General features: G+C 38.4%; 5 protein-coding genes and 1 long non-coding RNA gene across 6 annotated transcripts in view; 4 read left to right on the forward strand and 2 right to left on the reverse strand.

The window, feature by feature from the left end:
• Positions 1–7,226, forward strand: part of LOC139717397 (uncharacterized) — a 13,485-nt gene extending 6,259 nt beyond the window's left edge. Inside the window, exons 3-4 of the mRNA XM_071628894.1 lie at positions 1,396–1,533; positions 6,986–7,226. Coding sequence (XP_071484995.1) covers positions 1,396–1,533; positions 6,986–7,125 — 278 coding nt within the window. The 3' untranslated portion in view covers positions 7,126–7,226. The remainder of the gene's footprint in view (positions 1–1,395; positions 1,534–6,985) is intronic.
• Positions 7,227–10,429: 3,203 nt separating this feature from the next.
• On the forward strand, positions 10,430–15,731 carry LOC139717398 (uncharacterized). The gene is made up of 3 exons (XR_011709965.1): positions 10,430–10,560; positions 12,188–12,296; positions 15,635–15,731. It is a non-coding gene; the product is annotated as an uncharacterized lncRNA (long non-coding RNA).
• Positions 15,732–39,342: 23,611 nt separating this feature from the next.
• Positions 39,343–47,310, reverse strand: LOC139717400 (holocytochrome c-type synthase-like). Its single transcript, XM_071628897.1, has 4 exons — positions 46,961–47,310; positions 43,282–43,556; positions 41,195–41,278; positions 39,343–39,553 (listed from the first exon to the last, which is right to left on the reverse strand). The coding sequence occupies exons 1-4, from the start codon at positions 47,255–47,257 to the stop codon at positions 39,343–39,345; spliced, it is 867 nt and encodes a 288-aa protein (XP_071484998.1). The 5' UTR covers positions 47,258–47,310.
• A 9,851-nt stretch (positions 47,311–57,161) lies between these two features.
• Positions 57,162–60,516, forward strand: LOC139717401 (small integral membrane protein 15-like). The gene is made up of 2 exons (XM_071628898.1): positions 57,162–57,283; positions 58,250–60,516. The coding sequence occupies exon 2, from the start codon at positions 58,254–58,256 to the stop codon at positions 58,560–58,562; it is 309 nt and encodes a 102-aa protein (XP_071484999.1). The 5' UTR covers positions 57,162–57,283; positions 58,250–58,253; the 3' UTR covers positions 58,563–60,516.
• Positions 60,517–64,301: 3,785 nt separating this feature from the next.
• On the reverse strand, positions 64,302–70,227 carry LOC139717402 (NADH dehydrogenase [ubiquinone] 1 alpha subcomplex assembly factor 2-like). The gene is made up of 5 exons (XM_071628899.1): positions 70,116–70,227; positions 66,163–66,249; positions 65,767–65,882; positions 64,801–64,861; positions 64,302–64,405 (listed from the first exon to the last, which is right to left on the reverse strand). Exons 1-5 carry the CDS (start codon positions 70,225–70,227, stop codon positions 64,302–64,304), a joined length of 480 nt encoding a protein of 159 aa, XP_071485000.1.
• Positions 70,228–70,781: 554 nt separating this feature from the next.
• Positions 70,782–72,089, forward strand: part of LOC139717403 (DNA excision repair protein ERCC-8-like) — an 11,709-nt gene continuing 10,401 nt past the window's right edge. The window contains exon 1 of the mRNA XM_071628900.1: positions 70,782–70,954. Coding sequence (XP_071485001.1) covers positions 70,782–70,954 — 173 coding nt within the window. The remainder of the gene's footprint in view (positions 70,955–72,089) is intronic.

The following is a 72,089-nucleotide window of genomic DNA, read 5'->3' on the forward strand; positions in this document are numbered from 1 at the left end:
AATTGTTATGCCATTCACCTGATGTTGCTGCCAGTAATTGCCAGCAGTTGCGCCCGTTGCGCCCCCCCTTAATTTCCAAAGCAAAAAAAATATGGCTATACAATCGGCAGTTTTTGGACTTTAAAATGTCAAAATTTTCAAGCTCGCTCGCTCGCTCGCTCGCATTTAATTGTTATGCAATTCTCCTGATGTTGCTGCCAGTAATTACCGGCAGTTGCGCCCGCTGCGCCCCCACCCCTCCTTTATTTCCAGAGCGAAAAAATATGGCTCCAAATGGCAGTTTTGGGACTGTAAAATGTCAAAATTTTCAAGCTCGCTCTCTTCGCCCGCTCGCATTTAATTGTTATGCCATTCACCTGATGTTGCTGCCAGTAATTGCCGGCAGTTGCTTCCGGTGCGCCCCCCCTTAATTTCCAAAGCAAAAAAATATGGCTATACAAACGGCAGTTTTTGGACTTTAAAATGTCAAAATTTTCAAGCTCGCATTTAATTGTTATGCAGTTCTCCTGATGTTGCTGCCAGTAATTACCCGCAGTTGCGCCCGTTACGCCCCCCACCCCTCCTTTATTTCCAAAGCGAAAAAATATGGCTCCAAATGGCAGTTTTTGGACTGTAAAATGTCAAAATTTCCAAGCTCGCTCTCTTTGCTCGCTCGCATTTAATTATTATGCCATTCTCCTGATGTTGCTGCCAGTAATTACCAGCAGTTGCGCCCGGTACGCGCCCCCCCCCCCCCCTTAATTTACAAAGCACAAAAATATGGCTACAAACGGCAGTTCTTGGACTGTAAAATGTCAAAATTTTCAAGCTCGCTCGCTCCGCTCGCTCGCATGTAGTCGTTATGCCAGTCTCCTGATATCGTTGCCAGTAATTTGTCGTTTCACACCGTCATTCCATAATCCATTTATAGGGGGTACACCCCCCTCCGGCACTTCTACACCCTCCCCCACCCTTGCTCGCTCCCTCGCATACTAACCCCCCTCCCCCACCCCCCCCCCCCCCAAGATGAAATCCTAGTTACGCCGGTGCCCTTTCCCCGCTTGGTTTCCCTAAAAAAAAAACAGTAAAAGTCTAGGGATTGAGAGCTTCCTATATTCCAAATGTCTGTCCAAAAAAATCTCGTAAACATTTTAGTGTCAAAACGCACCCCCCTTGAAAAAATGCTGGTGACGCCCCTGCCCTGGTGTGTATACCCATAGATGCCTACTCAGATTGATGTTCTTCATAATGATGTGACTAGTATTTATCAAGATTGCTTGTATTCAAACGTCATTTGAGTGCGTGATTTATGAATTAAACAATGACTTTGGGCGTCATGAATCCGTTCGGTATTGGGAAATACTTTATGGTGTCCCCCCTTTTTTTATTCCGTTTGTTTCTTTTGGCTCTCTTCAGACAACAATGAGTGCACTTTAGCAACGCACAATTGTTTCAACAACGCATCCTGCATCAACATTCCGGGCTCGTTCAACTGTTCCTGTACCACCGGATATCGTGAAGGCAACCCCGGTAACCCTGGGAGAACATGCTCTGGTAAACTATGCTCCCTGATAATACATACGTAGATTAATAGTCATGTATATATATATATATATATATATATATATATATATATATATATGTGTGTGTGTGTGTGTGTGTGTGTGTGTGTGTGTGTGTGTGTGTGTAGAGAGAGAGAGAGAGAGAGAGAGAGAGAGAGAATTCAAAATTAATGTTACACTGCATGCACGCAAATTAGCGACTTGTATAACACGCGCTTCGGGAATACCGGCGAACGAACAAAACGCATGTATTATACGCACATACACACAGAAAAACATATTTCAATTGCATGATATGTTTTAGTTATATATATATATATATATATATATATATATATATATGTGTGTGTGTGTGTTACAAATGGAGAAGAGAGGGAGAGAGAGAGAGAAAGGGGGAAGGAATATAATGGGGGAAAGGGTGAGAGTAATGCTGAAAGGAGACTTGGTTAAATGAAACGATATTTTGCCTGTGTGGGACCACAGCAGAATTGAAAACAAAACACACACACACACACACACACACACACACACAAACGCAAAAGAAACACGATCTATGAACTCTAAAAAGGAGTGGTAAAGTCCACCTGTAAACAGAATGTAAGTTCGCTCTCTATGTGTCTGTGCAAGAGTATCCCTAAAAAGAAATAAAAGAAATAATAAAAGAGCACTTAGCTTGGCTTTTCAGAAGATCTGCCACCACTGACCACTGTACTTCTGTGAATGTCCAGTACAACCCAGAGTGGGCATTTGTACTATAGTGTTATGGAAACTACGTTCGTTGGCCGGAGAGCACACTTCCTCTTTGCAAACCACGTTTGCATGCCATAATTATTTAGCAGTGATTAGAGAGGTTTCTTTTTCGGGTGCTGATAACTTATGATAACCTTCCCGATGAAACAGAATATCCGACAAATCACCGAGAAAGGAGACCTTCTCCCTCTCCCACTCATCCATACAACATAAACACTGTTCCTGAGAATTCAACCATGGAGATTTTAGCTCCATGGTTTAGCATTTCCTATAATGTGAGCATGACTCACACAAGCACAAACTTACAAACATACTGCACATTGATATATATATATATGTGTGTGTGTGTATATGTATATATATATACATTGTATATATATTCTCTTTGTCTATATCTATATACATTGTACACACACACATATGCAATATCAAACGTATTCACAAGAAGATGACTAAAGGTTCATCAGTGATTTATTACCAGTATATATATTCATAATTATATGCTGCTACCGAGTTCCTAGATCTCTTTCTCTTCTTACGCTCTCTCACGTTTATATATATATATATATATATATCCTATACTATAATACTCGAAGTTGTTGTTGTTGTCGCGGCCTTATGTATTTCCTGTTTTATTTCGGCGTTGCTGGTTTCTCTATCTCCTCCCGAGCCGTCGGCTCCGGGCAGTTGCGACCGGTGCCGTCGGCCGCAGGAGAGTATCCTACATCGAATGGCGCGGGTTTCGTCCCCTCTCCGCCTCCGTGTCGACGTCGAGGACGAAAAAGAAAAATTAATTAGCTACATGCATAATGCATTTTTGTGCGTGACGAAAGAGCCGAGCGTTTCAATATTCACAGAACCTGCGCTGGCCTCCTGCTTTCTCGATCTTCCATCTTTTAGCTTGCAGAGACACTGGGGGGATACTAAAGATGATGGTGCAGCGAAATCTCTGACATCTTCCGGCGGACGCGCACGCACACACACAATGTACCTCGCAGAACTCTATATACACACTCTACACTGTGTGTATATAGTTCTGTGATGTACCTTTGCCTCCACCTGTTACGTGTACTGAATGTATTGACGATGGTTACACGAATCTGTGTGTGCGTGATATGGACTACAAGGGCATTTACGTACAGTTCGCCATTATTGGCGTCCCCAAATGAAAACAACGAACGTTGGTTATGTAATTGTATTTTGCACAACTGCAGAATACCATATGCAGCTCAGGTACGTCATTTAGTTTGCTCGCCGTTTGCTCTCAAGTCCGGTGTCATTGTACGCAGACTGTTTAGGACGCGGCTAAATATATTTGCCGATCGTACCCTTACATATCAGATTACACGCGCAGCTGTGTCCATTCGTTTACTGCAGAGCTGCTGTAATCATACATATTCATAAGATGAGCGGACGTAGAGGAAAACCTCGCTTTGCCGACCGCCTATTTTTAAAATTGCAAGTGGAAATAGAATGTGTGGTTCTATGGTCTATCAAACCAAGTTTTGGTGACAAAAAAAAGAGGGAGCAAATGAAGACGAATGCAGTGATGTATATATTCATCTTTCTTCCATAACATGGGAAAAATATTAAAGAAAACAAATACGAGGTCGTGAGAACCTACTCCCACGGGTGCCGATTAAACCTGATGACTATGATCTCCCCCTCCCCAAATAATAACAATGATGATAATAATAATAATAATAATAATAATAATAATAATAATAATGATAAGGATAATGATAATAATAATAAAATAATAACAATAATAGGAGCAATAATTGTAGGCCTAATATTAATTATGATAATGTACAATCTGAAGCAGATGTAGTTCTATATCAATATGATATATCAAGCCAAGTTTTGGTGATTAAAAACAAAAAGGAGGGAGCAAAATTATGAAGACGAAAATATCTTATTTTTCTCTCATAACGTGGGGAAAAGAAACATGAAAAAAAAACCATAAAACAAACCGAGGCCTTGAGACCAGCCGTGGATTCCCGCGGGTGCCCGCGTGGATGCAAGAGCAGGGGGTAATCAAAGTCATAGTATTAATATCTTCCCGTTTCGACGGGAACAACCTGTGGGCAGAACTTTCGGGGAATCTCATTTGCGTTTTTGGTAATTTTTCCCTGAATGTTTTTGTTTTTTGCCCTGCGGAGGTGGAAATGTGTGTGTGCGTGAGGGGGGGGGAGGGATGAGGGGCAACAAGACAACTGTTGGACTTCAACGGGTGCAAAAATAACCCCTCGAAACTCAAGTTCTATAATAAAAGCAAGTAGTGGCGGGAATGATCCCTACCAATGGACCGGATCGCCTGGCATATACTACAAAAATGTATTATAAAATTTCTGGGAAGGGTGGTCATTTAGAAGACAGCACAATTAACGAAAGAATGAGAAGACTTTTCTTTTTATTTCTTCAATAAAAATGTGCAAAATCGTATTATGAGAAAACTAGAAATGTCGCTATGGCGACTGGTATGCCTCCGCCATAATGCATGATTCTCCTAATAGGTCTAGATAGTACATGTGGACAATGTGTGATTACATTTTCACAAAACTGGCAAAATAATGAAATGACAAGTTTGTCACAAATGTGTTGAATGTTCACCTTCCTTGACCTTGGTTTAATTGGATGAATAGGAGAGCATGTATTTGGGGATTTAAGGACTTTAACTTGACTTTGACCCATTCATACATTTATGCATTCAGTAATTTTCATGGTACCGGTATGGAGAAAAAGTGCAAATTCTGTACTGAATAGTAAATTGTTACCATGTTCATCTGGCCTTTGACCCTAAAATTCATAAGATAATCATATTCAGGTAGAACATGCATAAATATGCAGTAAGTTCCACGATAAATTGAGCCACTTCCGAGATATGGAGGAAAAAGTTCGTTCAGCACTTTCACTTGATCTTTGACCTTTTGACCTTTGAGGCAAAAAAAAAAGGAAAAGAAAAAAAAAACTCTCCAGAGAATTTCTATTACGTTACACATGCATACATCAAGTGTAAAAAAATAATAATAATCCTGCTGGCATTGCATGAACATGAGGGAAATAGTAAAATTTTGAAGTGTTGCACTTAACCTTTGACCCCCTGACCTTTGACCCCATGAACCCTACATTCTCTAGATAATCACTGCCAGTCAGTACATGTATATACTATGTTCCATGAAGATACCTTGAACAATTTTCCAATTTACAGAGAAAAAAAAGAAGTTTTAATACTTTTACTCGACCTTTTGACCTTTGACCTTTGACCTCATGACCCAAACTTTCACCAGAGAATCTAAATTGGGTAATACATGTATACACTAAGTTTCAAGAAAATATCTTCAGGCATTGCATAGATATGGTGGAAATAGTGAAATTTTATGTATTTGACCTTGACCTTTTGACCTTAGACCTTGAGCACGTGCACCCAAAAGTTGATAGGCACAACTTCACCCCCTAATACACATACATGCCAAGTTTCATTAGGATACCTCAACAGGTTTTGATTTTTACCTTGTCCACAAAATTCATTACGGACGGACGGAAAGACGGACGGACGGAAGGACGGACGGACGGACGGAAGGACGGACGGACGGACAACCCGAAAACATAATGCCTCCGGCACCACTTCGTGGCGGAGGCATAAAAAAAATAAAACCCCTCAGACCCGTGGATTTCCACGGGTGCTGCTAGTATATATATATACGTCGTGTGTTCCGGTTCACTTGCTTCCGAGGATGGATGTGTTATATTTTAGTTTCATGGATCCAAAAATCTCCCTCTGGCCTTTTCAACCATATTTATTTTCTGTATCAGTTTCTAATATCACTCATACACCACGCATCTTGCAATATAGCATTCTTAGTCATTACGTTCTCACATAATAAGCCGTGAACTGCTACACAACATGCCGCCGGTGATTTACATGTATAAACGTTTGTGGCCAACTCAAACAAGAAAACCAAGAACTTGTTAAAGGAAACCAAAGCCTCTAAAAACATCAGTGTGAATTGAGTGAAAGTAGTGATATTAGTAAAACACATCAGTAAAATGTTTTGGAAAATCGGACAATCGATTCAAAAGTTGTAATTTTGTAAGACTTCGATGCCTTCATTGTTACATGAGACTGCTACAATTAATGACGTCATTTTGGACAATAATACAAGGAAAAATATGAAGAGAATTCCACAAAATCAAAAAGTATTATGTATATTTTGTTATTTATATTGTCCATTAAGTGAAGCGATTTTTTCATAAATAATGAGATTTTCTGGAATTCTCTGTATAATATTGTCCAAAATGACATCATTGTAGCAATGACGACACCGAAGTTTTAAAAATCATAACGTTTGAATCAATCGACGGATTTTGCTCACACTTTCACTGATCAATGCTGATGTGTTCTACTAATATTGCCTCTTTCACTCAATCCATATTCATATTTAGACTTTTGTTCCTTAGAAAGCTAGCTATAAATCATATTATTAACATGATAATTAGCATGTTTGGCAGGTCAGAGTAACCATAATGATGCACGTTGTTATGGGAATATGACTGTCAAATTCCCACTGCACTCACTCCCACCGCAAGGCAAAATATTTTGTAAGCCTGCCTGTCCAAATTTCCCTTAATTGTTTTCTGATCTTCCCATTTCTCCTCAAACGTCTTCATTTACTTCTTACTATTTCCTTCAGATATCGACGAGTGCGCAGAGCGAACCAGTGAGTGTCAGAATGACTCGCAGTGCGTCAACACAGATGGAGACTACGATTGCGTATGCCTCCGTGGTTACACCGGAAGCCGCTGCGAGGAACGAGTGAATATCTTGGCCTAGCTCTGGATGGAGAAGCATCTTCGGAATACACTGTACTTCGGAACCATTCGTTTAGTGTTCGGAACGCCGTATAGCGCCCTCTCACGTACAATGCTGATGATAACGATGACAAAATACTGTAGCTGATCTCTACTCACTGATCTCTGTAGGAAATACTTTCCATTATATATAGATAGAGATCAGTGTCTCTTCTTTGTTTATAGATCAGCGGTTTTAGTCTCATTTATAGCAGGCGCAGTATAACCAGTATACATTGTACTAGTATCCAGGGCTGATTAATCATTCCATTTCGTGTGGGGAGGGGGGGGGGGGGGGGGGCATTTCATGAAGCGTTTTGTCCGACAAGTTTGTCGGACAAAGTTGTTCTCAGCCAATCAGATGCAAGTATTTCGGGAGCTTAAAACAATTAGCGATGGTAGTGCTTCTTGATAGGATTTCCTTTTTGCCATCCCTATGCTGATATAAAAGATGAGTGGTACGTAATGGTAAAGAATGGTAAAGACACGGGGATGCCCAAATAGACATGATTAATGATCAATGGACATAAATCTGATCGACATATTGATTTATTTAAAAAAATGTACTTTAAGATCACACCATATCGGTTTTATTTGAAGTGACTGGAAAAGGCTGAATAATAGACTTTCCAAAGGGTTACAGTTTCAAACACTTTCACAGCATACGGCTCTAATTTATACTTTCAATTACACACATTTCTTGAAAGGATTGACTTTTCTTGTATATGTTTTATTATAAGATTAATTTTCATTTCGTTTAATGAGAAACAAGCGAAATATTCCCGACGTTATGTTTTAGTTTAAGATGAAACTTTAGAGAGCTCAGAATAGTGGCGACTTCAAATCTCCAACATCACAGGCACGAAAGCACACACAGAATTCTTTTGTACATCCTCAGAAAACTGACAACTACTTGAATAGAATATTGTACCACCTCGGTGAAACGTACGGGGTAAAGTGCATTGAAAAGAATTAAGACCAACTGATCTTAGAAATAATTGTATATTGTTTTCTGTTTGTTTTTCGGTGATTTTGTCCATTTTCTCACAGGTCAGCTATAGTGTCTGCATTTTACAGTAGTTTTATGAAATGTTTATGTTTGTTCATGTATATCTGTGGTACTATATGTAATATTTCTCATTACAGTATCAAGTCTTGGCACTTGTACCATTTTCGTGTATGAAGACATTGGTATATTGTGAACTTTCATGAACTGATAGATACATGTAGAATCATCCATTGTTTTTGTTTTGGTTAGTCTTTTGTAATTTTCTTTCCATCATGGTGAGTGGTCTCTTTGAATCTAATCTTTTTACAAAAATAAAGAAATTGTGGTACACGTAGAATGCCACGCTGCAGTCCTGTGAATGTTATTTTCATTTGTTCATTCAGATTCATGTCTTATCAAAACTAGATTGAGTGGAAGTTGTAAGAAGCCGAGAATCCACTGTGGTTACCCCCAAGCCACTCATGTTGACATGACAACTGCCACCAATATACTTCCCATGACTCAACATACTGGTACTATTTGTTCAGATAATATTAAGTACTGTAAAAGCGGAAAATTTCGTGGTGGTGGTGTGGAAATTTTCGCGCATTTCGCGCAACCAGAAGCTGGCGCGAAAATAAAAGGATGCAAATATTTTTGCATGTCATATGTTTCTTTGGTCAACATGTTGATTCGGCCGAATTAAAAGCAAGCGAAACTCGTCTTATCCAGTCAAGCGTGAAGTATGCAGCTATTGTCACCCTCTGGCAAGATAGGATAATGGAAGGATGGGGGGGGGGGGGGGAGGTGGGCAGCCATACACCATACCACACTCTAGTTGCTAACCCACAACACAGTCATGAGCAAGTGGCGAATAACAGTTGTTGCCTTTACAAAAAGACAAACAAACAACATTAGCAGCCGGCAATAACGTTTTGCATCTCCCCCTTGTGAATGAATGAATGAATGAATGAATGAATGAATGAATGAATGAATGAATGAATGAATGAATGAATGAATGAATGAATGAATGAATGAATGAATGAATGAATGAATGAATGAATGAATGAATAAATGAATGAATGAATGAATGAACGAATGAATGAATGAATAAATGAATGAATGAATGAATGAATGAATGAATGAATGAATGAATGAATGATGCGAGCAAAAGGTACCAGACACAATGGAGCTCTCCAATAATCCTGAATATCCTTTTAAAGCATTACTGTCTCACCGTCCACTGTCACTTTACATGTAGCATTCATTTCTACTTCACAAACCAGTCCTTCCATTTCGGGGTGTTCCCAAAATCCACATGTTTATGCACCGTATCATTGCACGCCCCTCTCCCTCCGCCAAAATTCACGGCAACACTACGACAACAACAACAAAATACTAGGTATTTCAAAAAACATTTCCCACTTTTGATTCTTAAATTCTTTGAATTGACTTATGTTCAGGTTTTCAATAAGCAATAACCTGTAACATCGATTTGATAAACACTAATGAACATTTTTTTTCAGCAACTGATGATAAATGAAGTAGGCCTAAATAATCAATGATTTATGAGGATAAACATCATTTCACTTTATACAGAATGAAAAATTGATGAAGTATTTATGAATGTGGCTATTCGCATTATGGGTTAGCTTTGAAGAGAAAGTTAGGGAAAATACCCTTTGCTGATTTTTTTTTTAACCTGAAGGAGCAAAAAGTTCTTCAAATTAAAACATTCTTTTTTTTTTAACAGAAAGCTCATCAGTATGGTGTTGTTAAGCTCACGTGCCATTGTTTACAATTGTCATAGAAGAAAAAACAGTGTAGTGGATATATTTTGTAAATTGGATTATGGGTACGATGACCCAAAATTGCTTCTGTCTCCCGCCCTGAAACGCGTGATTACCTTTTTAACCACCCTGGGATCCATGCTGAATACACGGAAGTTCTTGTCATTGTATACATAGACAAGTGGAGTAAGCAGCTCGTCTATCATGTTATACAAATTTACAAAATTCTTCCGTCGAGATGTTTTCATTGCAACTGATTGACAAATTGCCGTGTTATGTTATACTCTATTGATGTCGGACTTTGGTAATGTTTTACGGAAAATAAGGATTTCTCTTCAAAAAAGAAACCACGCAAAACAATCACGGACTGCGCTCTTCCGCAAGCAAACTGATGTAAAATCATCCAAATGTTACAACGCTTTCAATACACGTTCAGCATGCCCCACCTCCCCCTCGAAGTAGAAGAAAAACATTATTCGATCCATGTTTGTGTCATTTCTTTCACTGCCCATCACTTTGCGCGGACCCTGGCTGTTATTCATTGCACCCATTGCCGTGTTCTCGGAGATACAAGTTTATTGGCACTGTGGTTGGATTACAATCTATACCCAAGTCAACTTGTAGTCGTCACCTCATCTCAGTAAGTTTTAAGAAAATGTGTTTTGTGTTAAGTTGGGTTTTTTTTTCTGACAAGTCTTGGAAACCTACTGGCTTGGTGACCTCCATAATAATGGGATGATATCTCTGAAATACTCAGGGAACAGGCTTGCTGAATTTAGCATGACTGTATTAACAGTATTTACTGATACAATTATTACATGTAATTGGTTATATTTTCATAACGAATGTATCCTTATCTTTTCTTATATGATAAGCTTTATGCAATTTGGAGTTAACGATCATCTGTTCTGACAAGTTAATTGGGTTCTACCGTAATACGCTGATGAATGTTCAAACCTGACAAAGGGAGAAGTTTTTTTTAATGAATAAATCACCTGAGCAGATATGGCCAGAAGATTCCCCCATATTGATCATTATAATCTTAGAATTTCTTGTAATATCATTCTCTTTTTATCGAGGGAAGGGGTTCTACTTGATTTGATAATTTGTTGTCTTTCTTCCTCGATTCATTCTTTGTTTCCAGGTCCAATCATTTTGATGTATACTCTAATTCTTTCTACAACCTGATTCTTATTTCATTTTTTTTTAATTTTAGTTTCATTTCATCATGATCAGGGTATACATTGTAGTCTCTTCAAGACCTGTGTGTCTGTCCTGCTCTTTTATTCGAATCAACGCAATATCGTCTGTTAGGGTGCACGTCATCACGAGACCGACACCCACGAGTCATACAGCCCACGAGCTAAACAGCCCATGACTCGCACAACCCACGCGTTATAACAGCTCGTTGGTTCGACACTAAACAAACAAGGTCCGACACATTAAGCACCGTGTTCTATCTGTCGAACTTGTAGAGTTCATACTAATATCTGCAGCTATTCAGTTTTATGCCAAACTGCATTACTGATTTTTAATTAATTTTTTCTTCATTCATGTTGGTATCTTAAATTTGGTACGAATTTGTGAAGGGGTCTGGGACATTCCATTTTATTTACAGGTGTGAGCCCTGTATGACTCCTGGACCTGTTTTCAATGTCGAACTCGTGGGCTGTATGACTTGCGGGTGTCGGTCTCGTGGGATGACCCCGTCTGTTTTGCTTTCAAACAGGCCGACATAACAATAGCCGTCTCAGAAGCAATGATTACAGTAATCTCCGCATAGCTGGGTATGACTTGGTAGAGAAAAATCAGTCTATCCGATTTGACGAGAGCAAGGGGGGACTAAACTTGTCCTAGTCGTCCAGCCACCCATTTTTCATGTTCTGGATTATACGTCTTTCAACAACAGAGCAGGTTCATTAAAAAAGAAAAGAATGTACCCAAAACACTCACCACCCTTCACTCCGAGTCACAACTGACCCGGAACTGGGTCCGTTGGGGTCACACACCGTTCTGGGTCAGAAATGACAATGAATGGGGTCAGATATGACCTATTCAGAGTCATGAATTGGGTCAGGGTGACCCCATTCGGGGTCTTCATGACCAAATTCCAAGTCATTTTTGACCCGGAACGGTTTGTGACCCCAACGGACCCAGTTCCGGGTCAGTTCTGACTTGGATGTTTTAAGAGTGTTCACCTCAATGATTCAACCTCCATCAGTTACAATCTTCTTTGTCGTTGTTGTTGTTGTTGTTGAATCACTTAGATCTCAAAATGCGTCTACACCTGTACGTCCTTCTTGTGTTCTTGGTCGTAATTGGCGTCATGGTTATGACGTCATCTGCCATACTGGGATTTTGCACTCGCACTGTGATGTAAGTTTCACCTCCCTAAAGCCTATCAGGACCAGGTCAAGGACCATTAGGAAAGCATTAGAATCGAGAGAGTATACCTTTTTATCATCATTTCACCTCAGATATGACAGACATTTACTTCTTCTTTTTCTTCTTTTTTTCCTTCCTCTTTTATGGTACTTTCATTCTTTTGCTTCGTTGTAATGCGCCTTGAACATAATCAGAATAGAAAATAGCAATATGGAAATTTTGTCATAAAATTATGCATATATCATTATGTATTACTATAATCATTAAACGCAACGTAGTGTACAAATCACCCATGCAATGTTTACAGTTTGACTCTCAATAGCTTTCTCTTTCTTTTTCTCTATCTCTTTCTCTTTCTCTCTGTTTGGATAAAAAAAGTATCTCCACAATGAAGTTTGATGCAAAAAAAATATGTGTGACTGTTTACAAGAGTTGAATGGGTGCATGAGATGAGTTCATTGGTTTATCTGTGGACGTGTGGGTGTGATGTGCATGAGTGTGTAAGTGTGTGCCTACGTGTGTATTGATAACTATGATTATCATATTTTTAGTGTAATATTTCTGTATAATGTTCTTCTATTTTCAATAAGATGCTATATATTTGTTATGTTCATGTTATTGTTATTTGTCATTGTTGACACGTTATATGCTGTTTGATTGCATACTATATTCTATGATGTGCTACCTTTTAATAAGCCTTTGGGCTATACAACTTTGCATGTTTACTTCATCATTATCAAATCAAATCAAATAAGGGGTCTTCTGAACTGAACTGTACCGTACTGTGACAGGATTTTTTTCCGTCAGAAGCTGGAACTAACATTTACGGTATATACATTTGTGATTTCTTGTATTGAAGCGCTTTTGAATCTTCGTGGGTATATGGAGATGTGTTCATGAGTTTGTGTTGTTGCTGCCGCTGCTTTATTACTAGTATATGATACACATTTCGATACACAGGCCTAATTAGGGCATGTAAGCGATGTGCACTTTTGTATATGCATTATCCAATGTTATCATATACTACAAGCAAATTAACATCGTCATGATTATGTTCAATTTTAGTGATATCTGCCTGTATCCGGGATAGCAAATTAAAAAAAATTCCCACAAAACAAAACAAAACAAAAACAGTAAGTTTTGTACAACTGCCAGGATCCTTGTTGATTAACAAATGCACGTGATTATTCTGATTTTGTGGTGTACAATTCTATAGCAGAAATGAAAAGTTTATCTATGTTGTTATCACAGGCGCCGGAAGTGGGGGGGGGGGGGGGGGCGGCCCCCCCCCCCCCCCCCAATCCAAAAAGTGGGGGGGGGGGGCAAAACGCATTTTCGCCCCCCCCAAAAAAAGCCCCCTCTAAAAAAAACTAATAATAATAATGATAATAAAAATAAATGAATAAACAAAGAAAATAGAATAAATATGTATGTATATGAATAAAAGGGAAAAAATATGGCTACAAACGGCAGCTTTTGGACTGTAAAATGTCAAAATTTTCAAGCTCGCTCGCTTCGCTCGCTCGCATCCAGCAGTTGAACCCGGTGCGCCTCCCCCTTAATTTCTAAAGCGAAAAACATAGCTACGACGGCAGTTGTTGGACTCTAGAATGTCAAAATTTTCAAGCTCGCTCGCTTCGCTCGCTCGCATTGAATCGTTGTGCCATTCTCCTAATGTTGCTGACAGTAATTGCCAGTAGTTGCGCCCGATGCCCCACCCCTTAATTTCCAAAGCGAAAGATAAATATAGCTACAAACGGGAGTTTGGGGACTGTAAAATGTCAAACTTTTCAAGCTCGCTCGCTTCGCTCGCTCGCATTGAATCGTTATGCCACTCTCCTAATGTTGCTGCCAATAATTGCCAGCAGTTGCGTCCGATGCCCCCCCTTAATTTCCAAAGCGAAAGATATAGCTACAAACGGGAGTTTTGGGACTGTAAAATGTCAAAATTCTCAAGCTCGCTCGCATTGAATCGTTATGCCATTCTCCTAATGTTGCTGCCAGTAATTGCCAGCAGTTGCGCCCGATGCGCCGCCCCATTAATTTCCAAAGTGAAAGATACGGCTACAAACCCCAGTTTTGGGACTGTAAGAACGTCAAAATTTTCAAGCTTGCTCGCTTCGCTCGCTCGCATTGAATCGTTATGCCATTCTCCTAATGTTGCTGCCAATAATTGCCAGCAGTTGCGCCCGATGCGCCCCCATTTATTTCAAAGCGAAATATGTAGCTACAATTAAAACTCTAGTTTTGGAAATGTAGAATATCAAAATTTTCAAGCTCGCTCGCTTCGCTCGCTCGCATTTTATTGTTATGCCATTCACCTTATGTTGCTGACAGTATATAATTTGTCGATCGTTTCACACCGTCATTCCATAATCCATGTAAGGAAAACTTACAATGTTCCTCAATGACTGCGTTGTTGAATGTATCACATTCTGTAATGTATTGTAGTCCCATTATTGCTCACGCACACACGCACAAGCATACAGACCGTCAAAATTACTTTATGGTTCCCCCATGTTTCGACCCACCGTACGCCACTTTACATATATATATATATATATATATATATATATATATATGTATATATATATATATATATATATATGTATATATATATATATATATATATATATGTATATATATATATATATATATATATATGTATATATATATATGTATATATATATATATATGTATACATAAATAATAGATGTGTGTGTGTGCGTGTGTGTGTGTGTGTGTGTGTGTATGTGTATATTGTGTAACATATGCATGGTCTAATCTTGAGCCCCCTCCAATGTTTGCCCCCCCCCCCCCCCCCCCCCCAATCCAAAACTGCTTCCGGCGCGCCTGGTTGTTATGTAGTTATATATCTAATTAGTTATGAAAATCGGTTCTAAAATGGCTCAAGGCCGCCGCACACTATACCACTCATGACCTAACGACTGACAGACTTTGGATCCGAAATAAATCACTATATCCTCAGAATAAACACCGCTTGTTTATTTTAGATCCAAAGTCTGTCAGTCGTATAGTCTTGAGTCGTATAGTGTGCGGCAAGCTTTAGACATCAAAGAACAAATTAAAACACAGTGATTCTGATTTTAATTGTTACTCTATACCATTTGACAAGTTTGACATTGCGGTTGAGGTTCTTTTCCCCCATTAATTATCTGATTATTAACTATTAACCCAACCCTTCAACCAGTATTAGACCCTAAGTATGGACGAGAATAAATTGAACAAGTATACCAACCAATTTTCAGTTTTTTCCAGTGCTGGAATGGGTTAGTCACATGTATTATTATGTCTGTCTTCCAAACCAGAAAATATCGAGAAGTGTGCCACAGTTTTCGCCAATCCTACCAGGAGAGCTACATCGCCTGGTGTCCGTTCATCCAAGAATACAAAAAAAGCTTCAGGTATAGGGGCCCTACAGATTTTTCTTGCCAAATAAAACATGTTCCACGTGTTCGACAAAGAGCTCACCTTTTGGTGAGAATATCAATCTTGTGTCAACTCACCTCATGTAATCATTGTAATAAGCGTGCTGTAGCCAACCTCTTTTTCTTCTGTCTGTTCGTGTTTTCAATAGGGGCAATCCTTCTTCAGTAAAGAGTGTTTATGTATTCATCATTGAAGATTTTGATATGCCCCCCTACACCATGATAATCAAATCGTAAGCAATTCGTATTAATGCATGCATTTTCAATTCAATTAAATTCAATTAAGTGTTTATTCCCCCTCCCCCAGCAAGAGACAAAGTATAATGTAATATAAAGCATGCGTAAAACAATCACATTGTTTAATTAATTTCAGTCAAGAAGAGAGAAATACAAAACGAAAAGTGAATCGCACATTAAATAATAAGATATGATATAATTAGTATAACTTAAGAACACTTATGCATGCCTTGAAGGATAATAATAAAGTAGGTATGACAAAAGAGTGGTCTACTAGAAAGCTATTAGGCTTGTAATACATGGATCACTCAAAACTTGATAAATAAGTGTTCATCATCGTTTTTCAAACCGTAAGTTATTTTGAAGTACAGAAAGTACAGTTTCAGGCAAATCGAACAATGTTCAAGTTGCAAGTGTTGTTAACAGGTTGTATAAGAAACCCGAAATGGTGACTGGTGCGCGAAAATGCTGCTTTCACAGGATTATGTACAGAACCAACTACACCAATGACTGTCGGATCCAGTCCTATCGAGCTGTCGACTTTGAGTGTTGCCGTGGGTTCGCTGGGGACGGAACGCAATGCACTGGTACGTACGATCCAGTTTGATATCAGTCATTACAAAACACTCACACATGTCGACGTACATACGTATACGCCGTGAGGAAAATGTAATTAAGCACCATTGATATGATCGTACATCTCATATTAATATTGTTTGGGCAACTTCAAAAAGGTCACATTGATAGTTGCTTTTACAAAAGAAACCTATACGTATATGCAGCAACTCTAGTTATCGGGAACATTCAGATCCTTTATTCGCAGCGTTAAAAACACTCACACATCATTTTTGTCCTTCACAAATCACTCTTTATAATTCGCTTATGATATAACGGTCAGTTGCCATCTTCTTTTTCTCATTATTTCAGTTAAACAAGGACAAACATTCTTATTCCACTATAGGCAATTTGATAAATTTCATTTACATAATCCTAAAACGGTGATGGTTCTAAAATCTATAAGACACACCGGACCCGATATTTGAAACTCTCTTCCTTCTGAAATTCGAACTTTAAAGTCCATGTACATTTTTAAGAATACTTTCAAACAATGTTGCTCTCTGGATATCAGTGATCTCGGTGATTTTATCATTGTAAACGTACTATACATGAAATTCTTTCTTTAAAATTCTGAGATAGGCCTATATATATAGTAATATATACATAAAGCAGTTTCTATGGAATTTGGAAAGTTGGCAAGCCCAAATGTGAACTAAATTACTAAATTTACAGAGGGAAATCAAGTGGGGAAAGGGTTAATTGAAAGGAGATATCCCCTCCCACCCGACGGAACTTTTGCATTTTTTCTTAAAATGAAGTGACAAATCTGGTGCACATTTTTGATGAAACGTTTGGAAATCTGTCAATCTAAAAGTGTACTAAGCCTACGGGAAAATGACCAAACGGGGAAAGGGTCACTCACTCACGTCGGCCCGGCGGCCCGCATATGGAAAGGTTGTCTCTTTTAATACACACAGAACACGCGCGCGCGCGCGCGCCCTGTGTTATAACCTATGGAGACGCACAAGCAAAACCCGACATACTGTCATTAATGGAGAAATATCATAAAGTAAGTAATGTCCGTGGACTTGGGGCTAGCGGTTTTCTGGTATTAGGACATTTTTCTGTAGAATACTAAAATTAGAAGATAAATGGACTTCTAATAACGTCGGACTGGCTGCTCAAAAACAGCTTTGTGAGTTCACTTCAGAATAACTGCCCCATAGGATTGGCACACTTCCTGAAGTATTCGCCGTGTGATGCAGTGATACCTCCCTATTTGAAAGGCTGTATCTCCGCAACCGAATGGCACATGAAGCTGGGACTTCTACCATATTATGCGCCAAACAATTTTCTATCATATATGTCAAACTCATTGTGATTGGATAGTAGGTCTTGTCCGAATTGGCAAAAAAAAACTGAGAAGGTCCCGTCCTCGATCCAATCACAATCAGCGACACAGAGAAGCTCATTATGAAACATGACGTCACTGTTTATTCGTGGCTGCATTTGGACGAGTTATGATTTCATATACCGTGAGTTATAACGTAAATTGGATATGTATTTCTCATTTCTAAGTTTCCTGAAGTCAGCGGTGAACCCTTACTGAAGTTGCTGCACATGTATGAGAAAGCGACTGTCAGCAATATTATGATTGATACCTCAGTGAGTGTGTGTATGTGTGTGTGTGTGTGTGTGTGTGTGTGAGTGTGTGGTCAGTTTAAAAGCAGATAATGTAAACAATTTCATGAAAAGCATGTAATTCATGTCGTCAATGTAGGTTTAACCCATATAATGCTGTTTATGACTGCCCCTATGTTGTTTCTGCAGCATTTTACCCATATTCGACAATGGACCAGTCCGTATCACTGCTGTGTGCACGACGTGTGCGGCAGACCATGTAGGCTCATGAATAATTCAAAGCGTGCACCTTCGCGTTCTGTGTGTGCGGGCAGCGTGCACTTTCAGCTGTAGAATGATTTTAGTAGACTTTTTGCCATAAACCTTTCCATAGTGGGAGGGCATTCCCCTCCCAAGCGAGAGAGATTTTGATTTATTTTTCGAAATTGAAATATAGCAATCTGGTACACACTTTGGGTGAAACATTAGGACAGTTTTCTATCAAAAAGCAAGAAAATTGTCACATCTTGTGAATTATGGATGGGGTGAGGGGAGGGTTGACAGGGGGAAAAATGATATATTTGCCCCCTCCCCCCCCCCCCGAATTTTCATGGAGAGCAGAACAGTCTCAAACGAACTATATACCATAATAATGATAATGATATACGCAGTAGAGCTCGAACATTTCTCTTCAAAAATTTGAACATATAGCCGCAACATCATGATTCCTTTGCTCCTAATTTTTCCCCCTTTCTAATCCCCTGTTATTTTTGCTTCTATCCTTTGACAAATCCTGGTCTTTCTCATCCATATATTACAAACTAAGGTATCAACCCCCACCCCCCCCCCCCTCCCACTCCACTCCACTCTCTTCTCAACCTTGTTTTATCATCCACATGCAGACATTAACGAGTGCACTACTGGGGATCATGATTGTTTCAATGGAGCCACTTGCGTCAACACAATGGGAGGTTACAAGTGCGTCTGCTCTGCCGCCCATACGGGAATATACTGCAACATTGGTAAGACTTATTTGTGTGGTACACATTTTTTTCTTGTTTGATCTTTTTATATCGATTTCATTCAACAGCATTGTGCAGTATTTACTGCCATAATCTCTCTATTTAACAGGCCGACACTTTAATTATCAAATTAGAAAAGTTAAGAAAATAATACAGACAAAACAATTGTAAAAAAAAAAGATATGCATCATATTCCACTTGAATATGGAAACATATCGCTGTAGCTCATATTCCACTTTTTTTTATATAAGAGAATGATGCAAAGAACTAATAGTACAATGTACAACCGCAGAATGAAATGTTTTAGATAGGCCCTGTCAGCTCCCTTTCATATATAAATTTTAATCTGGCATATCTTAGAGAATTGACCATATCATATAATTCTTACTGTATTCATTTATGATCGTCCTATTATTGTTATGATTACACTAGCGGGAAATAACATTCTATGTAATTGTATCAATCTATGTACTTCGTACGCCTATAGCCCTATACAAGATGCCGCCACCCAAGAGTTGATGAGTGCAGACGGCAATTGTTGCAAAGAGGAAAGGCGAGAGATAAATGATAATGGGATGATGGTGGTTATTATTCCGAAGGTTCGTTATTCCAAAACACACAAATTGCGTATACCAAGAGGTTAGTTAATCCGAAAACGAAAAAAAAACAAAACAAAACAAAAGTGGGGAGGGGGGGGGGAGGTGTCGTTAATACGAACATTTCACTGTTTGGTGGCCTTATTCCGGGGTCCGTTTTCCCGAAGGTTCGTAATTACGAAAATAAGATAACGTGCATTAATCCAAAAATGAAATTATACGGTACGTTGTTTCGGAAATGTAGAGACTGCGCGTACGAACGAACTTTTGGAATCATGAACATTTTTGTCATTGTCATAATAACGAACCTTCCTTTATTTTCAGATAATGAATCTTCGGAATTACGAACTGTAACAATCGTAATGAGGACACCATGTCTTCCTGTTAAATAGCCCTGACGTGACAATCAGATAACAGTTGTAATCAAATTCGTAAAGAATTTTCATTGTCATAAACAGTTTTTCTTATCGCAAAGAAATTTTGAACATGTTCAAAATTTCTTTGCGACGAGAAAAACTGTTTACGACAACTGATAACAAGCCCTGACGAAACCTAAAATTCCCTATATAGAATTCGCTGCGCTCGGAAACATTCGCCCCTCAGTGAGATACACTATAACTTTCCTTAATCATATCATGTTCATATCGCAGACGTTGATGAGTGTGCCACAGGAATCCATGACTGTTTCTACGGCCCCCATTGCAATAACTCGGACGGAAGCTTCACCTGCTCTTGCCCGCCAGGTTACACGGACCAGCAGCCGTCTTACCCTGGAAGAAACTGTTCTGGTGGGTTTGTTTATCTATTTTGAATTTATTTCATGTTCTCTGGTTGTAGACCTGAATGAGCAGATGGGTAGTCCCACATCCTGTGGTCCGTCATTCATCACAAGTGTCTTAAAAGTGTGTTTGCTTTTGATTATGACGCTGTTCTTCAGACTCTCTGAAGTTGATATTACGTGTGTGTGTCCATGATTGTGTCATCAGTCTATCATTCCATGCAGAATGAACCGATTTACACACAAACATGCATATATATATATATATATATATAGACACACACACACACACACACACACACAAACACACTATAAATCATAACACTATATGAGAAGGAATCACCTACTGAAGTACTTTTGAACACGCTGCTCCTCCGAAGGAGATAATGAGAATGAATGATAAAGTGATAAAATGAGGATAAAGTGTATTGTTTATAAAGGAAAAAACACTAAAAGGCTGTTGCTAGCGAACTTGAACTTGAGACCTCGAGAATAAGAGCTCGTTGGCTTACCCACTGAGCCACAACGGCTCCACGTGGCTGGTATCCTCGATATTTGAAAGGGTGACGTTCGTTTTTTCAATGGTTCGTTATTTCAAAGGTTAGTAATTCACCTGCCCGAGTATACTCGGGACTCGTCCTCAACGGGTTAATCCAAAGGTTTATTATTCCGAAACACACAAATTCCGTACAACCATACAATTATTCGTTAGTTCGAAAATGAAATAGGGTTCATTATTCCGAATCTTTGTGGTGTTATTTCAAAGGTTCGTTACCGAAAACAAAATAAATTTCGTTCATGAGAGTGTTGCACGAAATGTTATAGGCCTATCAACCTATATAACCGCGCCGCAATATCACATCAAAACTGATGAACATTTTCCATACAGCGTGATCACCCCAGTGTATATACCCATGTATGCCTACTCGCATTGATGTTTTTCATAATAATGTGACATGAGGTGTATTGAAGCGAAAACGTTTATTTATCTAAAGATTGCTTGTTTTCAAACGTCATTTGTGAGTATGATTTATGAGTTAAACGGTGACTTTGGGCGTCACGAATCCGGTCGATGATGGGACATATGGTTTTATGGTGCCCCTTTTTTTCAATATCATTTGTTTCTTTTGGCTGTCTTCAGACGAAAATGAGTGCACTTTAGCGAAGCACAATTGTTTCAACAACGCATCCTGCATCAACATTCCGGGCTCGTTCAACTGTTCCTGTCCCACCGGATATCGCGAGGGCAACCCCGGTAACCCTGGGAGAACATGCTCTGGTAAAATATGCTCCCTGATAATATATATATGTATATGACCGTGCATCACAAAACAAACACAAAGTCGCACCCTTGATTTTACGTGAGGACTAAAAAAAGTGGAATTCAATTCAATTCGATGTTTTATTTCATTTTTCGACAAGAACATATAAACATCACTTTTTTGGTTCAACCGAGTCAATTTTGAGTTTTTCATATTTTTTCTGAAAGAGTTACCCTTCTTCTATATCATTTCTAAGTTTGGGATCACAAAAGGAATGGGAAAGTGTGTTTTCAGCAGTTTTTCTAGAACCCTTATTATCGAGAGTAGAATGATCAGGTATATGTCTTAGAGGCCGCTTTTAATTTCTTGAAATCCTTTGCACACTCTTCACTTTCAAGTCTTAATAACTTTTGAAAGGATGACGCTACTGCTTTGGAAGTGAGTATTAATCATGGACAGAATATGTTTATAGAACATACTTGATTTCAGCTTAATCTGACAATCCCTTCATTGTTGTTGCTCCGGTGGTTTACATCCTGTGTTTTGTCCCTTTCATGGCGCAGCTATCACGGCTTGGAAAGCGCTTGAATAGACCCTGAACTTCAGAGCCTCTTTTCTCAGTTCAGAGAGTGTGTGCTTTCTTTCCAGTATGTAGGTGATAGGTTAGGGGAGTCCGTTTGAATTGAGCTATACATCACTTTAAAGCTTAGAGTATGCTCTTTCAGAATCTGCCATTTACTAAAAATCCATGTCTGGCGACCTTTTTAAGGTTTTGTGAAGCAGGGTCATAAATATATATATATATATATATATATATATATATATATATATAATATATATATATATACATATATTTACATATTATATACATATATATATAATTTATATATATATATAGCATATATATGTGATTATATATATTAAATATGTTTATATATATATATATATTATATATATATACATATATACATATTATATACATATATATATAATTTATATATATATAGCATATATAATGTGATTATATATGTGAAATATGTTATATATATATATATATATATATATTATATTCATAATTATAATCGTTCCTACCGCGTTCCTATTTGTTACTTTATCTTATCCATTTATCCATCTTATCCATTAAATGAAGTTATAGTCTCCTTATCCAGTGATGACGGCAACGATTTTTTTTTTCATGAATATTGAGATTTTGTAGAATTCCCCATATAATTTTACTGATATTATTTCCCGAACTGACATCATTGTAGTCTAATTCTACGTAGCAATGACGACACCGAAGTTTTGAAGAATCATAACGGTTGCATCAATAGACGGATTTTGCTCAAACTTTCACTGATCAATGCTGATGTGTTCTACTGCCTCTTTCACAATCCATATTCATATTTTGACTTTGGTTTCCTAGAAAGTTAGCTGTAAATCATATCATTTACACGATAATTAGCATGTTTGGCAGGTCAGAGTAACCATAATATGCACGTTGTTATATGAATACACTATGACTGTCAAATTTCCACTGATGCAGTCATGCATTATCCCCAAACCCGTAGGTATAATAGTTACCCAAATGAATTTGTATATTCCGCCTTGTCTATCTTGGCAGATCAGGTTCCCCTTTATCAACGATGATATACAACGTAACGACTTTTCCTGAACCTGCATACATGAGGAAGTAATTTTCCACAGTGAATAGCCTTAGTTTTAGTACAGATTTGACACTGATTTTTTTTTTCTTCTTTAAGGAGATTTGAACCGGATAGGCCTATATACATGAACACAACAAGATGAGTCATTAACAGGTCACGTTGAGAGTTAACGCCATACAGGGTTACCGACATGCCAAGTGAAAATTGTCTTCCGGTGGTCGTGGTATAGTCACATTCACACTAACATGTGGTGGTAATAGACATTCAAAATAATGATATAGGTTTGCAATTCATTTTCGAATGCGGAATGTTAACACTATATGCCTTCGCTAAACTATTCGAATTGACATGACTGAGAGAACATCGTCCCGTTTGCTTCAATCTGTTTTTATTTCTGTATTCAAGTTTTGCCAATTTTCTCATGTCCCATCCACTGACTCCTCTCTTCTTTCATTTCTCGTCTACTAGTATATTGATAAACATTTCTTCACCCAAACCCCCGTCCTCCCTTGAAATTAACGGCACCTTGATGTGCTAGGGTCGTTTTCACTATCTCAATTAAAGCACCTTTGTACGTGCCTGTGTTTAAGATTTCTTCACATCTGATTATTCTCCTTTATTTTATTTGGGTTTTTTGGGGGGGGGGGGGGGAGGGAGGGGGAGGAGTAGTATTCTAAAGCTGTCCTAACTCATAATTCCACGTCTTTTCGCTTTCGCTGTGATTGTGTTTGTTCGTTTGTTTATTTTCTTGTTTGATTGATTGTGGTTGTTGCTGCTTCTTTGTACCGACAATTATTTCATGTGGGGAATAAAAAGAAATAAACTTAATTGGTAATCTCCGATTCTGTCTCCCATTCTCTTTGTTCTTCTATCCATCCCTATTATATAAACGTTCTTTATCATCTGTGCCATCTTCTTCCTTTGGTAGGATTCTCTTCTCTTTTTTTTCTTACCGTAAGGCAAAAATATTTTGTAAGCCTGCCTGTCCAAATTTCCCTTGCTTTCTGATCTTCCCATATCTCCCAAAACTTCTTAATTTACTTCTTACTGCTTCCTTCAGATATCGACGAGTGCGCAACACGAACCAGTGAGTGTCAGAATGGCTCGCAGTGCGTCAACACAGATGGAGACTACGATTGCGTATGCCTCCGTGGTTACACCGGGAGGCGATGTGAGGAGCGCGAGGAAATCTTGGCCTAGCCTTGGACTCTACTTCATCTACTTGGAGTGGAGCAGCATCCTCGGAACACCTGTATGGCACCCTCTCGAGTTGACTCCGATGCAGCTATACATAAAGAAGACAAAGTCCCTGATCTTTTTTTTGTTTACATCATAGATGTGATACATGTTTAGGTTTACGTGCAAGAGAATATAGTGATAAAAATGCCATTCGGGGCGTTCAGCCCACTAATCTATAGCATTTACTTGTCTAGGTCTACCCTGTAACGGGATAGAGATCAGAGGTTCAGCCGCATTTCATAGAGGGCATAACAGAGTATATCGTTATAAGGAGCAGTATGTTTGGCTACACACACTTGAGGGCTGATTTATCGTTCCATTTTGTCCAGACCAGCATTTTTTTTTATCTGTGTTACCAAGGCAGTTCAATAGATGGAGTCCCACCAAAAAAAAAAAAAAAAAATCCCTTTAAACCCCTGTTTGATGCTACCACTCAAATATATTTGAAATAGGCCACACGCCAAAGTGGATCTGCCTCTATTACACAGATAGGAAGACAACTTAACTTTCATTTAAGTAGTTATTCGTATCTCATTTTATAATGAGCAGCCACTCTCTCATGAAGATAAATAGTGTCTTCATGATAGCATACCGTTCGCCGTCCCTTTAACTGATAATCGTAGGCCTAAATGAGTGGTACGAAATGGTGAAAACACAGGAATGGGCGAATAGCCATCACGCAAAGATTAATGACAAAAACAAAGTATATGGATATGTCTGGGCACTAATCTGATCGACATATCAATTTATAAAGAACTATACTTTAAGATTATACCATATCAGTTTTAGTTGAATTGACTGGAAAAGGGGAATATGTGTAATAGACTTTCCAAGAGGTTACAGTTTCAAACATTTTCACAGCATACCGCTGTGATTTAAACTTTCATTGCACATATTTCTTCATAAGATTGACTTTACTTGTATAGGCCTATGTTTCATCATTAGGTGCATTTCATCTCATTTAATGAGAAACAAGCAAAATATTCCCGAAATTATTCGAGTTCAAGATGAACCTTTCGATTGCTCAAAAAAGTGGCAATATCAAATCCTAAACATCCGGGGAAGACACCTGTGGAATTCTTTTGCGCATCCTCAGAAAACTGACAAGTATTTGAATTAATGATTGAACCTCCAGGACCAACTGATCTTGGAACTACTTGTTTATTCGCATTGTTTGTTTCTTTTCTGGCGATTTTGTTAATTTTGTCACAGGTCAGCTATAGTGTCTCTGCATTTTACTGTAGTTTCATTCAATGTTCATGTTTTTCACGTATACCTGTGGTACTATACGCAATATTTCTTAATACAGTATCAAAACTTGCCATTTGTACCCTTTTTGTGTACAAAGACATCTTTTGGTATATTGTACTCTTTCACGAACTGATAAATAATAGGTAGAATCATCCATGGGTTTTGTTTTGGTTAGTCTTATGTAATTTTCTTTTTGTCATGGTGAGTGATTTTTTTAAATCTAATCTTTTTGCAAAAATAAACAAATTGTTGTACACTTACATAATGTAGAATGTAATTCTCCAGTCTTCGAATCTATTTTCATTTGTTCATTCATAATCACGCCTTCTCAAACAAGATTGAGTGAAAGTTGTGTGAAGCCGAGAATCCAACTGTGGTAACCTCAAAGACACTCATGTAACCATGACAACCGCCACCAATATACTTCACATGAATCCAACATACTGATACTGTATGTTAAGGGAACGCTAAGTACTGAAAAGTATAAATTTTTTCTCACATTTTGTGCAACCAGAAGCTGGCGTGAAAATAAAAGCACGCAAATATTTTTGCATGCCATATGTTTCTTTGTTTGTTTGATCAACATTTTGATTCCGTGCAATAAAAAACAAGTACACCTCATCTTACCCAGCCGAGCGTGAAAAATTATTCATGAGTAAGTAACCACTTTTAAAGGGATGGTACAGTATTGGTGGAGATGAGAATTGGGCTTTTAACTTTTTTTCAAGATACCAAGAAAACATTTATGAAATAGTACAAAGCATGTCATTTTAAGAGGGAATTCAAAGTTTATTTGATGAAAATCGGGTTTGAAATGGCTGAAACATCAAAAAACAAAGTAAAACAAAGCGATCGTAAAAAAAGTTGGGTCCCACACTTTATTAGAATCGCTCTGTTTTGGATATCTCAGCAATTTCAAAACCAATTTTCTCCAAATAAATGTTGAATTCCTCATGGAATTACATGCTCTTTCAAATTTCATGAAGTTTCTCATTATCTCACAAAAAAATGCTGATGTTGAAATCGCCGGCTGTCAGCCATGTCGACTTACGGCTCGCGAGCTGATTATGTGCGCATACATACACGCCCAGCTAGCTGTATAATATCATGACGTCATATCATGGAATACAGAAAATATTCAGTGGTTGGTCTGAGTGCAATTGACCAATGAGATAACAGAATTCACGATCACTAAAAGATAAATATCAGTATTACTTACAAGTAAAAATTTGCTTCATGTAGCACTACATGTAGATGCATGAAAAATTCCATTTTGACAGTACAGTGTACTAGGATGACCTGCTAGATGTAATTTTGCATTCACATCCATGGCAAAGAAGCGGGAACATTTTCACAAATTTGCATCAAGCAAGTGGGCCCCAAATCGGGCTTTTATTAGGTAACCTTGTACTCAATAATGAGAAAACGTGAGCACCACTCGATAACAAAATCACAATTTAGACAATTCCATCATGACAAGCTTTGATTGTGTCACCATGAAGTGTACCTGGTACAAGTACTTGCATTCCATAAATGTCCCCAAAAATAACTATTGCTGACCAGGTGGGGCAGTTCTTTGCATTCTGCTTTTCATAAGAAGAAATTGCCAGTGGAACTTCAATAGTTTACATATGAACTTGTGTGGGACTCAATGAAGCAATAGATACATGTATGGATACAATATACTGTTAAGCAAGAAATATTCACAGCATTAAATTTTTGCGAATTGCCACTGGCATCCAATGCATCTTAAGGTTAACAAGATCTCTTGAGTGCATGATAATTTTGCGAACCTTGACTAGTGCAAAATTAATATACACACGAAAATTTCTGGTTTAATTTATATAATTTCATACACAAAGACCAGAGTCTGCCATACAGTGATGCAAGCCAAGCACTCAGAACGTTATATCACAGTCCATGTATGCAGCGTTAGACCAAAATTTATGGAGTTAAATCCAAACTACATGAACTGCACATTGTACAAATTGGCAAACACCTGAGAGTGTACCCACACTAGAACGTACAAAAAGTATCATATTTGATTATGAACTCCAAAATGAAGTGCAAATATTCCTCCACCTCCACACGGTTCTTACAATATTGTAGTGAGGACAAAGTTTACTGTACATGGATATTCATGATATCACAAATGCCCCCACAAGTCATACACTGCTTCAAATGTGGAGACATTGCATAAAGCATATAGAGCTATTAAAGTAAAGAGTATGTTTCACTTCTGATGACTGCTCCTGTAAGCATCCGCACCGAGAGGGGGAGAAATAGATGGAGGGAGACAGGGAGAGATGTATTTAGAATATGTCATAGAAAGAAGGAGAGCGAGAGATATACATATCATTGCTGTGCACTTTGTAGGGTGGTTCACATATCAAAATCTGAGCATGCTGCAGGTAATAATCTTGGTAGCATACATAAACATGTGCGATGTGTACATCACATGACATCACAAGTACCATAGTGGACTACTGTTATAACGAAGTCCCCGGGACCAGAAATTTTCTTTCGTTATATTGAAATTTTGTTGTAGCCAAGCAAATAAACAATAACAAGTATAGGGCGGATAATGGTCTGGTCTGAATTTTTACTTCGTTGTAACCAGAATTGTGTTATAACCATGTTTGTTATAAAGGGAATGCACTGTATATGGCCGATGCCTGGGGTTTTACACGCTCACTGCGGCTGCCTTAGCCTTATCTTCTTCTTTTTTCCCCCACACATCTAGTCTGGTAGGAATGGGGGGTCCCCATGCACCCCCCGAACACATTTTTTTAACTTACTTTTTTGTAACCCTTAGGGTGTCTAGTTAATGATTTTTTTTGTTCCCAAGAAAAAATCGTGTCCCATGGGGGTCATTGGCGGCCATCTTGGCAGCCATCTTGGATTTTCAGGGAAAATCATTATCTTCCATAACTTTTGAACAACACAGCATAAAATTATAAATAAAGCATTTCTTCAGGGTATACGTGACACGAGGAATCGATTGCAATGGTTATTTACGTGATTAAAGCAAGTCTGAAACAAGAAAATCCTAAAAATATGCAAATTTCGGTGTCATTTTCACCGAAAAATACCTAAATAGTTTAACTTTTGAATTACACAACATACAGGGACAAATAAAACAGTAATTCAGAGTTGATATGGCATGAGGAATCGTTTGAGAGAGTTATTTACATGATTAAAGCAAGTTACATACAAGAAAAGTCCAAACATGTGAGGAAAACCAGTGTCGTTTACCCTAGAAATATTCCCAAGTGAATACAATCTCATATCTCCTAAGAGTAAACTAACCTCTTTTTCTTAACAGTCTGGTAGGAATGGGGGGTGGGGGGTCCCATGCAACCTCCTTTTTGTATCCCTTAGGGTGTCTATTTGATTCTTTTTGTCTCCAAGTGAAAATCGTGTCACATGGGGGGTCATTGGCAGCCATCTTGGATTTGCGAGGAAAATCATTAATTTCTATAACTTTCTATAAGTTTCCAACATACAAGGACAAATAAATAATTTCTCCAGGGTAAATTTGGCATGAGGAATCGATTGACATTGTTATTTACGTAATTAAAACAATTATGATACATGAAAAATCCAAACATGCGAATAAAAAAACAGTGTTGTTTGCTCTGCCCAAATAGTCCATATACATACATGACAATTATATACCTCATATGATTGACTAACCACTAAAGTCTAGGAATGGGGGATCCTCATGTACCCTAAATTTGTGTATCCCTTCAAGGTGTCTATTAGATGATGACTTTTTTTTTGTTTCCAAGTAATAATCGTGTCGGAGGGGGGGGGGTGGGGGAGTCATTGGCGGCCATTTTTGATTTGAGAGGAAAATCAGTAAATTCTGTAACTTCAGGGTAACTGTGTCATGAGGAATCGATTGAGATGGTTATTTTTATGATTAAAGCAAGTTTGATACAAAAAGTCCAAAATACGAAAAATTTGGTGTCATTTACACCGTAGAGTACCCAAAATCCGTATACATACATGACAAACTACTTCACAAAAGTGACTTGGCACTTTGTCTTTAGATCATAGCTCAAATATGGTGTTTTGTTTATAAAAAATATGCAACATGCAACTCCAAGCATTTTGATGCCTCACTTGTTGAAATCAAATGAAAAATGTAAGCACGATGGCAATTGATATGCAGATACCCCTAAAAAAGCAGATCGAAAGAGGTCAACATACAAATTTTGACCACATGTGAAAGTGACTAATCGACAAAATTCAAACCTAAAATGTAATTGAACACTTTTTGAGTGCATCTTCTATTTCATATAATTTTGTATTTGAAGAGTTTGAGTAAGTGTATTTTCATAAAGGAAATCACTGTAACAAAATGCTCTGTCGGTTTCACCAATTTAGGTGTCATATTGTTATCATTAAACTTATTTAAGATTAAGTTAAAAATGGTTCATTCAAACGTATTTGTTTAAAGCCTTCCTGTCTGAAAATAAACATATGAAAATCACTCGACAGTCAGAAATCCACTCTCTCTCTATGACTTTAATTTGTCTAACATATTCTTAATTCTCATCCTATGCAATTATACAAACCACAGATTCGGTAAGCGATAATATGTTAGCTTTGGGTTTTACACTTCTGGTAATTTACAGTCATCATCAAAACGATCATTGTAACCAATGTCTTGCTCCTCCTCTTCATCCTCCTCCGTCTACGGAGTAACTTTCTGAAGCAAGTCAATGAGGGAAGTGGGAAGGATAGGGCCACTTGACCACACCGGATCCATGATACCGAAGGCTGTCTTATGCCACCTTTGTCCAGGATTAAAGCGGTAGCGCACCAGAAGATTGACTAGTCAGATCGCTTGAAGATGGCAAGGTGGTACCCATGGTTCACACATTGAAAGTGTGAAATAAGGTTGCCTCTGCCAGGTGGGAGCAAGGAGAAATCCACCTTGGATTTGGTCATCAGTTGCTCGCCCTCTCCCACCATCTGTTTTAGCATGATGCTGCGAACGCCATTATGATAGACTTCTCCCGGACCTCGCTATACATTTTAGGCATGTGAATGCTTCAATGTCATCTGTCACCTCTGGCTCCACAGACCACCCATCACCAAGAATTGTGAGGAAAAAACACTCAACTTGGCATATTGTAAAGTCATATTCTAATATTTTAGTAGTGTTTATTATAATATAATACTGAGCAACTTATTAGATTTCAATAAAATACTTCTGAAATCACGAAATCAAACAACTCTCACCTGAATGCTATGTGGTATATGGGGTGGCTTTTGTTGAATCTTTAGGGGTCCAACTTTTCCCAACCCATTAAGGCACTTTAATCGTTACATCTTCCCCGGTAGTCCAGGTATTTTGGTATACAGTATATGAGCTCCCGTTGATTCTATATAAATGCAAGTTAATTGACATTGACAACCTGGCAATACGTGACAGTCCGTTTATTAAGAAAGATACTACATTGTAGAATGGATTAAGCAAGGACCAAGGGGATCACCCTTACGAAAAAGTCCTGTGGTACTCCTGTGGTAATTACCACAGGACGGTACCACAGGACAGTACCACAGGACAGTACCACAGGAAAGTACCACAGGACAGTACCACAGGAATTGTCCTGTGGTATTTTGGGACATACCACAGGACAGTACCACAGGAATTCCTGTGGTATTTTGGGACGTACCACAGGGCAGTACCACAGGAAAGTACCACAGGACCGGTACCACAGAACAGTACCACAGGACAGTACCACAGGAATTCCTGTGGTATTTTGGGACGTACCACAGGGCAGTACCACAGGACTAGTACCACAGAACAGTACCACAGGAACTGTCCTGTGGTATTTTGGGACAGTACCACAGGACAGTACCACAGGTCGATCATTACCACACAGCATTACCACAGGGCAGTACCACACAGCATTTCCATGGTACCACAGGAGAGTACCACACAGGACAGATCGAAAAAAAAAAATCTGGGAGAATTTTGGCCACATATCAAGGAATATTCCTGATAGGTGAGTGATGGATTTCAGGACAAACATGGCCCTACTTAATAACCTGTCCTACTCCTAACATATAACCTCAAACGAGAGTCTAATGGCAAAGTGCCAATCTACATATAGTTCTATAATAGATCTATATAGTCATATTCTATTCCTAGGTAGCCATCGACTGTATCAGTACATATATATATGGCCGTCTATCCGTAAAGCATTAAGGCATGGTTACTAACTCGATTATACTTTATTATCAAGATATGAAATTACACTTTCATAGCAATATCTATGATACTGGGAATAACATAACACAATTAGACAATCTTTCATAAAGTTCAAAGTAAGTCCCATCATTAATACCTTGACTTTTAAAGTCATATATGTATTTTCTAAAATCTAGAGTGCTTTTTATGAATATTCATGAGCTATGTAAAAATTTGTACCACAGGAGTACCACAGGAGTACCACAGGAGTACCACAGAAGTCCTTATGAAATGTCTCATGCTTAACATCAGCACTTTCACTAAATAGGTAATACTGTACGAGTATAGGACAGGATAAGTAATGACAAATCAATTGCTGTAATTCACAGCATACCTCATCTATCAATTAATTGAGGAATATTAATATGTGCTTTTTTGTTTATATTTTTGTTATAAATTTCAGTTGATTCTGCCTTACAATTTTCCTGTGTGGTACTCCTGTGTGGTACTGCTGTTTGATATTCTCCTGATGTGAAAGTCCTCTGGTATAAAATGTTAAGAAAAAAAAATGAATATCCTGTAGCATTTTTCTGTGGTACTTACGAATTTAATTTGAATAAATGAATATCCTGTAGCATTTTTCTGTGGTACTTACGAATTCAATTTGCTGTGTGGTAATTCTGTGTGGAATAGCACCATATTATGATTTTCCTGTGGGATTTTGGACAGTTCCTGTGGTACTCTCCTGTGGTATACATCGAAAATTACCACAGGAATTCCTGTCGTACTGTAATGTGGTATGTCCCAAAATTCCACAGGACAATTTGTGTGGTACTGTCCTGTGGTACGTCCCAAAATACCACAGGACAAGTCGTGTGGTACTGTCCTGTGGTACTTTCCTGTGGTACTGTCCTGCGGTACTGCCCTGTGGTACGTCCCAAAATACCACAGGACAAGTCGTGTGGTACTGTCCTGTGGTACTATCCTGTGGTACTGTCCTGTGGTACTCCCCTGTGGTACTGTCCTGTGGTACGTCCCAAAATACCACAGGACAAGTCGTGTGGTACTGTCCTGTGGTACTGTCCTGTGGTACTGTCCTGTGGTACTGCCCTGTGGTACTGTCCTGTGGTACGTCCCTAAATACCACAGGACAATTCCTGTGGTACTGTCCTGTGGTATGTCCCAAAATACCACAGGACAAGTCGTGTGGTACTGTCCTGTGGTACTATCCTGTGGTACGGCCCTGTGGTACGTCCCAAAATACCACAGGACAAGTCGTGTGGTACTGTCCTGTGGTACTATCCTGTGGTACTTTCCTGCGGTACTGTCCTGTGGTACTGCCCTGTGGTATTGTCCTGTGGTACTGTCCTGTGGTACGTCCCAAAATACCACAGGACAAGTCGTGAGGTACTGTCCTGTGGTACTATCCTGTGGTACTGTCCTGTGGTACGTCCCAAAATACCACAGGACAATTCCTGTGGTACTGTCCTGTGGTATGTCCCAAAATACCACAGGACATGTCGTGTGGTACTGTCCTGTGGTACTATCCTGTGGTACTTTCCTGTGGTACTGCCCTGTGGTACTGTCCTGTGGTACGTCCCAAAATACCACAGGACAAGTCGTGTGGTACTGTCCTGTGGTACTATCCTGTGGTACTGTCCTGTGGTACTGCCCTGTGGTACGTCCCAAAATACCACAGGACAAGTCGTGTGGTGTTGTCCTGTGGTACTATCCTGTGGTACTTTCCTGTGGTACTGTCCTGTGGAACTGCCCTGTGGTACTGTCCTGTGGTACGTCCCAAAATACCACAGGACAAGTCGTGAGTTACTGTCCTGTGGTACTATCCTGTGGTACTGTCCTGTGGTACTGTCCTGTGGTACGTCCCAAAATACCACAGGACAATTCCTGTGGTACTGTCCTGTGGTACTATCCTGTGGTACTTTCCTGTGGTACTGTCCTGTGGAACTGCCCTATGGTACTGTCCTGTGGTGCGTCCTAAAATACCACAGAACAAGTCGTGTGGTACTGTCCTGTGATACTATCCTGTGGTACTTTCCTGTTGTACTCTCCTCTGTTACGTCCCAAAATACCACAGGACAATTCATGTGGTACTGTCTTGTGGTACTGTCCTGTGGTACTGCCTTGTGGTACATCCCAGAGTACCACACGAGCCTGTGACACAGTACCACACAGTTCATGTATTAACATATATTTGTGTGGTACATTGTGTGGTACCAACCAGTACCACAGGGAGTACCACATGAGCCTGTAAAACAGTACCACACAGTTCCTGTGGTAACATTTATTTATGTGGTACATTGTGTGGTACTGACAAGTACTACAGGGAGTACCCTACAAGCCTGTGGTACAGTACCACACAGTTCCTGTGGTAACATTACAAGTGTGTGGTACATTGTGTGGTACCGACAAGTACCACAGGGAGTACCACAGGACTTTTTTGTTAGGGCAAGGAAATGTGTGTCTGGATCCCTCACCAAAGCTACCTTGTACCTAAGTTTAGCAGCGCACTTGAGGTAGAGCACGACCCTGGTGTCTGTCTTCTTATACCCGGGTTAGACAGTCACTCATGGATATCGCGCCATTGTCTCTTGGAACATATCATTGTGTAAACAAAAGGAATGTAACAGAAATCACATTCTCTGAAGCTTAAGTGATTCCTGTTACATTCTTTTTGTTCACCTAATTATTCATCCCAGGAGACAATAAGCTCTATCCATGAGCTGCCGTCTAACCAGGAGAAGGACACCAGGGTAGCGCTCTACCTCGAGTATTCCACTATTAAGCTTGGGTACAAAGCAGCTGTGGTAAGGACACCAGACACGGACATTTTCTGGATCTTCTTGCACCATGCTCACTCCGTCACCCTCACTATCCTCCTTGATAAATGGACTGTCGAGCATTGCCAGATTGTGAATGTTGTTGAACTGGCATACTGAATCAAAGGGAGCGGGCTACTGTACCACAATACTTGGACGACATGTGTTTACAGGGGAAGATGTAACAAGTGCCTTCAAGAGTAGGGGCGAAGTCGGACCCCTAAAGAATCTACAAAGCCACCCCTTGTACCATACAGCATTCAGGAGAGAGTAGTATGACATTATAATCTCTGCAATATTTGACTGAAATGTGGTAAATTGTTCAATATTACATTATAATGAACACTGCAGAAATCTTACAACATGACTTTGAAATGTGCCAATGTTTTTTGTCCCCCACTTAAACCTTGGAGATGGGTGGTCTGTAGAGCCAATAAGAGGTGACAGAAGACATTGGAGCATTCACATGCCTAATGTATGACCACAAGAGGTGGAGAAGTCTATTTACAGCAGCATCATCCAAAGCAGATGATGGGAGAGGGCGAACAAATGACTACAAACTCCAATGTGGATTTCTTCATGCTCATATACACCTTGCAGTGACAACCTTATCCCACACATTAAATGTGTGACCCATCGCCTTGCCATCTTAAAGAGAGCTGACCAACCAATCTTCTGGTGCTCTGTATATGACTCCTTTGATTCTGGACAAGGATGGCAGAAGGTAGCCTTTGTTATGATGGAGCCAGTGTGGTCAAGTGGCCCTATCTTTCCGACTTCCCTCATTGACTTGCTTCAGAAAATTACTGAGGAAATGAAGGAGGATGAAGAAGAGGACCCAGACATTGATTACAATGATCGTTTTGATGATGACTACCGGTATAGAAATTAAAGAAGTGTGAAATGAAAACCTGATATATTGCATAACCGCTTCTGTGGTTTGTACAGTTACACAGGGTGAGCATTCAGAATACTTTTTAAGAAAAGTGAAGTCATATTGTGTTACTTTATATTTTTTCAATATACGTTAATTCCACACTTCATGAAAAGCATATACACATGTCACAAACGTTGAAATATATAGATGATGACTGGCGGCGGAGGGAACATACCCAATGTTCCGCCCGAAGGGTTTGAAATGCTATTGAGGGAGGTTATAAGTGCGCTGCGGTCCTAGGCCTTAATTCTGTCATTTGTCACGTGGAAATGTTTTCCCATGGGAGAACATTACAAGAATGTTCGCCCATGGGCCAACATAACGAATGTACTTCCATCACGTGACTGTGTTCAGCCAATCACTAATCGGTATGTGACTAACCCTTTCAAAATATCATTATGTCTTTTGATAATAGCTTGAATATTGCGTCTTATATCAGACAACTTTTAACAGAATTCGAAAGGAAACTTAATTCCAATCAATGTGAACTTGAATTGAATGCATACAGGATGTAAGCACAAAAGCGATTCACATGCAAATATTTCTAAATTAAAGTAGCAGCAATCCACATTGATATACAGTCCCTATTCACAGGCTAGATTTCCGGCTGTCAAATGAAATGTTTCTCTTTTTGTTTTCGGACAATAAACTTTAAACAAATACATTTGAATGAACTGCTTTTTTAACTTGAGAATAAATGAAACCATTTTGGCATCTAAATTTTTTTAATCGGCTCGACATTTTGACACAGTGATTGTTTCCTTGAATATATCCCAACTCAAACTCGTTTTAAATATAAAATGAAACGAAATTGAACGTGCACAAAGAGTGTTAAATTTCAGTTCAAGTTTTATCTTTGTCAATTAGTCACTTTTAAGTGTTGTGATCAACATTATTCTCATGTGTCACCTCTTTTTAAGGGTATTTGCATATGAATTACCACAGTGCTTACATTCTTATTCTATTTCACCAAGTGAGGGGTGACAATGCTTGAAATTAATTTTCTCTTCAGATTCTATTTAATGTTTTTGATACAAAACAAAAAAGGCCTATTTGGGCAATGATCTAAAGACAGAGTTGTTAGTCACTTTTGTGAGGTATGCAATTTGTCATGTATGTAGCATGAAATATTCGGGCCATTTCCAGAGTAACAGCACTTAATTTTTCAGTTTTGGGATATTTCTTGTGTCAAATTTGCTTTCATTATGTAAATGACAATCTCAATTGATTCCTCATGCTGTGTTTCGTCTGAAGAAATGTTTTATTTGTCCCTGTATGTTGTGTATAGTTCAAAAGTTGAACTATTTGTGTACTTTTCAGTGTAACCAATACAGAATTTATTATATTTGGGACTTTTCTTGTATCGAGCATTTTTTAATCATGTAAATAACCATCTCAATCGATTTCTCATGTCACATATACCCTGAAAAAATGTTTTATTTTTCCTTGCATGTTGGAAACTTCAAAAGTTATAGAAACTAATGATTTTCCTCGCAAATCCAAGATGGCTGCCAGTGACCCCCATGTGACACGATTTTCACTTGGAAACAAAAAAAAAAATCAAATAGACACCCTAAGGGATACAAAAATGAGGGTGCACGGGACCCCCCCCCCCCCTTTCTTACCAGACTGTTAAGAAAAAGAGGTAAGTTTACTCTTAGGAGGTATGAGATTGTCATGTATATATGTATATAGACTACTTGGGAATATTTCTAGAGTAAACAACACTGGTTTTCCTCGCATGTTTGGACTTTTCTTGTATGTAGCTTGCTTTAATCATGTAAATAACTCTCTCAAACGATTCCTCATGCCGTATTAACTCTGAATTACTGTTTTATTTGTCCCTGTATGTTGTGTAATTCAAAAGTTAAACTAATTGGGTAGTTTTCGGTGAAAATGACACCGAAATTTGCATGTTTTTAGGCTTTTCTTGTTTCAGACTTGCTTTAATCATGTAAATAACCATTGCAATCGATTCCTCGTGTCATGTTTACCCTGCAGAAATGCTTTATTTATAATTATATGCTGTGTAGTTCAAAAGTTATGGAAGATAATGATTTTCCCTGAAAATCCAAGATGGCTGCCAAGATGGCCGCCAATGACCCCCATGGGACACGATTTTTTCTTGGGAACAAAAAAATTCATTAACTAGACACCCTAAGGGTTACAAAAAAGTAAGTTAAAAAAATGTGTTCGGGGGGTGCATGGGGACCCCCCATTCCTACCAGACTAATCTGACCAGTGAAATAAGCTGTAACGCACAGATGAAAACCTTTAGCCAGATTTCAATGTGTAAGTTTTAAGACACATTTGACTCATGCACATATTTCTCACATTCGGCACAAAATGTATTAGAAGCAGAGTGCTTGTAAAATGTTGCATATCTTTCAGGCTGTTAGACAAAAATTTTAGCACATTTCAGCAAATGTTACCAAGTGACATGCTGAATCCCCTCTCTGTCCGCCTTGTATTGTATAAGCTTTAGATGTAAAGCTTGAAAAATTCTCAGAAAATACCTGTCCAACTACATGTTCCATATGGAAATGATATTAAGAATTCTGAATTGGTTTAAAATCACTGCATTCATCCAGCAAAGTCCAAGCAAGAATACATTCAATTGTGAAGGCTTCGGCGACATACATGTACAGTAGGTTATTCGGTATGAAGACTCTCCACTGGTTTAATGACCGATGGTTTTGCAGGACAGGAGTGTATACCATTGTGGACATGACCACAACCTACAAATACATCAACTCAAAGGCAATGCATTTAGAGGCAAATGCAGGTATCCAGCATTTATTTGGGGATGCAATTTAAGTTGGGAATGGAAAACCATGCCAAGTGGTGGCACATCACTTCCTCTCCTCTCCTTGAAGGAAACTGCTATTTCTGTCTCTGTTTCCTCTTTTTTCCAAATACAAAACGAAGAAAAGGTATGACTTCAGAAAGGGCAAAAACATTTAAATGTATGGTACACTCATTTAAACTCTGAAAGATTCCATAGGCAAATGAATGAATGAATGAATGACTGATGCAAGCAAAAGGTACCAGATACAATGCAGCTCTCCAATAATCCTGAATATCCTTTTAAAGCATTACCATCTTACCGTCCACTGTCACTTTACAAGCAGCATTCATTTCTGCTACACAAACCAGCCATTCCATTTCAGGGTGTTTCCAAAATCCACATGGATATGCACCGCATCATTGCACGTCCCTCTCTTGCTGCAAAACTTCACGGGAACACCCCGACAACAACATACACAGTATATTCCAGATCAAGACCAGATGAGCCTCACATCTGCTGGAGCTGAATTTTCAATCCATTCTCATCAAGAGTCTCATCAGTTCTACCAAGATCTGTTTCAGTTCATTCTTCCTAGTCCTTCATGTACATCAGCCTCCAGTATGCTGCCTTCATCCGGTCCCACATTGCACCCGGAGAGTCCAGGGCCGGCCGCACATCAAGGATGGCAAACTCGTAAGTCTTCCTGTTCACGGGACCACCGTCGTAGTAATCGATGACGTAGCGTACCTTCTTCCCGCACCGGTCTACGACCCAATCATGCCGGTCAAATGGCTTCTCATACCTAGTGTATAAAGTCAAACAAATGCCTCTCTTATTAAAGATATACAAGATAGGTAGAGTACTGCTACTGCATGCATTCATATTGTCACTAAAATGATCAGGAATGGCAGTATGTCTCCCCTCTTCCACTATTTTGCACTTTCTAGTGGCCCAACACAATGCACATGCAGAATCCTCAAATTTCCCAATATGAAATTAAAGCAGAAGAGTAAGGGAATTATGTCATGCCATTTTCAGAAATCGACTTCCCCTGACTTTCAGATCCTTTTATTGTTGCGGGTCAAATATGTACATAACTATGTTCTGCTCATTATAAATTGATATATTATCAGATTTATTGATAGTAATAGTAGTATATAGTAACAGCATTCTTACCGAAGTCAAGAAGTCTACAGCCCTATAGAATCAGCAGTGGATACCATATCTTTTCCATGCCCATGGTACCCCGGCATGAACCCTGAATAGGCCCATTATAACATTTGATGAGTTCAATAAAATCTATAGAAATTCTTTTTCTTTTCTGGGAACCCACAATTTTTGTTTTGACAAGCATTTTTCATTTAGACTGGGTAAAAGTTCATTTTTGTCACACTCAGTTGCAAATTACCTGTTCTTGATGAGACTTTCGCTTACTGGATCTGTAGGCTTCTTCAGATCAAACGCTGTGAGAGAGACTTCACATTGGCAGACGTAGCTGGTGCACGCCGATCTGAGAGAATGGGATCATGCGCCAGCGTTCGATCTGAAGAAGCCTACAGATCCAGTAGGCGAAAGTCTCATCAAGAACAGGTAATTTGCAACTGAGTGTGACAAAAATGAACTTTTACCCAGTTGATATCCCAATCAGATGAATCTTTTCAGTGATTCAATGCATTTAGATATTTCAAATCCCATTGGCATGCATTAGTTGTGTGCCATGATATAGTGATATACAATAGGTAGGCCTTAGGCCTTGGGGGAGGCTTAAAATTTGAGTATGTTAGTAAACTTGTCTACTGCCAAATAATACAAAGGAATGGTCAGTTTCCTCCTGCCAGCTAGCATTATGCCGGACTGCAATTCTTCCTTGTGCAGGATGCTACATAACTTTTTCTTACAACTTGCCCTGTCTTGCCTGAACATGAATTTTACTTGCCCAAAAAAGAAAATCCAAAGATTAAAAAAAAAAAAAATGAGACAGAAAATCACTTGCAAGTCAAGGGCTTGATGAAACCTAATCATTTGAATAAATGGCAGATGTCCGTTCGCATGCTTTAACACATAGGAAGTATTGAAACAAACTTGGTTTGACCAAGTGTTGATGTTGCATCACACTGGAAAGTTGCTGAAATGAAATGAAAGTGTTTTGTACCACTGAACAGTCACTGTCTTTGGGCTTCTGTATGGATGACTTCATGGGTTTGAAGGGGGTAAAAGTGAAAAAAAAAAGTTGGCTCTCAAACTTTTAGCTTGCCCAATTCGGTAAAGCATTTTTTTTTTTCAAATTGTTTCAAAACACTTGCCTGACTTTGATTTTCACTTGCCCCGATCATTCGGGCAAGTAATTATGTAGCACCCTGCATGTACTGCATGTTGAATCCCCTATAGATCTCTTACAGCATTATTGATGAATTCTAAACAGTTGCTTAAATTATTCACTCACCCCATCCAGGTCCTGACTCGGGCTCTTGGGGAGAGGTCATTGTAACGGCCACCAAAACTTTCCAGCTTTGGGCAAGGGCATTCTCTGTGAGAAAAAAAGACACACATCAGATGTTTACCAAGGTGGAACAATTTTCTTTGCGGCATTCCTACAAACTACACTCAAACAGTTGCAGGCCTCAACCAAATATGGGATCCTAAATCAGTTCTCACATAGTATAGTGCACTCCCGTTATAACGAAATGCTTGGGACCGGCAGTTTTCTTTCGTTATAACGAAATTTCGTTATAACCGAACAAATACAATATATAACGAAAACAAGAAAACCACGTATATTCTGTTTGCTGAATACTCATCATACACTGGAAAGCTATGTGAAATGTGATGGGATAACTGTATCACAATAATAAACGCAAGTTCCCCTCAGAAACTGTGCGTGACACAAAGAGCGAACACACAGTGGTGTGAAGCGTTCACCCATGCAGAGAAGCTATAAATGCTTGTTCCGCTACGAATTTTCGAAAGCAATTCACATTTCATTATAACGGAGCACATTTGAAGCAACGGATAATTTTCAAATTAGTTTTGTTTGTTTATAAAATCCTTAACGATCAAGCTCCGAAATATTTAGACGCCTGTTGACTTTATATACACCTACTAGAAATTTGAGGTCATCTAGTGATCCGCTTCGTCTCACATACTCTGTTACTCGCACCTTAGCCGGTGATAGGACATTTACTGTGTCTGCTTCAAAGCACTGGAATAATTTACCACTTACCGTTAGACAGTCTCCATCAGTCAGTGTGTTCAAAAAAGCCTTGAAAACACATCTTTTCAGTAGCAACTAGTTCGTAGCTGTATATATAACATTTATCCAATTATACATACTGTCGTACATGTTTTGAATTGATTGTAAGCGCTTTGGGCCTTGTGGGAAAAGCGCACTATAAATAATAGTAATAATAATAATAATAATAATTTCTTTTGTTTTTCTTTGTCAGTGGCGCTCGGAAAAGACTTCGTTATAACGGAAATTTCGCTATAACCGTGTTCGTTATAAGCGAAATTTTTAACATAGACTTTAATGGTGATAATTTTGGGACCAGAAGATTTACTTCCTTATAACGAAATTTCGTCATAACCGTGTTCGTTATAATGGGAGTGCACTGTACACAAATAATCATTTTCTTGCTATTAACATTTATGGGAAGTCTAGCATTGTTCCACAGAGAAATTGCAGTCCAATTTAGCAGAAATGTACATGTAGATTGTTTATAGGAGCATGACCCTACTCGTTACTTTGATATCAATCTGTCACTATCATCTGTTAACACATTGAAGACTAGTCCCAAGTATACTTGGGCAGGTGTCTATGGGAAATGTGTGTTATAGCAAAATCAGCCCATCCTCAATGGGTTAAGACAGATTACAGGTGCAGGAAACTATACTCCATTAGGGTCAGCACAGCTAGCATACTCATGAATATGTAGAAAATACACAAGAACTGAAGCAAAAGAATTGTGGGATATTTGTATGGAATAATTTTTCAGCTTTCTCTGTTTTCATAATTGCTATGATCAAAAATATTAGGAATATGTAATACAAAATCTAATGTTTGAGACATGTTTGCAGCATTAAACTTCAACCTCTTTGAGGTCTGGCAATGAAGAGTGATTTTTTTTTTAAATGTTTCTGCTGGATATAACCTTTGACTTACCATCCAAAGAACAATATAATCACATCAACTCGGCCATACCTTTAAAGCTGTGAGCCTTGCATTATGAAAGTCACTTCCTTATTTTCCTTTGATGCATCATAAGTTTCTATTAATGGTCAGAAGCATTCTTCACAATTACAAGTTCAATGTTAACAAAGAACCATGGTCATTTGTCATCTTACCCAATCATGTTGCAATTTAAAACAAACACACAAACCCAAATATACAAACAACAAAAATGACCACCAAAACCAGCCACAGTGGTAATTTATGAGCAATGGTGACTTTCAATATTATGCAAGTAGTATTTCATGGAAACTGCTATCTGTGCATGATACACAGAAACGCAAGGGACGGAGAAGGGATCTTACTTTGCATGGAGCGCCTCCCACTTCAGCACCTCCTGCCACGCCTGCTCGTTGTTGGCGTTGTGGATGCGGATGATGTTGTTCATGTCCTCCTGCTCGATTTCGTCGGGCTGCCAGCGCCACCCCTTCCTCAGCATGGCGTTCCAGAACATCTGCGCGGAGGGGTAGACCCAGTTCTCGCCCTCCTTGGCGTGGGCTTTCGGGATGCTCGACGTCACGCGGTTCGTGGAGAGGGAGAATGGCTGGTCTGGGGCCGGCCTCTGGTTTGGTGGAGGCATCTATCGTGAATGGCAGAGGGGGTAAGGAAGAGACACACACAGTCCCACTCTGATAAATCAGGATTCTGTTAAGGCACTATGGACAGCAGCTTTTCTAAAATATTATGACATACAATGCAAGAGAACCAGATTAATTCTCGCTACATATCTAAAAGTCATCACTATAGACCTCAAACCTGGCCACTTTGTACTCGACACTGGATCAACAGGGCAAGCATGAAATGAGCATCCATCAAATCGACATTCTTTTGGGTTCAAGCTGAGTCATAATTCGCAACATTGTTCATTATCTTGTACATGTAGTCATACAAGATTTTTAAACAGCAATTTCACTCAATATTTCATTGAAGTTGATTGTGATGATATGATAAACAGAGAGTAATACATGTACAAAGATACTAGGTAGTAAAAGCGTTATCAAAATCTGGGAAAAAATAAGAATGTTAGGAGATTTGTTATTTTATGTGGATTATTCAACAGTGATTGGTCAGAATCCTAAATCCCATGCAAAATTAGATGTGACCTCACCTTGTCTCTCATTAACATGTACCAAGTCTTCACTTAACTTAGTCTTCTGTTTTAGGATGACACAAAGCTATACGGTACATTGTACCCTTCACATCAAATTATCAAGTAAGCAATGCAATGCTGTTATATTGTGGGAATGATGATTGCTAGACTACTGACCAAACACAAATATATAAAATATTTATTAACATTTACATGTAGTCAAAAGTGGAAGAGCTTGCATGCAATGGTATTATCTCTTCCATTCCACCTACGTAGCTGGAAAAAAAAATTGAAAGAATATCACTGCTTTGCCAAGAAAAGGGAAAGTATAAACATGTTTTATCGGGTACAGTGTATTCTCATTCCATGTCCAATTTTGATGAAACTTGTAAGTACTGTCAGTCTATTTGTTTGCTTGTTTGTTTGTTTGTTTGTTTGATTTTGGAAATTTTTTTGTTGTTGTCACCAGTCATTTCGGTGATCTTGAATATACAGTAGTATCGAATTGAACCCTACCTACAGGCCATCACATATATCTGTGGAGACTGTTGCAATGTTCATAATTCTTGAAATACAACTCTCTCTCTATCTGATTTGGAACACTGTGTATTGTAAAAAGGCTGAAAGAAACACAGATCTACCATCTTACCGAGTACCAGCATCTTGTTAGGTGGACTGAAAAAATAGGGGTGGGCCTGCCTTTTTAAGAAAATGCAGGTACAAGTTTGTAAGTCATAAAATTTGGAGTCATACTGTCTTAAAATGATAAACATTTTTTTTTTCCAATGCAAAGACACCAAAAGCTCAGGAATAAAGCTGTTCATTTTCATCAAATGATAATTTATGAAATCTACAGGTACAGAGAGTAAGATTATTTTGTGACACAAAAAGTCTGCCCAAACTTTCAAAAGGAACCATTATTGCATGAATACTAAGACATGAGAGCACTTTGTGCCGAGTAAGTCTCACAGTGTTAGTTATATGAAAGGTACTTTAACCTGTAACACAAACTAAGACAAGGAAACTCAGGGAAACTTTTGAGGTACCAAAACTTTATATTATCTTTAAAAAATGAACTGTTGCCTCAGCTTTTCTACTGGATGCACACTTGCCATTCCCTCTCCTGGGTATGTCTATAGCACTGAGCTGTCTGCACATGGCAGTCACATATACTGTATGTGGGGACCTGTCTCCTATTTTGCAGTAACCTAGGATACACTATCGGTCCGTCTGTCTGTCTGCTTGTTTGTCTAGTTGGTCATGAAAAGTTGATGGCAACTTTTCTAAAAATTGTCTTAGGACTTTCTTCTTTGCACATTGTATTACAGTATTGTGAATTAGACGTGTATGTTCATTGTGATGGCATTCGATCGAACGGCTCTTTCAGCGCAAATTTTGTGTACTTGTGAACTTTGTAAGTGGCCATTATGAATGATCATTATGAAATCATTACAAAACTCACAATTGTGGGAATGATGATTGCTAGACTACTGACCAAAAACAAATAAATAAAATATTTATCAACATTTATGTGTAGTCAAAAGTGGAAGAGCTTGCATGCAATGGTATCATCTCTTCCATTCCACCTACGTAGCTGTGAAGAATATCACTGCTTTGCCAAGAAAAGGGAAAGTATAAACATGTTTTATCAGGTACAGTGTATTCTCATTCCATGTCCAATTTTGATGAAACTTGTAAGTACTGTCAGTCTACTTGTTTGGTTGTTTGTTTGTTTGTTTGGTTTTTGGGGTGGTTTTTTTTTTTGTCACGTCATTTCGGTGATCTTGAATATGGTATTGAATTGAACCCTACCTACAGGCCATCACATATATTTGTGGAGACTGTTGCAATGTTCATAATTCTTGAAATACAACTCTCTCTCTCTCTCTCTCTCTGATTTGGAACACTGTGTATTGGAAAAAGGCTGAAAGAAACACAGATCTACCATCTTACCGAGTACCAGCATCTTGTTAGGTGGACTGAAAAAATAGGGGTGGGCCTGCCTTTTTAAGAAAATGCAGGTAAGTCATAAAATTTGGAGTCATACTGTCTTAAAATGATAAACATTTTTTTTTTTCAATGCAAAGACACCAAAAGCTCAGGAATAAAGCTGTTCATTTTCATCAAATGATAATTTATGAAATCTACAGGTACAGAGAGTAAGATTATTTTGTGACACAAAAAGTCTGCCCAAAACTTTCAAAAGGAACCATTATTGCATGATTTCTAAGACATGAGAGCACTTTGTGCCGAGTAAGTCTCACAGTGTTAGTTATATGAAAGGTACTTTAACCTGAAACACAAACTAAGACAAGGAAACTCAGGGAAACTTTTGAGGTACCAAAACTTTATATTATCTTTAAAAAATGAACTGTTGCCTCAGCTTTTCTACTGGATGCACACTTGCCATTCCCTCTCCTGGGTATGTCTATAGCACTGAGCTGTCTGCACATGGCAGTCACATATATGTGGAGACCTATCTTCTATTTTGCAGTAACCTAGGATACACTATTGGTCCGTCTGTCTGTCTGCTTGTTTGTCTAGTTGGTCATGAAAAGTTGATGGCAACTTTTCTCAAAATTGTCTTTGTACTTTCTTCTTTGCACATTGTATTACAGTATTGTGACTTAATAGACGTGTATGTTCATTGTGATGGCATTCGATCATACGGCTCTTTCAGCGCAAATTTTGTGCACTTGTGAACTTTGTAAGTGGCCATTATGAATGATCATTATGAAATCATTACAAAACTCACAATGAGAAAACCTTGGGACCTTTGGTGTTAATACTGTTCTCATGTCCATTTAGAGTGAGTACAAGTGTAGGGTGTAAGCTGATCATCATCACTAGATAGTCATCGAACTTTCCATGAGTTGGTACATTAGTGAACTCACCCTATTCAAGGGGTCAATGTCATCTGTCTTGCTGTCCACCATGAGTGTATTGGAACCCCCAGACATGGGGCACTCCGATGGTATCGTGCCTGCGCTGGTGGCGGGGGCATCTTTGGCAGGGGACTTGTGCATGGGGCATCCTGCGGGTGCATTCTTTGTTACCGGTGGAGCAGCAGCCTCTACCCCTCCTTTGTGCATGGGGCACTCCGATGGAGGGGATGATGCACCCGTGGTGGATGGCAGACTCGCGACGCTGGGGGCTTGGACCGTTTGAGACGAGGACCAGACTCCTCCCATGTCTCGCTACTTCTGTTTATGCTCCTCCAAGATCAAAGCGTCCTCTTGAATGCCAAGCTCTGCAGAGATATTAAAACAATGGGTAAATTAATGTTTAAAAAAGCCGAGTACATTGTACTATCGAATGGCTGTCAGTGCCTTCATAGTGTACAGGCTGCCAGGCCCAGGCCAGGGCCAGGATTCAAGGAATGCATGTAAAAGGTTTATAATGTTATCACATCAATACCTTTTCAGCCTCACCGATCCGGAACTACAGGGCTGCCAACTCTCACGCATTGACCGTGAGACTCATGCATTTTGACCAAATCTCACGCTCTCATGCTGATCTAACATCATCTCACGCACAGAGAGAAAAAAAACACAGGCGTTTTGATACATTCGTTAATGCAAAACCCCACCTCTGCATCGATCTTCAACGCAGTCGAGTTCATTTTCCTCTGTATTGATATCGTTAGGCTGGCTTACCGCGCTGATCATATGGATCAAACAATTTGATTGGCGATCATTTATGGTCATACCTGAGAAACGTGCACTCGCGCTCCAAGTCCGACCATCATCCCAACCAGTGAATGCTGTGCTGTGTACATACCTGGTACTTTACATTTATACAAGCATGCTATGCACGGTCGGCCGGCAAAGACCAAAAACTGAAAAGTGCTGTTATGTACAATTGTAAGTGAAAGCGTTACGCCATACATACGGCCTGGCCTATGCATATTACATAAAAAGTGTGTGCACGTTCAGCTTTGCATATTTGCATTTCAGAGGGACAACGGTACTCTGGAATGGTGTAGGTCTCGCTAGTCAGCAATGTTTTTTTTTCCCACGCAATTTTAACTTACTGATTAACCATGGAGAACTTGTAAGTGGCCAACACAGATTTTATCACCAATTTTAACATAAATTTTCATTTTAAGTATACAGAAAAAAAGTCGCTTTAGTATGCACCAAATGGCCCCAATTTAAGATATAAAATGCAAAAGCTCCCTACCGTCGGAATGCGGACACCCGGGCATCCCCCCCCCCCCCCCCACACCCTCCCCCTGCTCGGTCGCTCCACTCCCTCGGATCGGGCTCGGTTGCTTCGCGCCCAGTGGCGGACCCAGGAATTCCGCAAAGGGGGAGCTCAATAGAAAAATATTTCTAGTACCACTGCACTTTCGGGTTTCATCGCCTTATTTATATCGGCTGACAAGCAAAGAGAAAAAAAAAAAAAGAAAAAAGAAAAGGCTTATAAGCGCAAGTTTCTGGTGCAAAAATTAAAGGAGGCGCACGTGCCCCATTTCATTTTTTTTCTTTCTAACAAGTTATTTCTTTTATTTTCAAAAAACAAAAATTAAAAGGGGGGCGGGGGCGACCGCCCGATGCCGTGCACCCCCTCCCCCCCCCCCCCCCCCCCCCCTTCCTTGGATCCGCCATGACTGGCTCCCTCGCAATTCTGAGTAAGTTTATCTCACTCTCACCGGTGTCGTGTCAATGTTGGCAGCCCTAGTCTAAACTACCTTTCTGGTACACGTACGAGCTCACTACACTTTCTAATTCTATTCCTACATTTGGGGATAGAGTCTAACAAGTTAGCGTTAGAGGGTTTGATTCTTGAATCTGATTTAGTGATAGAGACAACAATGTCAATGACAATGATGCCAAACAAGATTGAGAGAGTGAATGGTTAACTTATAGAATCTACAAGACTACTAGAAGCCTATTTGGATCAGTTGTGAATTCAAAGATAACTTCCACGACACATGAATGCAAACTTTCCATCAACACGATTATAAACAGGCAAAACAACAAGCGAGATGGTACTTACTCTGAATATCTATGCTCTTTTCGACACAGAAAATACACATTAGGCGCAGAACACGAGTCTAGCAGAATTAAGCAACTCATGTAACGTTAGCTAATAAGTGTGGCGGACGTCGCGTTTGTGTTGCATAACTTCTCCGTTCCTTTTGCATGCATGCAGGCGCAGGCGAAAAAGCGTCGCAGACTACTGCGTATGTGGGCACAGAGCGAGCGCCTCCTGATATAACATGTGTGAGGAGCCGAAGGAGCCGAATGCTGGTAAATACGTGTGCTAATAGGGCTTACTCTCGCGATTTTGCGCAATACACTGGTGGGCAAGTGCCGGCGCCATTTTAGTAAGCAAACCGCTGGGATTTCTGCCTCCCTTTCAACAGAGGAAGAAATGTATTACGGACCTAGTTTTGTCAAGCAGAAGTATCATTCCTGCTAAGCACGAGATAAAATTGAAGAGGTGTTCTTTGTTTTAGAATCTGTAGTCCCTCAAACTTCCAAGTGCGATGCAGTTTGTGTTGTCTGAACGGGAGTAGGCACCTACTCACCGCAGAGCCCCAAGCTGCTTTCTTCTTCAACTTCTTCTTCTTCTTCTTCTTCTTCTTCTTCTTCTTCTTCTTCTTCTTCTTCTTCTTCCTCTTCTTCTTCTCCTTCTCCTTCTTCTTCTTCTTCTTCTTCTTCTTCTTCTTCTTCGCCATCAGGCTCTTTTGGCCGTGAAGGGAATTTTGATTCCAACTGTCCTCCTCTATTGGCCGTTGAGCATGGGCGTAAATCCGGGGGGTGGGATGGCCTGTATATCCTCCCAAAAGAAGAAAAGTGATATAGGCCTATTAATTCGGGCATAATACATGACGTTTGCTTGCCTGCCTGGTGAGAGCTCAAGCGCTCGCTCGCTTCGCTAGCTCACAATGTTAAAGGAGACCTTTGGATGATTTTCGGACTTTTAATTTGAACAACTATAAATTACTATACTGCAATGGGTACATACAGAGTTTCAGAATTTGGTGATTGGGATGAGGAATAAGAATGTTTTCAAAATTTAGAACAAATTGCACTGAACAAGGATGATGACATCGCATGGCAACCTCACCATAAGAATGTATGAGTTGGGGCTCAAGGAAGCAGAACAAAAGAAGAAGGCATGCATTATATACACAAGGTGAACTTGAATAAGCAAGCGGTATTCCATGGAATGACACTGGAACACTAATCCGAAATATGTAAGCCGCCTTTGTCTTCACCATTTTTCAGTGTAATTTGTTTAAGGTTTTTCAAAGTATTGATTTCCGCTGGTCAAGGACCACAATAAATTCAACAAATCTATACACGGAGCCGTCGATTTGTACTACATGATGTGAAATTTTGAAAATCGTCTGGAATGCCCCTTTAAAATCATGCAGTAGAAATCGACTCAAAGCATGGGTCAGATGTAAAAGATAAAATGCATATTCAAGTATACCTGCTATGACGCAAGTCACTATATATCACGTACGAAAACAACAACAACAACAACACTAAAGACTTTAAAGGACAAGTCCACTTTCGTAGACATGTGGATTGAGTGAATGCAGAAATATTGAGTAGAACACATCAGTGAGAGTTTGAGGAAAACCGGACAAAGCCGTTCAGAAAGTTATGAATTTTTGAAGTGTCTACTCAGTCACTGCTGGATGATCTGAGAATTAAAAGGCAAGTACAGCTTGTGATGTCACATGTGTAGAACGATATAAAGAGAATAAAAAGAAAATTCAATGCATTTTCACTTTTCTCGCATGATAAAAGAACACTTGACTTGCCTCTTTCAGAAGGCAGGGGGATAGTACCCTTAACATACGCTAGTGACAAATCGAGGAAATGTGCACATTTTTTCAACAAATAATATTTTGTGAAATTCTCTTATGATATTTTCCTTGTATCATTCTACGCATGTGAAATCATCTGTGTAATATTTTCATCCAGCAGTGACAGCGCTGATACTTTAAAAATTAACTTTTGAACGGATTGTCCGATATCCCCAAACTTTCACTGATATGCATTCTACTAATATCCTGCTTTCACTCAATCCACGTATAATGAAGGTGGACTTGTCTTTTAACCCCGTTTGACATATACAAAACTCTATATCATAACATTTCATTAAAAAAGTATACATTTCTCTGAATATGTCTTTTCTCGCTGTTTTAATTGAAACAAAAGTCGAATATTTTCCTAACAATGTGCACCATAAATCTCAGAATTTCATGTCTGAAAGTGCCAAATCTCTCTCGTGTGGGAGGGGGTATATCCCCTCCCACTCCCCCCCCCCCTTCCCGCACTTTTCTCTGAATATATTTGTCTTGCTTTTTTATAGAAACAAAATTCGAATACTTCACCAAAGGAGTGTACCAGATCTCTGAATTTCAAGTCTCAAAATGCAAAAATCTCCCTCGTGTGGGTATCCCCCTTCCACATTCTCCCCCTCACATTTCTCTGAATCTTTTTTACTTTTTTTGATAGGAAAAAAATCTAATATATGTTTTCGCACTTCTAAAAATCGATTTCAAAGATTCTTTTTTTATTCAGGTTCGCCCCGAGAAGCACAACAGGATGCAAATCCTAACTTCCATTTAGTCAATTGTCATCTAGTCCAAGAGTATTAGTTTTAACCTGGACATTTTTGGTAACAAGCTGATTTTTTTCAGGATGGGTCCAGAAAAATGTCTAGAATAAGATACTAAAAGTCCTCTTAAATCCTCCTTGAGCGTTTTCCGCAATCCAAGATGGCGTCCAAAATGGCCGCCATTTTCTATATTCTTTTGTATTTTGCCATTTTGTATTTTGGGAAGAGTTCGGGCGGTTTAATCGGTACTTGTGTGCGTCAACATCTCTTAGAATATATTTTATTGAGTTCTTCATCCACAAAAACAGTTATTTAGACATTGATTTTTGTATTTGGGTTACCTGGGGCCCGTTTCATAAAACTTGTTATCAGTGACAACTGCCACATTTCTATGACAAATTTGCTCTCAGCCAATCAGATGCAAAGATTTCAGTAGCTTGTCACATCTATAAAATGACAACTTGTCACTGATGACAAGTTTTATGAAACGGGCCCCTGGTTGAGAAGTTATAAGAATTTCAGGAAATGGTGGTCATTTTGGACGCCATCTTGGATTACGGCACTTGTGTGCGTCAACATATCTTGATATGTATTTAATTGAGTTCTTCTTCCTTAAAAACATATATTTAGGCATTTAAATTTTGTATTTGGGTTACCTGTTTGAAAAGTTATAAGAATTTCAGGAAATGGCCGCCATTTTGGACGCCATCTTGGATTACGGTACTTGTGTGCGTCAACATCTCTTAATATGTATCTTATTGAGTTCTTCACGCTTCAAAACATATATTAAGACATTTAAATTTTGTATTTTGGTTACCTGGTCGAAAAGTTATAAGCATTTCCGAAAATGGCAGCCATTTTGGACGCCATCTTGGATTATGGTACTTGTGTGCATCAATATCTCTTGATATGTATTTTATTGAGTTCCTCATGCTTCAAAACAAATATAAAGACATTTAAATTTTTTATTTGGGTTCTGTGGTTGAAAAGTTATAAGAATTTCAGGAAATGGCGGCCATTTTGGATGCCATCTTGGATTGCGGAAAACGCTCAAGGAGGATTTATGAGGACTTTTAGTATGTTATTCTAGACATATTTCTGGACCTATCCTGAAAAAATCAGCTTGTTACCAAAAATGTCCAGGTTTGAGCCTATTTTGACCTAATGCTCTTGGACCAATCGTAATTCGTTTTCGTCAACTATTTTCAAAGACATTGCATTCAAAATCGTCAGTTGTCATTGAAATTCATCCCCGTCGCTCATCGACTAAATGTAAAGATCAACTTCGTTTTTTGTTCGCACAATATATATTTCACAAATTTTTCAGACAAATTAGTCAGATGATATTTGTCTTATTGTGAGGGTTAACCAATTCTAAACCGGCATTATCTTACTTTCTCCTGATATTCAGATAAGTAGACATTATTCCTAAACCGTTTGCTTTGACAATAAGATACAGAAAATGATGGCTGCGAACCTGAATCGCAGAAGTGGACCATAAATAATCACGTTTCTAATCAAGACAGAATATAAAGAATCAAGATGTCTTCCTAGGAAGATTTCGATTACTAGTATCTTGAGGTTGCACAGACTTTAGGGGTCAATCGACATAACATGCATCGTATGTACTATGAAACAAACCCTACAACATGGAAAACGCCACCCCCCCCCCCAAAAAAAAGACGTCTTTTAATTTTCATTGTGTGACAGTATCCTCTCCGTGTGTACTCTGATACACAGGGTGTGTTTGTATGTTTGCAAGTGTGTGTGTGTATACAGGGGCGGATCCAGGAATTCCGTAAATGGGGGGGGGGGGGGGGCTTTACAAAATTAAATTGATGCATGTATCCCTCATTTTTTTCTTTTGTTTTCCTTTTCTTTTAACAAATATCAAGGGAGGCGCGTCCGGTGCGCCCCCCGCCTGGGTCCACCACTGATATGTGTATGTGTGCGTGTGTCTGTGTGTGTCTATGTTTTTTGTGTTCGGGGATGCGGGCACATGTGTGTATGTTATACCTAAATGTGGAAAAGGTGAGTGATTGCAAACAGAAAAGAAGAAGAATGTGATACGATAATGACTAAATTGAATAGACTTTGTTCGAAAATGATCGACAAAAGACGAAATTGAAACTAGGGTTGAAATCTTCCAGATTCATCCAGGGACGAAATTGAACTACAAATCTATTAAATTGAATGAAAAAAAAGTTTGAAAATGAATGGGGAAACCTATACATCTGTACGGTAACCTCTTGAAGAGGAAATCCACCCCAAAAATGAATAAACTTCAACAGAAAGAGAAAACTATTCCCTACAGAACGATACAAATATGACAAAAATCGAATAAGAAATAAGGAAGATACGACATTTTGAAGTTTCACATTTTTCGGAAAGTATTTCTTGACCAGTCCTTATGAATATTCAAATGAGCAAGTTGATACTGTCATGCTCTCACAATTTCTTGTTCACCCTATGACAAAAATGACAAAAATCTCATATTTCATTTGTAGGCCTATAAATACAAAATTTACCTTAAAACCATGCACCAAAAAAAAAAAAAAAAGAACAAATGTTAACTCTGATATGTCTCAGTACAGGTATGAGAACATGCCTTTCCTTGCCTTAGCTAAAAATATAAATTTTCAAAATTTCATATGCAACATACTTGAAAAATTGTGAGGGTATGACATCATCGACTTGCTCATTGAATATTCATAACGACTGGTCAAGAAATGCTTTCAAAAAGATGCGAAAATTTTCAAAATGCATATCTTCCTTATTTTTTATCCATTTTTTGTCATATTTGTATTGTTCTGTGGGGAATATTTTTATTTTTCTTTTTTCCTAAAGTTTATTTATTTTTTAGATGAATTTCTTCTTCAAAAAAACACAGGAAATGAAAGGGAGGCAGAATTCACGGGGGCCAGTATAGGGCTCACACCCATAAATATTTCCCCATAGGGACGTGTGTTAAAAATCAAATTTCAAAAAATTCTGTAAAATAGCTGGGAAAAATGAGGTGTTTCAGCTTCACTAACCTGAATAAGTTAGATGTACCCTTTCATCCATCAAATTCTCAGGGTGGATAATTCAGTTCAAATTCTGTTCAGGGGTACGAAAAGCCAGACTACGAGTTCTTGTCACTCAAAAAGTCACCCATTTTCCGTGCACGTACCCAATGAAATATAGTCCCCTCAAATTCCACCAGAAAAGCTTTCATCTTCTAACCAAAATGCAATTTGTAGAGGAATTCATACTCAATATCTACAGCTATTCAGTTTTTTGCCAAACTGCATCATTGATTTTTAATTAATTTTTTTCTTCATTTATTTTGGTATCTTTGGTACGAATTTGTGAAGGGGTTTCGGACATTCCATTGTATTTACGGGTGTGAGCCCTATAGTGTAGGTCATATTTCTCATTTGACTTTTAAACATCATAAATGTGTTTTTGATGATATTTGCACCTACATCATATGGGAAATTACACATTCTAGGGTTATAAAGCTTCTCAAAGGGACACTTTTGAAACTCACACCCTTTGAGGTTTTTTAAAAAAATAAAAATGTAGTGTTGATCAGTTCTTCATAAGATGAATACCTAGATGCAGGCAGTAATCTTTGATTATGGGGGTGTCATCATCACATTATTGCCTACAAAATACTTGAAAAGACTTTGTTTTGTCAAACAGACTAACTTTATGAATTTTGACCTGTTCCAGTGGTAGCCAAACAAAGAAATACATTAAAATAACACAGTCATTCAAAGTTGTGTGATACTGATGACTGCTATGTACAAAGATCTATCTATACCACAACAACACAATCAACATAATAAGAAAACAAATTATAGCCAAACAGAGTCGGGGGGGGGGGGGGGTAGAAGAGAAGGGGGGGGGGGTAGGAAGGGGAAGGGGGGAGGGAGGAAGAGATCTGACACAATACATCAACATAAACCAGCAGAGTTTGTATGGGATGAATACTTCCCATAGACTTGTGTGCATTGCATGCATCCTCTATAGTGTAGGTCATATTTCTCATTTGACTTTTAAACATCATATATGTGTTTTTGATGATATTTGCACCTACATCATATGGGAAATTACACATTCTAGGGTTATAAAGCTTCTCAAAGGGACACTTTTGAAACTCACACCCTTTGAGGTTTTTTAAAAAAATAAAAATGTAGTGTTGATCAGTTCTTCATAAGATGAATACCTAGATGCAGGCAGTAATCTTTGATTATGGGGGTGTCATCATCACATTATTGCCTACAAAATACTTGAAAAGACTTTGTTTTGTCAAACAGACTAAATTTATGAATTTTGACCTGTTCCAGTGGTAGCCAAACAAAGAAATACATTAAAATAACACAGTCATTCAAAGTTGTGTGATACTGATGACTGCTATGTACAAAGATCTATCTATACCACAACAACACAATCAACATAGTAAGAAAACAAATTATAGCCAAACAGAGTCGGGGGGGGGGGGGGTAGAAGAGAAGGGGGGGGGGGGGGTAGGAAGGGGAAGGGGGGAGGGAGGAAGAGATCTGACACAATACATCAACATAAACCAGCAGAGTTTGTATGGGATGAATACTTCCCATAGACTTGTGTGCATTGCATGCATCCTCTATAGGGCTCACACCCATAAATATTTCCCCATAGGGACGTGTGTTAAAAATCAAATTTCAAAAAATTCTGTAAAATAGCTGGGAAAAATGAGGTGTTTCAGCTTCACTAACCTGAATAAGTTAGATGTACCCTTTCATCCATCAAATTCTCAGGGTGGATAATTCAGTTCAAATTCTGTTCAGGGGTACGAAAAGCCAGACTACGAGTTCTTGTCACTCAAAAAGTCACCCATTTTCCGTGCACGTACCCAATGAAATATAGTCCCCTCAAATTCCACCAGAAAAGCTTTCATCTTCTAACCAAAATGCAATTTGTAGAGGAATTCATACTCAATATCTACAGCTATTCAGTTTTTTGCCAAACTGCATCATTGATTTTTAATTAATTTTTTTCTTCATTTATTTTGGTATCTTTGGTACGAATTTGTGAAGGGGTTTCGGACATTCCATTGTATTTACGGGTGTGAGCCCTATATTAGCATTCATAATCGGTTCATACGCCCGCGATAATCCCGCGATTTGCTTACTAAAATGGCCGCTGTTTGGTTCCATTGGGTACTACACCTGCCTATGTGCAAAATCGAGAGAGTGGTTCGCACCACGGAACTCTTCAGTTCTGTGGTTCGCACACTAGATCCGCACATAGCAGATTTTTCATCAGCGGTACGTGATAATGATCGATTCAATTTGAGCGGTAATTACACTTTTAAAATCAATAAAGAATTGAAATATTCATTAAAAATTTCAAGATAATTTACTGATGCATTAATTATAAGAAATATTTCAAAAATAACAATCTAAATGATCATCATTCCGAAATCATTTGTCTTGCCTGTTATCATATAAATTGGCAATGCGAAGTTTGTGCTGCAATTATCGTCCAGAAAGAAGAGAAGAAAAGAGTGGACCCAATCGGGGACGAGAGCGGAAAGGAAATAAGTACACCTGTGGATAATTTTGGACGTTTTTATCTTGCCACAAGGGTGAGATATTACAAAGGTAAAATGTAAATCTTGATTCCAGAGTGAATTTTAGCCGCATGGATAAAACTATTAGAATGTGTTTGTATTTGTTGGTAAGAGGTGTTTACGTGTGGTCCCATCTACCTAAAACTATGTGGGCCGTAGTTGTCTTTGACTTTACGCAGCGATAGATGCAGATGATTGTCCGATGTCGATACATGATTTCTTAAACTATTACACATCACTACAAAATACGACTAGTCTAGAAGTTGTAGAACGAGTTCTACTTCGGTACTAGTCGCATCGGATTCCAGAAAATGTAAATTTAGTTGATCTTCTGAAATGATTAAAGATTCTAATTAACGTTGCCTAGTACAAATTATACAATCACAAATACACATGATTTATTAAGTTTAGTTTACTGTGAGTGTAGAAATGTCTATACATAATTTACATGATCATGAACATGTCAAGAATGGCCCTACTCTAGGTACTAGCTAGTCATCGGCAAGATCTCTACCTCTTTCCCCACATTCATGCCAACAAGGTGATATGATATCCCATCATGAACTACCACGCACTGAGCAGCTGGAGAGCTTGTTGTATGGAAAGCTGTTTGACAAGTGGTACATGTACTGGTATTTGGTAAAGCTCACCTTGCCTGCACTGCGATTTTGAGACATTGAGCACTGCGCAGTGCTGTATTCCTTACTGTACCTTTGCTTTGCTCTCTCTCTCTGCTGCTGCAGAATTATCAAGCTTTACATTTAACGTTACAAGGACAATGTTGCATCACAGAAAATTGCCATGAATGATCATGGCGCAATGTGTGAGGAAGTCTGCTATGCAATAGCTTCCATTTTTTGACATTCTAGCCAGCCACAACAATTGCATAAATATTTGTATGCCTCCTTCATCCATCTGCTGCCACCGCTCGGCAGGTTGTTGGCAGTACATGTACATCGTGCTTGATGAGTTTTTTCTGTGTATTTTCTGTCCAAAGGAGAATGTCCGGTGAAGAAGACATCCCTTTGGAAGACTCCCTCGGAGGAGGTGGAGGCAGCGATGGCGATGACAACTCCTGGAAGCGCTGGATTGAGCAGAACATCATTCTGTGGGCAGCCAAGGATCCATGGGGCTTCATTTCCACCATATTCATGTTCCTCACACCCCTGTTCATCCTGAGCGGAATCCTGTCCTACATCCTCTACAAGGACATTGAGAAGAAGGAGAAGGAGAAGAAGCGGAAAGCGAAGCGGGACATCAACATTGCCAAAGCTCGAGGGCGAAGTGGCCGCTCAAAAAAGACTGATTGATGAAGACTTCAGTGACAGCCTTTCCCTGCTGGGAATGGACTCCATAGACGGCAAGCTCTTTGTAATTGTATGTTTAGAGACTCGATTACCTAATTTGATTTTTGTTATGGAAATGGCTTCAGTTTATGATGAGTGTAATGTGAATTGCAATGTGTCAATGCATCTATCGTTCAGACATTTCTCGTGTGTGTGTTGGTACAACCATTGCCATATCACTCCAAATTAACAGGCAGAAGTTCTTTGTTCATCAGTTTCTGCTTCCCTGACATGGTTTATCATGGAAAATGCCACAAGGCATTACATGTATTGGTACTTTGTTTGATCTTCTGAATCTTTGATATTTCATTGAGACTTGGTAATAATGCACAGGGTTTACAGTGTGTGAAGGTGACTGCATGATGCATAAAGAAGACAATGCATTTGTAGTGTGGCTCCATGCAGTAATTTGCAAAACCTGAAAACACAGTCAACTCTCACACATTTTTAGAGGATCTTCAGTACATTTTGACGACCACAGCAGCAAACATGCACTGCCATAAACTATCACAACAACCTGTATGTATTTGACTATATTCAACTCTTGATCAGGTTAAACATGTCAAAAGAAGACTAACTAGTGTCTATCAGGTATTTTCTGAACTTTGAAATTTTTATACAGTTTTGGACTTCCTGTTGAAGTATAAAGCATTAAGGTTCCCCTTTTATATCTTAATTTGAACTTAGGAGATATTGAAATGCAGTGTGCACCAAGAAATGTTATTAAATACAGTACCGGTATGTACAATTAACATGTAATATCGCTCTTTGTCTTTGCATAGTACCATACGCATAGTGAAAATAGGCATTTGTCTGTCTTCAAAACATCCTTGAGATTTGATGTACATTTGTACTACAGTATCCATGCGTAATTAATTGTTTGAAATAATTTCAACTTCCATTTCAATTTCAATTTCAATTTCATTGCCATGCCAGAGGCCAGATGGGATGTTGATGCAAACTTACAACTCATGGGCCAAAGCTAATGTAGGGTCATACAGCTGTATAAAAATTACCATGTTCTGAAGGCAGTCAGGAAGTCTATACCTGAATAAATAACCTTTATAAAATAGTTTTTTTTTTTGAAGTTACTAATACTGTATCTGAATTTAGAAATCAAAATATATAATCATAGATATAATCATAGATATCACCATAACACTGTCACACCAAGTTTACATGGAAGCTAGTCTTCAGTGGGCCAAGAATCAGTCAGAGGCCCTGTGTTTTTGTATGGCTATGACTCTATAGGGTAATGTATTTTCTTGTTTTCAGTGTGTAATAGTTTTGCATGCACAGTGAAGAGTGTACCAAGATTACAAGACTTTTTTTTGTGTGTGTCTTTGTATTTTTCCAAGTATGGTGAGATTGGTCAAGCACATTTTTAGAATGACCACTTTTGTTTCGACACCCTTCTCCTTTCTCTCTTGGGTGTTCCCGAGAAGATTTTGGCTTAAATGCAGATTTCTGCCATCATTACAAGCTCCCATATGCCCAAAACGCCATTCCATAACCATTAATTTGATGTGTGCCACATTCTAGATCCCAACTGCCTTCATGTTTGGCACATTGAGATGACATTAGCAGAATGTTTTTTCAAATTTTCTTCCCCTGTGTTATATGGCAGTCATAAACCTCATGTCACTTGTATTATATGCTCTTATGTGTCAGTCATGTACAAATTGTAGCTGGTGGGGCTGCCACACAACTCAAGTACTGTATGCTTGATAGCTCAAGTTCTGTGCCAAGACCAAACTCAAATGAAAATTAAATAGTAACAGACAGACCCTATGGAAATTTTGTAAGAAGTTGTGACATGGATTCATCAGGTTTGTCAATGATACTGCAAATTTTCCTTACATCCACATGTCACTCTTTGGAGCTGGATGTGTGAAAAATTTCCCCCACATCGACTGTCGAGGAGCACCTGAAATGGCTTTTGATACATACAACTGTAGATATTTCAGTACAATGTACACGTACATCATTCATGTGTGTAGTACCTCGATTATTTGTGGTAGATACTGTTTCTTGTCTTTGTTTGATACTGTATTTGCAGTGACGGGTTGGAGGAAACATCAGTGTACAGCTGCAGTACATAGGGTGACAAATTAAAGGAGCCTGTCTGCCACAGTGATTTTGTATGCAACCCAGGGCATACTTACTCAATATTATTGTGTACAGTGGTGTGTACGTACAGATGTAAATGACAAGAAATATGTTTTCCAATTACTAGAGTGAGATCAAATACCAAGAAATAAATGTTTTATTGTACATGCACTGTATTTACCATGTGTCACTGTATGTGCTGCTGCTTTTGTTTTATTTTTAAAAGTAAGATACTGGGTAATGTTTGTCTTCAATTATTAAATTTAGTTATTCTACGAATTAAGTCTTCACACAACTGTTGTTTACATTGTGCAACCATCTACATTGTAAATCTTGTGTTTTGAATATCCATGCCAAGTTTTCTACTTTGTAAATGAGAAAACTTTTGATAAACCAGCTGTGAATTCGTAATGGATGATATTATTATTATTAAACACTGGCAATAATATGTCAATTTGTGTTTTTGTCATTTTATGTCCCCAATATCACTCTTTCATAATCTACGATATATATGTTTATGTGTGTCTTTCACAGTTGACAACCTTTAAAACAATGATTTCCTTTCCATTATCTATGTGCGAAATGACAGTCTATGTTCTACAATGTAAGGTGCCCTCAACCTCTTGCAGAGACACAAACAGGGAGATATATATATATTCATACATTCATAAAGAGATGTTAAGTACCCGGTATATTATACATGTACTTCATTCTTTACACGACCGAATCTCTGCTGTCTTTACGGGCAAGTGCCATATGACAATTGCCATCTCCACATTACAATGTGGTTAGAAAACTAATTAAAAACGTATATATACATGCATATATACATTGTATATGTTGTATATACACACAAATATATACACACACATATATATACATATATATATATTTGTATTTTTTGGGGGTGGGGATGGGGCGCAGTGGATAAGCATGATACCAGTACACAAATTTACGAAACTTGGACATGCGTGTTGATACACTACAGGTGTCCTAATACAATAAACAACCTTTCACGGCACATTTTGCACCAAATAAATGCAGAAAGAGCAACCCTGTTGAGTGAATTCAGTGGTGTGCTTGATTGTTTACTTTTTTATTTCACTTTGATTTGGAATTCAGGACACAGAAAAATATCAAGCTGGCCCATAAGGAGTTGTTTACCCGGTAACCCTAAAAAGAACAGGGGTGGGGGGGCTTTTTGGCCCCCCCCTCGACATTTTTCACGATAAATATGTAACGTCAAAATCTCGCGCCGCGATGTTTCATGACTTTTTTCTTTAAAGTCTTGGGCAACTTTTGAGACCAAATTTGTGACACCCGGGTACGTGGTTCTGAAGTTATGCAATATTTTGTAAGTGCATGTCAGACCTGAAATTGCTCAAAAACGTGATTATTCATGTACAAATCCAATGCAAATTCTGTTTCAAGCTAAAATTCATAAATGTATCATTATTTTTACTTTTGCTGATTAAAATCAGTTAATTTCATTTTGTTTATGATTGGAATAATGTCAACGATGATTTCCATTGAAAAAAACAACAGGAAACAAAAAGTCGAAAACAATGAAATACATAAATTTGAAAAACAATAAAATACATAAGCCCAGTCTTTTAGAATTAAACCTGCTGCTATGTAGCAATTCAATGGCAACTTGACATTCATGTATGGATTACAAGGACTGATTTAAAAAAATGCGAACCTACTAAGCATAAACTACAAATCTTTAGCAGGAACAACCACTGTAAACAACTGAATATTTCAGCATTTATTGATCACTACATTGGCTTTTGTTATGATTGTATCAATTGAACAAAATGCTGACAGTACTTTTCCAGGCCATCTCATTCAACCAATCATGCTCAATTTCTTACGGACAAGATGCATAAAATTTCTGCCGTGCCTTGTACACTATCAAACTGACTTGCATGTCTATTCAGACAGTTTGCTACATACTCCTGAGTATATACAGTAAACCTCGGATAAGTCGACGTCGAGTGAGTCGAAAATCACTTAACTCGAAGCAAAATAAAAAGTCCCGAATTTTCCCTATGTATTTTCTCTAAGAAATATTTGGATAAACCGAAGTACGAGAGTCGAATTTCGGCTGTGTCAAAGTAAAACATTCAGTCCCTTTTGTACAAAATACACGTAGTTTACATCACTTGAGCCGAAGAAGATTTCTCTGGCATTCTCATTACATTTAGAGGAGAATAAAAAATCGGCATGTCGCAGAACCCCGTCCCTGACCTGCTGCAGGTAAGCATGCACACTCACCATACCGCTCCGCACGCATGTCGAATACATACACATGTATACATGTATACATACAGCACATCGATCCATACTTTATCCATACACACAGCACATCCATACTTTATCCATGTCAAGCCAGAACTCCTTGGTCAACCAATCGCTGCTTTAATATTTTAGTGACAGGCCAAGTGGGCGGAGCTTGTTTGTGCGTGCCCAGCTGGCTGTATAGTTTTGTTCAATGGAGGTGGGATGGGCCTGGGAGAGTGTTTGTCTCATGGTAGGTTGACAGAGATGGCTACCTACACGTATGTTGCACCGTAGACATAGCACATGCACATTGCCACATTAGCGCAGACATTCTCAGAACTACGTTTAACTACACTAGTATTGATACAAATTCCATGTTCAATTTAGAACAAAATAAGAACATTATCTTCAAGAACAGACAAATTTGCATGCAAACACACACATGCACACACACACATGCATGCAAATGTACTATAATACATGTACATAACTGTGAGTCGAAAAAAAATCGACTCTCGCGAGAGTCGAAGTTCACTTAAGTCGACGCATTTTCGTCAGTCCCGAGAGCTTCGACTCATGAGAGGTTTACTGTACTTCTCCTCTGCTTAATTAACAGGGGTTGATGCCATTGCCTCTCAGTCCCATGTAGCCATGAATACCGGTACATGTAGTGTGAAGTTCAGCAAGATTGAGCAACCGCAACACATTACCCACACGTTATCAAAAATAAAGCATGTCTTTTATTTGTGGAAGATGAGATGCTATAGCACATGTTGACTTGATATATGATAACATTTCAAATACACCCACAAACTTACCCCACAAACCATTTTGCATTACATTCTTCATTTTCTAGAAAAAAAAGATAGAACTAAAATTACTCAATAACAATTATCGCTGTCCTTGAAAAAAGATAGATGCACCGGTCGCCCAAGCAACAAGAGTTTAGCATAATATGTAGACTCATTATTCATATGAAAAGCATTTCTGGCAATCCTGTTCTAAGTCATCAGCAGTATATAACAGGAATTCCTTAATTCACTGCAAGCACTCATTGATACCATGCTTCTTTTACAGACACAAGTCATTAGGAGCATGAAAGTGAACATCCGATCCTGTCGGGTGTGCTCTGCCATGGAAGCAGCATTCTGCAGCTACCCTGATTTGTGCTGGGCATGTGCTTGAATCAGAATTGCCAATCTTGCTTGGGAGGTCAACACCCCTTCTGCTTTTGCGAGCGACATGCCACAAAGTCCTTCAGAGAGCACCACGGCTGATGATGCGCCGAGACGCCGAGGCAGAGGAGCACGATCAACTCTTGGAGGGTTTCCAGGCTGCCGGCTGAAACTCCTTCCCCGTACTGATAGCCTCGTCCGTGGAATCCACCTTCTCATAGGTTGGGGATGAAGCGTGGCCTGTGAGTGTGGATGGGGAAACAGGTACACATTTAGAATACACAATAACAAAAAATAATAAATACAGTGTAAATGAATAAAAAAATGGAAAAAAATAAACAAACAAACAAACAAACAAATTAATAAATAAATGAATAAGTAAATAAATAAATAAATTACATACCAGGTAATAAATGTAAAAGCTCACACTCTGATGATGTGAAGCACAAGAACATCGAAATCAGCCAGCAGAATAATGTTGCCCTACATGATTTTGTGATTTGTATATGGTAAACAAGCACTTCTTGGAATGAATTACAGTACAAACTATGAAATAACAAAAAGATGTATAATAACTTGGCAAAGAAAGTATGTGATTGATATGCATGTCACTATTGAATATCACAAGCACTCACCTTTAGTTGTTGTTTGCACTGGTTTCGCTACCAGACCTTCATGATATTCCAGTTCCTGTCTCTGTATCAGACAGAATCAACAATGTTAGCAAACAATTAAAAATGACAAAGCTTGATAAATCATTATCAAGAAACTCATGCCTTATCATATAGTGTTAAGTCAGAAAGTAATGACAACCACATATAGCAATGAACATCTCATCAATCCCTACCAGGCTAGGTGATCGACACTTGCCAGTGTGCAAGGAAGGAATATGAAGAATCTCCTTGATGTAGAAATTACGTATGTCAAAATAGAAGTTTGAATTGCACCTTGAGACGAGTGGCATAGAGTTAAGCCTTGAGGCATGACAGATGACACAACCACAAAACCTGATACAATCATGATGGTTGCCATTACATTTTGATAGAGCATCTTTCTTTCAGGTCATAATGGGCAAAACATTTCGTATCAGATCATGTCAAATATAAATCACTAATAGTGCCATTCTCATCATTTCATATTTGTGTTATATAGTGTAGGCACATAAGAGGAAAGTAATAAAATTTGGGAAGAACTGAAGCATTAAGTGAGCAAATTGTTAACAGTACATACGCCACGGTCATGGACAATGACCAACTTGACAGCATTTCATAGAAAAGTACAAAACCACTGCCAAACACTCTTATGGCATTTTACATAAAAATGCTGATCCAAACATTAAAAAAAAAACTTTTAAAGTAACACTGCAGTATAAGCCATATGCACTGTGGGGATTCTATGGCAGGAGGTGCTTAGTTACTGAGGCTACTGAAGTGTAACAACAGGGAGAGAAATTCACAGGGAACTCCTTGACTGCCCTGTACATGAAACACAAAATAATGCTGACAGAACTAATGAGAGACAGCAGGTATTAAAGACTTTTTCAATCTAATCCCTGGATGATGAGGATGAAAGTGCACACATCTGTGAATTCTGCCAAATACCTCTTTATCTTTGCGCTCCACCTCTGCAGCCCGAGCCTTGATGATCCTGGTCTTTTTCTCTCTCATGGCTATTTCCTCCTCAGTTGGTGGCTCTTTTCTTTTACCCCTGACCCAAGCTGAAGGGATAAAAAGATTTTGATAGAAAGGCAAGAGAAGAAATTAAAAAAAAATTGGGGGAAGAATACAAGATTATTTCAAAAAAAAATGAGAGAAAAAAAAGGGAAAAACTCCTAGTAGGCAAGAAGGACTTACACAAATCACTGCCATACAGAAAACAAACTTGCGGTAGGGATAGCACAAACTAAATCAGCAGAGTTTTTCTAGATTACATGAATGTAAAAGCATTAATATCAAATGTAAGTAGACAGTCAGTGAAAATGCTCCTGGAATTGTTACCTTCCCACTCAATCGGCACCATCCCTGCTTCATACTCAAAGTGGCTGACTGAGGATTCGACACTTCGTCTTGCCTTCATTTCTTCACCTACAAGAGGAAATAGTGCAATATATGGAATATGTTCATTTTCACAGCAGTACCAATTGAATCTCAACTTTGCTTAAAAGCTCCCTTTCAGTTTCAAAGCTTGTGTCACCACCCACACCAAGGTTTGACCTCCCATGCCAAGGTTCAACTGTACGCAAAAACATATAGATCTATATTTCTACATGTAGCAGGCGGTCTAATTTTAGACGGCGCGGGTTTATGGTCGAATTAGAGGCGGCTTGCATTATGTTGGGCTAGTCTTGCCGTCACACTTTGATTCCATATTGATTGAATAGCTAGCTTGCTTTGACTCAAACAATAGAAATACCAGGCATTATGAAAAGTATACAGTGCAGTGTTACTTTAATAATATGTATGCAGTTTACAGGTTTAGGCCCTATAACATTACAGTAAAATTTACAATTTTGATGTGTCACTATATGAATCATCATTGTTCAGCCTGGCATAGTGATAACAATGAATATGAATACCATGTTGATAAATTCTTTGAATTTCTCCCTACAAAATGGAGTTTTGTCCCCATCACAAAGGAATGGCATAATCACTCTTCTCCCTAAGAAAGACAAAGACCCTCTTTTTATTAAAAATTACCGTCCTATCACACTGTTGACAACCGATTATAAAATTGTGGCCAAGTGTTATGCGAACCGTCTTAAGCGCTGTTTACATGATATTATTCATCCGGATCAATCTGGTTTTATGAAAGGTAGGAGCATTAGCCACAACATTCGTTTAGTTTTGGACATCATTGAATACACTGAAAAAAATGATCTTCCAGGATCTATTTTGTTACTTGACATTGAAAAAGCTTTCGATAGTGTCTCCCACAAGTTTTTATTCCCAACCCTAGAAAAATTTAATTTTAGTAAAGATTTTATTGATTCAATCAAGACCTTATATACTGATCGACAGTCATATGTGTTGAACAATGGTTTTCTTACAGACCGCATTCCAATCAAAAGAGGAATTTTTCAGGGATGTCCAATCTCCCCTTATTTGTTCTTACTTGTAATAGAGATAATGGTCCTTTCCATAAGACAAAACAACTTAATTAAAGGTATCCCAGTTAAAAATCAAGAAGTTATGATCTCTTTGTTTGCGGACGATTCTGTGTGTTTTCTAGATGGTACAGATAATTCTTTTTCTCAACTTTTTAAAACTTTGCTCATATTTGGTTAGTTTTCTGGGTGTAAAATCAATTTCAGTAAAACTGAAGCCATTTGGATTGGCTCAAAGAAAGGAAACCAAGTTTTTCCATATATGAATCGTGGTGTTTCATGGAAAAAATCTCAATTCAAGTGTCTGGGAGTTGTTTTTTCCTTGAATGTTGCTTTAATTTATGATTTGAATTATAAAGAGAAATTGAAAAAAATAGAACAAACTATAAACTGCTGGAAAATATGAAATCTTTCATTAATTGGCAGAGTTTGTGTAATCAAAAACCCTTGTGTTGCCCCAACTAATATATCTCTTCTCCGTTCTTTCCATTAAATAACCTTCTTCCTTTTTTAAAATTTTGAATAAATTATTCTTTAAATTTATTTGGAATGGAGGTATAGACAGAGTAAAGAGAAAAGTAATGTGTAATAGTTATATTCAGGCAGGTCTTAAAATGGTGGACCCCTTTTCTTTTGCAACTGCCCAAAAGATGATGTGGGTAAGATGGTTATTGGATGATGATTTTGATGCTTCATGGAAATGTATTGAGCTATCCTTTTTGGAAAGCTTTAATCAAGACGTTCAATTATTGTGGAAATCCCATGCTCCCGAGAGTGTTTTAAATTCTCTTGGTAATACACAATTAGCTGAAGCATTACGAAGTTGGTACTTATTTAGAGAAGAAGCTACTATTGAATTTTATGGTAATAAATTTTCAGAGTTAAGTGCATGTCAAGTTCTGTGGTATAACAGATCCATTCGTTTGAAATCTAAACCTTTCTTTTTTTATCCATCTTGGTACCGTAAAAAAATATTTACTTTATCTGATTTATTTAATCCACCCCTTTCTGGCCATAAACTTTTTGAAGAAATTATATTGGATTTTGGTATCCCTGTTACAGACAGGAGGAAATATAACTTTTTGATTAAGAATATACCAGAAGAATGGATGAAGAATTTCGATCCTGATATAGTGGGAGTTCATGAAACAATTGTTCATAAACTAGTGAACACTAAAAAAGTCCCCAAAAGTACGTACAACTTATTACTCGGTTCCCACATCCCGAACAAAAGATATGCATTTTGGAGTGAAATTTTGTCTGTGCCAGTAGCTACGGATTGGGAAAAGGTACACAATACTAATTTTTTTTTGTAATATTGATACCAAACTAAGATCTTTTTATTTTAAGATTTTCCACAAAGCTATTGCATTGAATGATGAATCTCCTAACTGCTCCCTATGTGATAAAAAGGAGGAAACAATTGTTCATTTATTCTGTGAATGTAAAAAGATTACCCCAATTTGGCAGGACCTCCTTGACATAATTTCATGGTACAACAGTTCAATCAATAATGTAACCAATTTCGAGAAACTTTTTGGATTTTGTAATGATAAATTTGTTTCACATTTATTTCTGTTAATGAAATATCATATCTACAGTTGCAAGTTTGGTAATTAGACTCCCCAATACAGTAGCATTCAAATCTTTTGTTAAAAAACAGAAGGAAATTGAATATTACATAGCAAAAAAGAAAAATAAATTAACTTCCCATTTCAAGAAATGGCGTTTTGAGATTTAACTCCTCCATGCAATCCTCAGGCCATTGTAATAGACCAAGTACATTGAATGCTTATTGGTGCCTTATTTTGTTTCTTTGTTTGTTTGTTTTTGTATATAGAAAGCCATATTGCGTTATTTATTTGTAGTCGCATGTAGTGCATGTAGTACAATATACATTGTAATGTATAGTAATGCTGCCATTTGTTGTCGATTTTGGCTCTTCAGGGGCGATTTCTGAGATGGTAGCCTTCTTTGGCATTGACGTGACCTGACCTCCCATGAATCGATAATGAGTGTTTTGAAACTTTACCATTGGATGTAGGGTTTGCATGACATCTTACAGAGTGCATTGTGTCTGGATTGGGCCGGGTCAGGTGGTGAGATGATCTACATCTATATTTATATGTACAGGGTATGTGTGTGGGGTGTGAGTGTATATGTGTTGGGATGAGGATGTGTGGGGTGTGTGTGTGTGGAGGGGGGGGGGGGGGAGGGAGGTGTAGTTTGTGTGGAAGTTCAAGTTATGTTTGGGTAAGGTGGATCTTCTCGCCCCCTGATTTGGCTTGTTCCAGTCTCTGCAGTGCACACACTTTTTTCAGTTGGAAGGGAGGATGAAACTGTTAATTGGTCACTCATTAGTTTGTTTACTTGTTTGTTTGTTTGTTTGTTATATTCTCCTTCCCCATCTCGGAATATCGCTCTTGAACAAGATCTGATTTGTATAATTATAGTAACTTAATGTTCTGCCTTTTTTTTTGTTCTTTTTTACAATTCCTCTACGTTGTTCAGTGATTGCATTATTCTAATCAAGTTGATTGTTGTGAATAGTGTGATTCTGTATAATTTTTCAATAAAACATAAATTTAAAAAAAAATGAATATGAATACCAAGCAAAAATAGATCTACGGTGCACAAGAAAATTAATTTATTTTGACATCCATTTCATTAATAAGGATTGTGTTTTCATTTCATTAAGGATTGTTATCTAAGTTTTGCTCATCCATTCTAGTATGGGGTCATACACATCACTCATCAGCTCACATTAAATTTACAGTTACAGCTCAGTCTCAGACTCAAATGTACTTTTCAACCTCACTGACATCGTCCTCATTTTTGCTCACTTACCTAGGGCGTTTGTCGTGCTTGGGATTTCATAATACTTGTTTCCCATCTTATCAACGCCTACCAGAATCTTCGCCGGTTTTGACGACCTGAACAGAGCTCTAACAAAATTCATGTTTTTCTTTCCCTCGGACCTTCCGCTGATTGGGATGGAGGATAACAAACCCTGTTATGTTTGTGTTCAGGATCCACCAACTCTGAACTGAACATCTGATGCATGGAGACTGCGTAAGGGCTGTGCACGGTACTGGCTGGCCCGTTCAATTAAATGTTACAACTTTTAATTTTTTTTTTCTTAATGATTAATTTGTATATTTAAAATAATTGATGAATAAAGGTTATTAAATTTTCTTAAAGGTTGAATAACCTTGACATAAAACAAAAATGACCAAATCAATATTTAAATCGAGAATGCATTTTACATCTTACGGACCAGACTAATATGGCGACTTACATGAAATTTTGGCAGGTGCAGGTGAGTGCAAGTGCTAGCGAGAGGTCTGCGCTAGCAACGTCTGCTTCAATTGCAGAATTAAATACAGTTTACTAGTTAAAAGTACCGCATCTGAAAGAGACGAAATGACGAAAGACATGGGAGCCGTACCAGATTCTTTGTGACTACACTAATTAAAGGAAACTTTGAGAAATCAATCGCCGTGAAAAAGCACCATGTTAAATGTCCTCACAGAGAGGAGCCGTGGAAATCTGCGGCCAAGTCAGATTCAGCGTGCCGAAGCTACCCGACGAACGTTCCGACTGCAGCTGAGCAAGCATCGCGATGTCCAGCGCATTCACGCGAGTGGAATCAACTCATTGGATATTGATCCCGTAGAGCATAAATAGTAAGAAAAAAATCTGCTGTGGAGATGTGTGCAGTGAAAAGATAATGTGTGTAATGAAATGTTTTACCATATTAATTACTTGAATGAGAATTAAATTAATTTAAATCATATTAAAAGATGAACATGAACAGATAAGGTTGATCAGTTGATGATAACGCCCACTACAGCCACATGGCACAGGTGGCATAACGTTACGTCAAAGACTTGTAATGTTAGAGCATTAGTAGAGGGCCATTTTTCGATCCTGAGCCTGAAGAGTTAGCATAGTACTGTATTAGTAAACTAAATAAAAGTAAAATAGATTGCTCTTTTCTACACTAATTCCATACAGTATGCCCTCTCTAGCTCTAGAGATGGCCTGGGCCCGGGCCAATTGCGATGACGAGGTACTAAAACCAACAATAGTTGTGATGTCATTTAGAATATGAAGATTCACATGAAATATCAAGACAAAGGAATTTTAAGAATAATTGAATAATTCTAATTCTGTGCCTAGGTCCCGGACAGTGGAACATGGAAGATCATTCACTGATATAATAATATGTTCTACTTTCTTATCTAAATTATGCTCCTCCTGGGGGCATCGAGACATGTGTATGAAAATATATTTGAAAAACTTTTCTCAAGTCCAATAACATGGACAATTCATATTAGGAATGTGTCTTTGAAAGGTAATGAAGATTGTTGACATTTCTTGTATCGATTTTCCCTATATTGTACTTGTTATGTCAGGTTGATGCAGATTTTCTGTCTATGGCAACTATTACTAGGGGCATGGAACAAATTGCATAGATTCATATTTATAACTTCAACAAGCTTTAACAATTTTTTTGATTGTGCCCAACTTTTACTTAAAAGTTTGGATTTTTTCATTAATATTCATACATTCATTCAATCCAGAATCTTGAATCCCCATAATCTCCAAGAGTTGTCTATATGCTACATTTCTTGTATGTATATTTTCTCTATATTCTACTTTTATGTCAGAGGTTGATGCAGATTTTCTATTTTTTCTATGGCAACTAAAGGGACATGAAACAAATTCCATAAATTCATAATATTCATTAATAAGCTTTGATATTTAATTTGTTTGATTATGACCAACTTTTACTTAAAAGTTGGGATTTTTTATTTG

The sequence above is a fragment of the Diadema antillarum genome, unplaced genomic scaffold, assembly GCF_040938485.1.
Source record: "Diadema antillarum isolate AM-2024a unplaced genomic scaffold, OU_Dant_1.0 scf00000075, whole genome shotgun sequence".
Taxonomy (NCBI): Eukaryota; Metazoa; Echinodermata; class Echinoidea; order Diadematoida; family Diadematidae; genus Diadema; species Diadema antillarum.

Excerpts from the sequence above, each read along its gene's own strand:
- LOC139717401 (XM_071628898.1), top strand. The coding sequence starts at position 58,254 with ATGTCCGGTGAAGAAGACATCCCTTTGGAAGACTCCCTCGGAGGAGGT.
- LOC139717402 (XM_071628899.1), bottom strand. The coding sequence starts at position 70,227 with ATGAATTTTGTTAGAGCTCTGTTCAGGTCGTCAAAACCGGCGAAGATT. Across the intron at positions 65,883-66,162 it reads GGTGCCGATTGAGTGGGAAG|CTTGGGTCAGGGGTAAAAGA; the intron begins GTAACAATTCCA and ends TTATCCCTTCAG. Across the intron at positions 64,406-64,800 it reads AGTGCAAACAACAACTAAAG|GCCACGCTTCATCCCCAACC; the intron begins GTGAGTGCTTGT and ends CCACACTCACAG.
- LOC139717400 (XM_071628897.1), bottom strand. The coding sequence starts at position 47,257 with ATGGGAGGAGTCTGGTCCTCGTCTCAAACGGTCCAAGCCCCCAGCGTC. Across the intron at positions 41,279-43,281 it reads TGGGAGGCGCTCCATGCAAA|AGAATGCCCTTGCCCAAAGC; the intron begins GTAAGATCCCTT and ends TTTTTCTCACAG. Across the intron at positions 39,554-41,194 it reads CGAGTCAGGACCTGGATGGG|GTATGAGAAGCCATTTGACC; the intron begins GTGAGTGAATAA and ends TTTATACACTAG.